At 37.5% G+C, this 72,089-nt stretch overlaps 1 protein-coding gene across 1 annotated transcript; it reads right to left on the minus strand.

Annotated features, from left to right (window-relative positions):
- Positions 1 to 7,513: 7,513 nt before the first annotated feature.
- On the minus strand, positions 7,514 to 40,946 carry LOC129361167 (uncharacterized). The gene is made up of 3 exons (XM_055031903.1): positions 40,062 to 40,946; positions 8,264 to 8,310; positions 7,514 to 7,517 (listed from the first exon to the last, which is right to left on the minus strand). Exons 1-3 carry the CDS (start codon positions 40,944 to 40,946, stop codon positions 7,514 to 7,516), a joined length of 936 nt encoding a protein of 311 aa, XP_054887878.1.
- Positions 40,947 to 72,089: the final 31,143 nt, after the last annotated feature.

Here is a 72,089-nt window from a genome sequence, read left to right on the forward strand (position 1 = left end):
GCAAATGGGCGGCTGAACACTGCTGAGGAAAACAGGCTGAGGAACAAATTGTACATCCCTTCATATCCGCAAGACATCTTCTCAGTGAAAGCTGCAACATCCAGCGGAGCAACGGTGATCTTCAAAGAAGAAAAGAACGTTCTTCTCAGAGACGATACCAAGTTCCCCATTCACGTAGGTACACATTGTATTACTTCCAAACGACGGACAATGGATGTGGAGCTCAGTGTAAAAAATGTTATGACTTACAAGGTTGGCGTGAGATTCTTGGACATTGCAATTACAGAGATGTACTGAAGCTAGAAAATGTTGTTCATGGCATGGAAATTAAAGGGAGAGGTGAACCAATGCCATATCGTGAAGTCTGCACGAAAGGAAAATGTGTTCAAACTAACAAGGAGCCAGATGCAAGAGCTAAAGAACCACTAGCAATGGTCAAAACAGATTTAGCAGGACCTATAGATCCAACGTCCAAAGATGGTCACAGATATGCATTGTGCTTCACAGATGATCATTCCTTAATCATACGTCACAGATTGACGTCAAAGACCTGTCGCCCCTGCGTATGGCAAGCCTTTTGATATAAAGTCGGTTTCACTGCTCTTACATTCCAGATATCTCAAATTGTTTTATGACCAGACGTTTTAGCAATTTAAGATATCTCTAATTAAAATTTGACTGGACAAAAATACCTATTTGAGATAATTACATTCTAACCAGTCCAAATGACGTGAGATTTATTTGTGGATTTACTGAAAATAAAATTTGCAGGCAACTATTCGGACAGCACAAAGGGGCTTTCACCTCATTCAGAATTCAGATATCTAAAATTGTAATTTTGACAGTGATAATTACGTTCAAGAAATCTTAAATCGTAATTCCGGTTACGTGTCTCGTCAAGTTACAGAACAAGTGACGTCATTTGAGATATGCAAGGAATTTTGACCAGTCAAAATGTAATTGAAGATATCCTGAATTATTATTCTTACTAGTCAGAATGTAAATGCAGATATCTTAAATTATCATTCCGGAGTCAAAATGTAGTTTTGTCAAGTCAAAATGCATTTTTCGAAATCTAGAAAGTAATTACGGTTAATCAGAGGGAACGCAATTTATGTGAAAACGGCTTGCCATAGCACACTTGAAGCCCGCATCATACGTCACAGATTGACGTCATTGATCGACTGAACCAGAGCCTTTGAATGTAGGCCCTCAGCAGTCATTGCGTCACGAATGATTTTCCTTTGCAGGGAACGTAGACAATACCATCAAATACAAATTAGATGTAGCTATAGATAGATATCTAGAGATCGATATGCACGTCTTTCTGTCATCTGTCTGTCAAGAGATATGTGATCGATAGACGTGAATCTATCAAGACATAGTTATCCACGTCAATCTATCGATGTGGATATCTATGTCTAGACATAGATATTTATATATCTATATATCTAATTTGTAGAGACCCTGGAGGGAGAATCAGTCGCCGAAGACCCTGGAGGACCCGTCGCCGAAGACCCTGGAGGACCGAACGATGAGAAAATCGATGAGAAAACACACTGATAACAGAGGCCCATTGTGCAGAACATTTTATATCACGTTTAACTGTCTGGTCTATTCATGTAGGGGGATGCATTTTAATTTCTGAGCCAGCACAGTTAGCCTACCGATTTTTGCATGCCCTCCCTATTTTCCTGAAATTTTAACCCATTCATATAAACCTCATAGCGTAGTTTATAGTAGTCAGCCACCAATTGTGCAAGTTCTCCCACTTAAAAAGATGAGAGGCCTGTAATTGTCATCATAGATATTCCTCAACTATGAGACAAAAGAAGAAAAAAATTCAGATTGTCTGCTTTTTGTTATTTTTGGTTTATTTTGATTTTTTCTTTTTTATAACTCCATTTGTTAGTGTTATTTTGAAACAATAATCCTGTGTATATCTTAGTCGTCTAATCATCCCTTTATGATGATGTCTGGTATCACACACAGATATTAGTAAGAGAAACTGCATCTCATGTTGGCGTATTAGTCAGGCTCCCATTGTGTCTGTTATGAATTGAAACTGTAACCAACTAGTTTAACTTACGAATAGATAAGTTGAGAAAACTTAGATTTCAATGTTGAAGTTACAGTTAGTCTATCTTTTTAAGTTCAAAAAGGAGGATAATGAGCACAAACAACCATATCAAGAATAATGAACAGACTGTTTTTAGTGTTTTTTTAAGTTTTTACCTGAAACACAAAGCAAATGGTTAGTGACCAAATGAGCGCAGAGGGTCTACATTCAAAGACTCTGTTCAGGCGGTCAATGACGCCAATCGGTGACGTTGATTCTGCACTGTAAAAATAATTAGGGTGGTTAAACTTAAAAACTTGAGTACAATTGCTGCCTTAAAAACACAAGTTAGCACAACTTGAAATTATGTATTTTTCCAACTTAGGTTGGCAAGCTAGAAAAGTAGCCCAATTGCTTATAATTTGTTGCTTAAATATGAAACCATAAGTTGAAATGACTAACGACAGAACATTCTTCATTCTCAAAAAATTGAGAACTCTTGTCAAGTGAAATTTTGTTAAAGTAATAAACAATTATATATACTTTCAACTCTCATTTCAAAGTTAAACTGACTAACTACATTCATACCAATTCCTTTTTTGAGTTAATTTAACTTAAGATTTTAAGGCAGCAATTGTACTTAAAATTGCAATTTAAGTAAACTAACATTTCCAACTATTGTTAACTCCCTCCACTAATAATGCCAAGTTTAACAGTTTCCTAAAAATAATTACACCTAATACACTTTCATTTCAAATATTACACATTTATTTTTATCTTGCTCTTGAAACAGTGGCAATTCAACCAGCTTCCCTCTCTCAGAAACAGTCCAAACAGTACAAAACGATCATTGTTTTAACAAACTCACAAAGAGAGAGGTTTTTCCACAAATTCAGCATGATGCTGAATTTGTGGAAAAACCTCTTTTTATAGGAATTTAACATGTCTACTTCAAAAGTGCGCCTGATCAGTGGCACAACAATTTATATTTAAGACCACATTGTTCACACGACTAATTCTTCCAACTTGAATGTGGTTCTAAAAAAAAAAAAACTAACCTGCATATATATATGTGTGGTGGGACCGGTGTGGTTCAATAGAACTATTTTTAAGACAAAATTGTAATAATTTATCCCCAAAAAGTTATCTTCAAGGCACACAGGCCGCTACATATGAGGCTTGAGACAATCTCACTAATTTCAATAATTTTATTTATTACATCAGTTCATGCTAATCAATAAAATACATTAAGTTAAAACCACTCACATTAAATAAATAACAGTGACGGCTCAAGTCAAGGGTGGCAGTGCAGTTCAGGGTAGTGACCTAAATAAAAGAAACACAGCAAACAAAACAACAAAACTAAAGAAAAATTGTGCAACAAATCAAAAGAGCACCACCACCCGGAAAGTCCACCACCAACACCACCATTTTTTCTTTTTAATTATTAAACACTTTGAACCATTTTACAAGATCACGTGTCATGCACTTAAGTAATAAAATCTTACAGGCTAAAGACACACACATCATTTTAAGACAATAACATCATAAAAAAAATGTTCAATAAAAATAAATGAATAAAATGTGGAATACTTTCCATTTTGGTAAAAGGAGAATTTAAGGTTCTCCACACATAAGGTCACATATAAAATACATATTTATGTGATGAAGACGCTGTGAAGGACTTATAATAACTAAGATGAGTCGCTTTGAAAATATTTCAACTTCAAGACTAAAAAGGAACCAACTAAGTGTTCAAATGCTATAGTTAATGAGTAGTGGGCGGTCGCCTGCTCCTGATTGGCTCAGCTGTTCACTGGTCACGTTTTCCTTGAATGGAAAACTCCAACCCAGAATCAACGTCACCGATTGGCGTCATTGACCGCCTGAACAGAGTCTTTGAATGTAGACCCTCTGCGCTCATTTGGTCACTAACCATTTGCTTTGTCTTTCAGGTAAAAACTTAAAAAAACACTAAAAACCTTAAAGATAGGATAGGTTATCCTTTCTTAAATGATCAAGCATCGATATGCAGGATCAACAGATCATGTTTAGTCCGGGTCTTTATTTACAGTCATGTATGTAAAGGAGGATGATATTTGATCACTGGACACTGGAAACAAACTCGTATCGGTTCTGCTCGCTGCAGCGTCCACACGTTGCCCTCTACTGCCCCCTAGGAAAGGTTGGGCCTGTAATAGCAGAGATTTATCTATTCTGCGTAGAATATTTTTCACCAAAATGGAAAGTATTTCCAGATTTACCTACACTGCACATGCATTAGGAATACACATTTCTGCAATTAATTCCAACAACTGGATTATTATTTTTCTATGGAAACATAAATCTCACTTAATAAAAAAATGTAATGTAATCAGTTTGAAGATGGACGACTGCAAGCTTGAAAACACGAAGCCTATTAGAGACTTAATGGACTTTAAGATCGGTTTATCTTTTCTTAAGTTTACAAGCTATGCACTGTTCAGGGGAAATGTCGGGTCATGAAAGGCCCGTTAGACCCCCGATGACAAGGGTCTGTGTCATGTGATTATGGTCACATGACACATGGGATGGGAAATAAGCTTCCATATCTATGTATGGAAGCTTATGTGAAAATATAGCTTATGGTACACACACACACACATATATATATATATATATATATATATATATATATATATATATATATATATATATATATATATATATATATATATATCGTGTTCGTGGAGGTGATCTCTGTGCAGCGCACACTCTCGTTTGTCCACAGCCGGCTGCTCAACACTCCAACGCCGCTCACTCCTCGGCGTGCCACGCCCCCTTCCGTTCAGGTCCAAATCAAAGAAAACACAGTAGAGCGCCAGCATCCCCGCACCAGAACTCCGTCGGAAGACGTCCTCACTGCCAGTACTCTGCAGGATCGGTTCAATCGGAATGGAACTTTTACTTACAGCGCGCCTGATCCTCTGTACTGGGCCGTTTTCCAACTTCCGATGTTATATGCCGGATGTGCGGGTTCCGTCTGCCCCTCACAGCGTGTTTGTTTCCGTGGCTGCAGAACCAGTCCTCCTCCTCTTCCCAGCCAGGCTCCTTTTATTTGGGCTCTACTCAACCTCTGCCGACACCTGTCCGGGTGGCCAATTAGCGCGCCCCGCCTCGCGAGACAACCACCTTCAGTCCATGGTGTTTGAATTGTCAAAGGGAAAAGAAAAAAGAAAAGCAAAAAACCCAAACAAAATCTAACCAAACAAAAATGAAAGAATAATTAACAATTAAAAAAATCATCATTCCCTATTCAACATATTTATATATGTCTGTGTGTAGAAATATTTAAATTTTGTGAATGCCATTTTTACACTTTCTGTCACTCAAGGTGGAGAAAATGTGAAAAATTGAACACTAAGTGATCATTTCTTCAACCATGAATCCAGAAATACATGTGTTTTGTAACCCACATATATATGTGTGATACTATTGTTAGTAGTAGTTTGCATTTTATTTCTGTAGGATTTTGTTTTGTTATTTAATGCAACCAGCAAATCAGTTTCTTGTGATACCAGAAAACGCCAGCAGGTGGCTTGTGAGTTATATTCTGGTTTAGACAGCAGAAAAATTAGAAGAAGAAAAATTGTAGCTGGCTGTAGCACGTTGTGCTGAATTATTGCACGCTAAAAGATAAATTCTGATAAATTCCGGTAACGGTTAACAGAAAAGAAGATTTGTGACCTGATCCCTGGCAGTAAAAAAACATTTTTACCGTGATTTTCTCTCGTGAGTGTTGTAATCTATTTTTGCAACCGAAGTTAAGATAATGCTAACTGGCGTCACAGGCATTACTGTTCATATGTTCCGACCAGGAAGAAAAGAGAAACATAAAAAAACCAATCGGAGAAACGTGAGATTAAAATGATTTTCACTGTATCGCATTTTTGTTATGTACAAACTTATAATGGGTCGCATAGAGTGCGATGTTTGTTTTGCAAGCTTGCCATTAGTTGAATGTTATTTTTGCGATAAATGGAATTTATTGCTTCCTGCATACTTTTGGATTTTAATAGTTAATTGAGATCTGAATGCCCTGGAGGTTTTGAACGCACCACACAAGTGCTGGCATTTAATTGGTGGTGGCGCTGTTTGTATATAAGGGGCCCTCCCTCACCTGGTCAACATGTGTTTCCGGTTTAGACCTCTATTGCTGTGCAGCGCCAGTCTGACACTAAGGTGTGCTTGACTGATACATGCTGATCGCTCCTTCTTCTGGTAAGAGGCCTCTCCTATACTTGTTGTTGTTAGCCTAGCCTTCGCTTAGCTTTAATTGTACACCTAGGTGGCCTGTGTAAACTGCCTGATCCTCCTCCCAGCCAGAGGCACTACACATAGAACTTGTGGTAAGTGAAAAGCTCATTACCTGCATGCTTTTAGATTTGATGTTTAACACTTATGTTTGCTATAGACGCTGCTGTTTGTCCTTGGCCGGCTGTTTGCCTGTTGCCCTGTGGTTCCTGGTTGATGGTCCTCTGTTATTTTGGTTGTCCGTCGGCAGTCCATTTGTCGCTCTGATTGCTGGCTTTCTGCCAGCCGTCGTGGTCAGCGTGAACCTGACTCCTGCCCCTTGTCCAGCTTGGCTGGTTCGGACTGGCGACCAGCTTGGACGGACTCTGCTGCCGCTCTTGAGTGGCGTCTGTGGCGTGGCATCCCAGGATGGATTCTTAATTGACAATTGCTGCTGATTGATTGTTGACTGAACGACAATTATGAAATGACTCATGTAATTTGAATGTCTTTTATCTTGACAGGAAAGGCCAGTTCGTGGTGTTGGTGGTGGACTTTCCGGGTGGTGGTGCTCTTTTGATTTGTTGCACAATTTTCTTTAGTTTTGTGGTTTTGTTTGCTGTGTTTCTTTTATTTAGGTCACTACCCTGAACTGCACTGCCACCCTTGACTTGAGCCGTCACTGTTATTTATTTAATGTGAGTGGTTTTAACTTAATGTATTTTATTGATTAGCATGAACTGATGTAATAAATAAAATTATTGAAATTAGTGAGATTGTCTCAAGCCTCATATGTAGCGGCCTGTGTGCCTTGAAGATAACTTTTTGGGGATAAATTATTACAATTTTGTCTTCAAAATAGTTCTATTGAACCACACCGGTCCCACCACATATATATATGCAGGTTAGTTTTTTTTTTTTAGAACCACATTCAAGTTGGAAGGTTGTCCAGCTGCACAGCATCGCAGGCCTGGATTGGATTGCTGAGCTCCAGGTTTCAACCCAAGACCTGGGACTGCTGGATCCGCTGCCTACTTTGCACTGGATAAGATTTTGGATCCAAAGAAACACATGGCCATTTAACAAAGACTTGACTGACTGACCTAAATTGCAATTACTGAACTAAAAAGCTTCTAAAAGAAGGAACTGAACAATAAGGAATCTGAACTAAAAGAAACTACACTACCTGTTATAACAAGGGTGGACACTTTATGTTGAAACAAAAATTGTACTATAATATTCTCTTTAATTTTGTATTAAACAGTCTGTTCATTATTCTTGATATGGTTGTTTGTGCTCATTATCCTCCTTTTTGAACTTAAAAGATAGACTAACTTTAACTTCAACTTTGAAATCTAAGTTTTCTCAACTTATCTATTCGTAAGTTAAACTAGTTGGTTACAGTTTCAATTCATAACAGACACAATGGGAGCCTGCCTAATACGCCAACATGAGATGCAGTTTCTCTTACTAGTATCTGTGTGTGATACCAGACATCATCATAAAGGGATGATTAGACGACTAAGATATACACAGGATTATTGTTTCAAAATAACACTAACAAATGGAATTATAAAAAAGAAAAAATCAAAATAAACCAAAAATAACAAAAAGCAGACAATCTGAATTTTTTTTCTTCTTTTGTCTCATAGTTGAGGAATATCTATGATGACAATTCCAGGCCTCTCATCTTTTTAAGTGGGAGAACTTGCACAATTGGTGGCTGACTACTATAAACTACGCTATGAGGTTTTTAGCGTAAACCGGTAGGCTAATAATAAGCTGTGCAGGCTCAGAAATTAAAATGCATCCCCCCTACATGAATAGACCAGACAGTTAAACGTGATATAAAATGTTCTGCACAATGGGCCTCTGTTATCAGTGTGTTTTCTCATCGATTTTCTCATCGTTCGGTCCTCCAGCGTCCTCGGCGACGGGTCCTCCAGGGTCTTCGGCGACTGATTCTCCCTCCAGGGTCTCTACAAATTAGATATATAGATATATAGATATATAAATATCTATGTCTAGACATAGATATCCACATCGATAGATTGACGTGGATAACTATGTCTTGATAGATATTCACGTCTATCGATCACATATCTCTTGACAGACAGATGACAGAAAGACGTGCATATCGATCTCTAGATATCTATCTATAGCTACATCTAATTTGTATTTGATGGGTATTGTCTACGTTCCCTGCAAAGGAAAATCATTCGTGACGCAATGACTGCTGAGGGCCTACATTCAAAGGCTCTGGTTCAGTCGATCAATGACGTCAATCTGTGACGTATGATGCGGGCTTCAAGTGTCCTATGGCAAGCCGTTTTCACATAAATTGCGTTCCCTCTGATTAACCGTAATTACTTTCTAGATTTCGAAAAATGCATTTTGACTTGACAAAACTACATTTTGACTCCGGAATGATAATTTAAGATATCTGCATTTACATTCTGACTAGTAAGAATAATAATTCAGGATATCTTCAATTACATTTTGACTGGTCAAAATTCCTTGCAAGATATCTCAAATGACGTCACTTGTTCTGTAATTTGACGAGACACGTAACCGGAATTACGATTTAAGATTTCTTGAACGTAATTATCACTGTCAAAATTACAATTTTAGATATCTGAATTCTGAATGAGGTGAAAGCCCCTTTGTGCTGAAAATTTTATATTTTCAGTAAATGCCACAAATAAATCTCACGTCATTTGGACTGGTTAGAATGTAATTATCTCAAATAGGTATTTTTTGTCCAGTCAAATTTTAATTAGAGATATCTTAAATTGCTAAAACGTCTGGTCATAAAACAATTGAGATATCTGGAATGTAAGAGCAGTGAAACCGACTTTATATCAAAGGCTTGCCATACGCAGAAGGGCGACAGGTCTTTGACGTCAATCTGTGACGTATGATTAAGGAATGATCATCTGTGAAGCACAAGCATATCTGTGACCATCTTTGGACGTTGGATCTATAGGTCCTGCTAAATCTGTGTGGACCATTGCTAGTGGTTCTTTAGCTCTTGCATCTGGCTCCTTGTTAGTTTGAACACATTTTCCTTTCGTGCAGACTTCACGATATGGCATTGGTTCACCTCTCCCTTTAATTTCCATGCTATGCACAACATTTTCTAGCTTCAGTACATCTCTGTAATTGCAATGTCCAAGAATCTCACGCCAACCTTGTAAGTCATAACATTTTTTACACTGAGCACCACATCCATTGTCCGTCGTTTGGAAGTAATACAATGTGTTACCTACGTGAATGGGGAACTTGGTATCGTCTCTGAGAAGAACGTTCTTTTCTTCTTTGAAGATCACCGTTGCTCCGCTGGATGTTGCAGCTTTCACTGAGAAGATGTCTTGCGGATATGAAGGGATGTACAATTTGTTCCTCAGCACTGTTTTAAGACGTCGACCTAACGCGTCTCCTCTTTCCTTGGCAACACCAAAACACCTGGATCCATCAGCCAATTCCACGCAGTGCGTCGGCCTGGAAACTTTCATCAAGCTTCCGAAACTTCCCGATGTCGGTGATTATATGCGACGTCGCACCAGCGTCCACCATCAGACCTTTCCTCTTGATGTCGTCCACTCGCGTGTCAGCGTCGCTCACCCGGAAAGCAAACTCTCTGTCGCCGCCCGCATTTGAATACTTAGTTGGTTCCTTTTTAGTCTTGAAGTTGAAATATTTTCAAAGTGACTCATCTCAGTTAAAATAAGTCATTAATAACTTATATATAAGTATGTATCACTTCCACCTCTTCTTCTTTTGGCAATTAAGAGTTCGTCGCACTGCTGGTGTGAAGTCAGCTTTAATGAAACTCTTTAAAGTCGTTCTTATTACAGCTTCAGTTTCCCTGACACCAACACCACCGTCGAACTAAAACACAACGTAAACTTAGTGAGATGGTGTCAAGAATACAATATCGATATAAAAATAACATAAAACATATAAACATACCTCGCTGGCTAACCCTTCCTTTTGAGGTAGAAATGAGGTCATTCAGTAAATTCTTACACTTAAATCATGCTTCTTCATTTGCTTGCCAACGCGATGCTGTTATATCGCAAGCGTCTCTGGTAACCTGGTAACCAGACGCTTCTACATCTACTTCCTACCTTAAACCTTCAAAATAAGAGTCTTAAAAAAAGTATAAATAATACAAAATAAAACCTATAAATTAAAACTTTGGCAGTATATTTTATGTATTATAACTATATATTATATGAACTAGCAATGTAGGTAGCTAATTTACATTTAAATACTATAAAAATACTATAATGAAGACTAAGAAATCTATTTTGTTTTTATATTTCTATATCATATATCACCGACACGGCGCTGGAATTGAAAAATTCAGGGCTTCAAGGAAAAGAATAACGAAGATGCCCGCAAAGAAAATCACAGACATCTCAATGAGATCGCAAAGCACTGGGCCTCGTCTACTGAGTGGACGTCGCGCGTCGTCTTTTGTTTTCTAACATTTAGAAACATTGGCCGAATTAATAAATAAGGCTGTCTCAAATGGCAATGTTAATAATCTCGTTATTTGGTTGGAGGTCAGTTGTTCTGGATTCAGTTTAAGAGAGTCGGTGCTTCATTCTGACCTTTTCCTGAACGCCAGAGGTTCAGTTTCCTTCTCCTCATTTTTTCTGAATCTTCCCTTTAAATGTTAGGGGTTGGAGAGATGGTATTAAAAGAAAGGCAATATTTATGTTTTTGTAAAAATGCTAAAGCGAACTGCATAGTTTTTACAAGAAACTCACTGATGAGGCTGATGAGAGCTTCTGGTCCAATCAATGGAGAGGAAAAGTTATTGAGCGCAGAGGGCCTACATTCAAAGACTCTGTTCAGGCGGTCGATGACGTCAATGGGTGATGTAAATGACGTCACCCACTGACGTCATTAACATTGAAGGATCCTTGAATTAGTATCCCATTTAAGGATGACGTCACCAGCGACCAGCTGAGCCAATCAGAAGCAGGTGACCACCCACTGCTCATTAACTACAGAGATTGAATACTTAGTTGCTTTTTTCTTTTTAATTATTAAACACTTTGAACCATTTTACAAGATCACGTGTCATGCACTTAAGTAATAAAATCTTACAGGCTAAAGACACACACATCATTTTAAGACAATAACATCATAAAAAAATTGTTCAATAAAAATAAATGAATAAAATGTGGAATACTTTCCATTTTGGTAAAAGGAGAATTTAAGGTTCTCCACACATAAGGTCACATATAAATACATACTTATATAATGTATAAGTTATTAATGACTTATTTTAACTGAGATGAGTCGCTTTGAAAATAATTCAACTTCAAGACTAAAAAGGAACCAACTAAGTATTCAAATGCTATAGTTAATGAGCAGTGGGCGGTCGCCTGCTCCTGATTGGCTCAGCTCTTCACTGGTCACGTTTTCCTTGAATGGAAAACTCCAACCCAGAATCAACGTCACCGATTGGCGTCATTGACCGCCTGAACAGAGTCTTTGAATGTAGACCCTCTGCGCTCATTTGGTCACTAACCATTTGCTTTGTCTTTCAGGTAAAAACTTAAAAAACACTAAAAACCTTAAAGATAGGATAGGTTATCCTTTCTTAAATGATCAAGCATCGACATGCAGGATCAACAGATCATGTTTAGTCCGGGTCTTTATTTACAGTCATGTATGTAAAGGAGGATGATATTTGATCACTGGACTCTGGTTCTGATCCGCTGCTCCCTAAACAACCGGACACTTTTTATACTTTTTCTTCTTCCTCCCAGCATCTAAACGTTGCTTTCTACTGCAGTATTTTCAACCTTTTTTGAGCCTAGGCACATTGTTTTCATTGAAAGAATCAAGAGGCACACCACCAGCCAAAATCTAAACAAATGAAAATAATAAATATAATAATAATAATATATGGTCGTTCTTATCAAAGTGTCTTGAATTTGAATTTGTATCATATTTTATATTAGATATTTCAAATTGCACTTAACATGTCTATGTTGCGTTTGTGTTTTCTTGATCTGCACTCATCATCACAATGAACCACACTTCTTTTCTTAGATAGCTGTGTTCTTTTATTTGTGGAGCGGTCAGGCACAGAGAAAACTTTTCTTCGTCTAATTCTTTTTAGAACAGTGCTGCATATATATAAAATCTCGCTCTCACTGCCCCCAGTGGCCAACAACAGTACAACATGCACATAAACAGAATGACAGGATACAGAACATAAAGCTGTACCTTATGTAACAGAGTTTATGTTGTAGAATCCCACTTGCTTTATATATTATCAGTGCAATGGGAAATAGCGCCTCCTCTCTGTGTGGCTGGTTATATGTTGCTGGCCTCTGTAATCAGTGGCAGTCTATGGAAGCTGCACGAGAGGTGAGTTTCATTCCTCAGCACACAGCACGGAAAAGTGTTAGAAACACATAAAGTATCATTCTTAAAAACTTACATCAATAGTGTGCAACTACTATTTATGATTTGTGTGCCTGGCATCAATTTTGCAATTTTAGTTTTGTTAATATTTTGTAAAACACTTTCTGTGCTAAGTTAAAGTCAACATGACGCTCTGTTGTAGTGTGCTGAGGAAGCTGAACCATTGCATTGATTCCAACCCGATCTGTTCTCATTCAGGTACATCATTTATTATTGTATTTTTTATTGAATGTTAAAATATTAATGTACTGTAATCAGTGGCAGTCTATGGAAGCTGCACGAGAGTGTGCTGAGGAAGCTGAACCATTGCATTGATTCCAACCCGATCTGTTCTCATTCAGGAAATAAACTGCCTGTTCACCCAGAACTCCTGGTCTTCATTAAAACATCTACACACACAGAGTCGAGGGGTTACTTGGGTCGGCCTGGTACAGTGGTGTGAAGCAGAACCCGGTTACACTTACAAAGGAAAATCAGTAAACATGAACACAAACACAAGATAACTTAAAGACAGGTTAAGATGAGAACATTTTCCAACAGTCAACTTCAAAAGTGCGCCTGATCAGTGGCACAACAATTTAAATTTAAGACCACATTGTTCACACGACTAATTCTGACCACAAGCAATCTCTCAGCCAGAATATAGAAAATAATTCCTTTTCTGAGAGAAGCAATAATATTTGGAAAAGAAAAAGCTCACGGTATTTGCCTTCCGTTGATATCCACTCATACTAAGTTCTTCATCTGGGTCTGAATTTAGCTTTTTTCTTTTCAAAACTTTTCCATCACTGTCATCACAGTCTTGCTTGGTACAATGCTCACCGCTTCCTGTCACATTCATGCATCACTAATTCTCTTGTTTTAACGTACAGTGCTGTGTACCTACTGCCATCCTGTCATCAGGAAATTACATGATGACGCCGCTAGTCACTATACAACACAGACTCTCGGAAATGGCATATTATTTGCAGTCAATTTGTTTTCAAAAAATCGTTTTAGACCAATTTAGTGAAATTGAATAATTTCCACGGGACACTAGTTGAAAAACACTGTTCTACTGCAACGTGTAGATATGTATAAATATATATTGAAACATCATAGTAATTTTTTTATCCAGTCTTTGAATGTAGGTTATCTCCATAATTTAGTCACTTTCTGTTTTCTTTCTCGTATCTATATTTGTATTTGCAATAAACTAAATATTCTACTATCGTATCTAATGCAGTTTATTAAATTGACCACTGCAGGAATTATGAACAGTCTTAAAATAAGCCGAAATAAAATTGACAACAATGTCAATGTCACAGTCAGGGGGCAGTAGAGAGCAACGTGTGGACGCTGCAGCGAGCAGAACCGATACGAGTTTGTTTCCAGAGTCAAGGGAGCAAATATCATCCTCCTTTACATACATGACTGTAAATAAAGACCCGGACTAAACATGATCTGTTGATCCTGCATATCGATGCTTGATCATTAAGAAAGGATAACCTATCCTATCTTTAAGGTTTTTAGTGTTTTTTAAGTTTTTACCTGAAAGACAAAGCAAATGGTTAGTGACCAAATGAACGCAGAGGGTCTACATTCAAAGACTCTGTTCAGGCGGTCAATGACGCCAATCGGTGACGTTGATTCTGGGTTGGAGTTTTCCATTCAAGGAAAACGTGACCAGTGAAGAGCTGAGCCAATCAGGAGCAGGCGACCGCCCACTGCTCATTAACTATAGCATTTGAATACTTAGTTGGTTCCTTTTTAGTCTTGAAGTTGAAAAATTTCAAAGTAACTCATCAGTTAAATAAGTCATTAATGACTTATACATTATATAAGTATTTATTTTATATGGTATAACTATACATTATATCAACTAGTAATTTTTGTTTTGTTTTGTTTTTACAAATAACATGACAAAGTAAAGACAAAGTGACTAAATGATCGCAGATAATCTACAATCAAATACTTTGAAGAATATTATAATGAAGACTTAGATTTCTATTTTGTTTTACATTTCTTTATCATTTCTCTTTATCACATATCAAGTGAATATTAAACTTTAGTCACACGACTGATGGAGGTACCACAAAGACAAAATCAAGTTTCTCGTCCACCTCCTCTTTCCTGATGTTGGAAATGTCCTTGTTTCTCCTGAGTTCTTGAGGCCAGAGTCCTTCAGGAACTGGTTTCAACATCAGATGGTGCACTGTCCTCAGCCTCTGAAGGTTATCCAAGGGTGCAATGCTGTACAGTTGGAGCCTTCATCACAGTATGGATTATGGGATTCCAAACATCCATACAAGGAACTTTACCTCCTCTTCTGATCTCTAAAATTCATGGACACAGATCAAGATGCAGAACTGTATGATATGGGAAACAATTTGAAACTGCTGGAAAACCCCTAATGGCTTGTTGGTTTTTTATGCTCTTCTTCTTCCTCCCAGCATCAAGATGTTGGGCAGAAGGGGCAACAGTCTCTCAGATCCCTGCTGGTGGTAAAATTGTGACTGACATTTTTTAATTATGGTGTCAGTAAGTTCTGTCTATTGATGAGCCGCCAACACAAAAAGTTGGGGTAGATTTCAGCCGGGGCGTCTTGTCGTGGAAGTATGGCGCTGCACATTCTTCCTCTTGCCCAGATCAAGAAGACGCTGTGACAGAGTGCAGCTGGTTTGTTGTAGAGAGAGGTAATCAGCATTTGCATTTAAAAGCAGGTAGATCACCGAGGGCATCAGATCCCAGGCTGATGATTCATCCAGAGGCATGTTTAACATGAAGCATGAATTGGGTTTGGAATGATTTCTGATGCCTCCAGTGATTGTTGCAGGAAACTCACTTCTGGAGAGGATGTGCAGAGCACCGCTCACTGTTTCACTATAGAGAAGGTCAAGGCAGTTTCTTATTATCTGGCATCTTGAGGTGCTTGTCTAACTCTTTTTCTTTTGTGTGCAGGTTGGCCTGCTACTGTTTCAGTTTTAGTTTTGTTTCAATTTCAGTGATGCATTAGTTTAGAATTTCTTTTCAGGATAGTTATTATTAATCAAAAGCATTTTTATTGTTATTTATTTTATTTTGTCTAAAGAAGGGGAGTTTTTATCGTCCAGCCCTTTGGTTTCTCTGTAAAACAAAAAGATGTCGCTGTCTCTGGGTCCCAAGCTGTTTATCTAGATTGAGGAGACTATAGTGGAAGGGGTTTTGCTTTTAGTTGCTTCAGGATTTTTGTGACTGTGTTTTTGTTGGGGAGCACTCAAGTGTATTTAGTCATATTTGTGTTGTCTCTATTATTATTCCTCCCCCAAGCATTTCATAGGCTTTTGTGAGCTCAATAAACTGTTTAATTTGCAAAGGTGCCTCTGTAATAATTAAACTTATCTGTGTGATCATGTAAAAGGAGAATTTAAGGTTCTCCACACATAAGGTCACATATAAAATTCATATTTATGTAATGAAGACGCTGTGAAGGACTTATATTAACTGAGATGAGTCACTTTGAAAATAATTCAACTTCAAGACTAAAAAGGAACCAACTAAGTATTCAAATGCTATAGTTAATGAGCAGTGGGCGGTCGCCTGCTCCTGATTGGCTCAGCTCTTCACTGGTCACGTTTTCCTTGAATGGAAAACTCCAACCCAGAATCAACGTCACCGATTGGCGTCATTGACCGCCTGAACAGAGTCTTTGAATGTAGACCCTCTGCGCTCATTTGGTCACTAACCATTTGCTTTGTCTTTCAGGTAAAAACTTAAAAAAAAACACTAAAAACCTTAAAGATAGGATAGGTTATCCTTTCTTAAATGATCAAGCATCGATATGCAGGATCAACAGATCATGTTTAGTCCGGGTCTTTATTTACAGTCATGTATGTAAAGGAGGATGACATTTGCTCCCTTGACTCTGGTTCTGATCCGCTGCTCCCTAAACAACCGGACACTTTTTATACTTTTTCTTCTTCCTCCCAGCATCTAAACGTTGCTTTCTACTGCAGTATTTTTCAACCTTTTTTGAGCCTAGGCACATTGTTTTCAATGAAAGAATCAAGAGGCACACCACCAACCAAAAATATAAACAAATGAAAATAATAATAATATATGGTCGTTCTTATCAAAGTGTCTTGAATAGGAATTTGTATCATATTTTATATTAAATATTTCAAATTGCACTTAACATGTCTACTTCAAAAGTGCGCCTGATCAGTGGCACAACAATTTAAATTTAAGACCACATTGTTCACACGACTAATTCTGACCACAAGCAATCTCTCAGCCAGAATATAGAAAATAATTCCTTTTCTGAGAGAAGCAATAATATTTGGAAAAGAAAAAGCTCACGGTATTTGCCTTCCGTTGATATTCACTCATGCTAAGTTCTTCATCTGGGTCTGAATTTAGCTTTTTTCTTTTCAAAACTTTTCCATCACTGTCATCACAGTCTTGCTTGGTACAATGCTCTCACCGCTTCCTGTCACATTCATGCATCACTAATTCTCTTGTTTTAACGTACAGTGCTGTGTACCTACTGCCATCCTGTCATCAGGAAATTACATGATGACGCCGCTAGTCACTATACAACACAGACTCTCGGAAATGGCATATTATTTGCAGTCAATTTGTTTTCAAAAAATCGTTTTACACCAATTTAGTGAAATTGAATAATTTCCACGGGACACTAGTTGAAAAACACTGTTCTACTGCAACGTGTAGATATGTATAAATATATATATTGAAAACATCATAGTAATTTTTTTATCCAGTCTTTGAATGTAGGTTATCTCCGATAATTTAGTCACTTTCTGTTTTCTTTCTCGTATCTATATTTGTATTTGCAATAAACTAAATATTCTACTATCTATCTAATGCAGTTTATTAAATTGACCACTGCAGGAATTATGAACAGTCTTAAAATAAGCCGAAATAAATTTGACAACAATGTCAATATCACAGTCAAACTAAGAAGAAAAAACGAACTCTGCCCAGATTTGAAAATATTTTACTTGGAATATAGAACCATAAATCCTTTTAATTTAAAAAAACCGAAGCCAATTGATTTTAAAGTATCGTTCGTTCAATCAAATTGAAAAGCTTGCAGTCGTCCATCTTCAAACTGATTACATTACATTTTCTTATTAAGGGAGATTTATGTTTCCATAGAAAAATAATAATCCTGTTGTTGGAATTAATTGCAGAAATGTGTATTCCTAATGTATGTGCAGTGTAGGTAAATCTGGAAATACTTTCCATTTTGGTGAAAAATATTCTACGCAGAATAGATAAATCTCTGCTATTACAGGCCCAATCTTTCCTAGGGGGCAGTAGAGAGCAACGTGTGGACGCTGCAGCGAGCAGAACCGATACGAGTTTGATTCCAGTGTCCAGTGATCAAATATCATCCTCCTTTACATACATGACTGTAAATAATAATAATTTTCATTGATTCTTTCAATGAAAACAATGTACCTAGGCTCAATAAAGGTTGAAAAATACTGCAGTAGAAAGCAACGTTTAGATGCTGGGAGGAAGAAGAAAAAGTATAAAAGTGTCCGGTTGTTTAGGGAGCAGCGGATCAGAACCAGAGTCAAGGGAGCAAATATCATCCTCCTTTACATACATGACTGTAAATAAAGACCCGGACTAAACATGATCTGTTGATCCTGCATATCGATCATTTAAGAAAGGATAACCTATCCTATCTTTAAGGTTTTTAGTGTTTTTTTAAGTTTTTACCTGAAAGACAAAGCAAATGGTTAGTGACCAAATGAGCGCAGAGGGTCTACATTCAAAGACTCTGTTCAGGCGGTCAATGACGCCAATCGGTGACGTTGATTCTGGGTTGGAGTTTTCCATTCAAGGTAAAACGTGACCAGTGAACAGCTGAGCCAATCAGGAGCAGGCGACCGCCCACTGCTCATTAACTATAGCATTTGAATACTTAGTTGGTTCCTTTTTAGTCTTGAAGTTGAAATATTTTCAAAGTGACTCATCTTAGTTATTGTAAGTCCTTACAGCGTCTTCATCACATAAATATGTATTTTATATGTGACCTTATGTGTGGAGAACCTTAAATTCTCCTTTTACCAAAATGGAAAGTATTCCACATTTTATTCATTTATTTTTATTGAACATTTTTTTTATGATGTTATTGTCTTAAAATGATGTGTGTGTCTTTAGCCTGTAAGATTTTATTACTTAAGTGCATGACACGTGATCTTGTAAAATGGTTCAAAGTTTTTAATTTAATAATTAAAAAGAAAAAAAAGCAACTAAGTATTCAATCACTGTAGTTAATGAGCAGTGGGCGGTCACCTGCTTCTGATTGGCTCATCTGGTCACTGGTGACGTCATCCTTAAATGGGATACTCATGGCTCAGCTGACGTGGCTCAGTTGACGTCATCCTTAAATGGGATACTCATTCAAGGATCTTTCAATGTTAATGACGTCAGTGGGTGACGTCATTTACGTCACCCATTGACGTCATCGACCGCCTGAACAGAGTCTTTGAATGTAGGCCCTCTGCGCTCAATAACTTTTCCTCTCCATTGATTGGACCAGAAGCTCTCATCAGCCTCATCAGTGAGTTTCTTGTAAAAACTATGCAGTTCGCTTTAGCATTTTTACAAAAACATAAATATTGCCTTTCTTTTAATACCATCTCTCCAACCCCTAACATTTAAAGGGAAGATTCAGAAAAAATGAGGAGAAGGAAACTGAACCTCTGGCGTTCAGGAAAAGGTCAGAATGAAGCACCGACTCTCTTAAACTGAATCCAGAACAAACTGACCTCCAACCAAATAACGAGATTATTAACATTGCCATTTGAGACAGCCTTATTTATTAATTCGGCCGATGTTTCTAAATGTTAGAAAACAAAAGACGACGCGCGACGTCCACTGCGTTGTCAGTAGACGAGGCCCAGTGCTTTGCGATCTCATTGAGATGTCTGTGATTTTCTTTGCGGGCATCTTCGTTATTCTTTTCCTTGAAGCCCTGAATTTTTCAATTCCAGCGCCGTGTCGGTGATATATGATATAGAAATATAAAAACAAAATAGATTTCTAAGTCTTCATTATAGTATTTTTATAGTATTTAAATGTAAATTAGCTACCTACATTGCTAGTTCATATAATATATAGTTACAATACATAAAATACATACTTTTACTGCCAAAGTTTTAATTTATAGGTTTTATTTTGTATTATTTATACTTTTTGTTAAGACTCTTATTTTGAAGGTTTAAGGTAGGAAGTAGATGTAGAAGCGTCTGGTTACCAGGTTACCAGAGACGCTTGAGATATAACAGCATCGCGTTGGCAAGCAAATGAAGAAGCATGATTTAAGTGTAAGAATTTACTGAATGACCTCATTTCTACCTCAAAAGGAAGGGTTAGCCAGCGAGGTATGTTTATATGTTTTACGTTATTTTTATATCGATATTGTATTCTTGACACCATCTCACTAAGTTTACGTTGTGTTTTAGTTCGACGGTGGTGTTGGTGTCAGGGAAACTGAAGCTGTAATAAGAACGACTTTAAAGAGTTTCATTAAAGCTGACTTCACACCAGCAGTGCGACGAACTCTTAATTGCCAAAAAGAAGAAGAGGTGGAAGTGATACATACTTATATATAAGTTATTAATGACTTATTTTAACTGAGATGAGTCACTTTGAAAATATTTCAACTTCAAGACTAAAAAGGAACCAACTAAGTATTCAAATGCGGGCGGCGACAGAGAGTTTCCTTTCCGGGTGAGCGACGCTGACACGCGAGTGGACGACATCAAGAGGAGAGGTCTGATGGTGGACGCTGGTGCGACGTCGCATATAATCACCGACATCGGGAAGTTTCGGAAGCTTGATGAAAGTTTCCAGGCCGAGACGCACTGCGTGGAATTGGCTGATGGATCCAGGTGTTTTGGTGTTGCCAAGAAACGAGGAGACGCGTTAGGTCGACGTCTTAAAACAGTGCTGAGGAACAAATTGTACATCCCTTCATATCCGCAAGACATCTTCTCAGTGAAAGCTGCAACATCCAGCGGAGCAACTGTGATCTTCAAAGAAGAAAAGAACGTTCTTCTCAGAGACGATACCAAGTTCCCCATTCACGTAGGTAACACATTGTATTAGGCTACTTCCAAACGACGGACAATGGATGTGGTGCTCAGTGTAAAAAATGTTATGACTTACAAGGTTGGCGTGAGATTCTTGGACATTGCAATTACAGAGATGTACTGAAGCTAGAAAATGTTGTGCATGGCATGGAAATTAAAGGGAGAGGTGAACCAATGCCATATCGTGAAGTCTGCACGAAAGGAAAATTTGTTCAAACTAACAAGGAGCCAGATGCAAGAGCTAAAGAACCACTAGCAATGGTCCACACAGATTTAGCAGGACCTATAGATCCAACGTCCAAAGATGGTCACAGATATGCATTGTGCTTCACAGATGATCATTCCTTAATCATACGTCACAGATTGACGTCAAAGACCTGTCGCCCTTCTGCGTATGGCAAGCCTTTTTGATATAAAGTCGGTTTCACTGCTCTTACATTCCAGATATCTCAAATTGTTTTATGACCAGACGTTTTAGCAATTTAAGATATCTCTAATTAAAATTTGACTGGACAAAATACCTATTTGAGATAATTACATTCTAACCAGTCCAAATGACGTGAGATTTATTTGTGGCATTTACTGAAAATATAAAATTCTGCAGGCAACTGTTCGGACAGCACAAAGGGGCTTTCACCTCATTCAGAATTCAGATATCTAAAATTGTAATTTTGACAGTGATAATTACGTTCAAGAAATCTTAAATCGTAATTCCGGTTACGTGTCTCGTCAAGTTACAGAACAAGTGACGTCATTTGAGATATCTTGCAAGGAATTTGACCAGTCAAAATGTAATTGAAGATATCCTGAATTATTATTCTTACTAGTCAGAATGTAAATGCAGATATCTTAAATTATCATTCCGGAGTCAAAATGTAGTTTTGTCAAGTCAAAATGCATTTTTCGAAATCTAGAAAGTAATTACGGTTAATCAGAGGGAACGCAATTTATGTGAAAACGGCTTGCCATAGCACACTTGAAGCCCGCATCATACGTCACAGATTGACGTCATTAATCGACTGAACCAGAGCCTTTGAATGTAGGCCCTCAGCAGTCATTGCGTCACGAATGATTTTCCTTTGCAGGGAACGTGGACAATACCCATCAAATACAAATTAGATGTAGCTATAGATAGATATCTAGAGATCGATATGCACGTCTTTCTGTCATCTGTCTGTCAAGAGATATGTGATCGATAGACGTGAATATCTATCAAGACATAGTTATCCACGTCAATCTATCGATGTGGATATCTATGTCTAGACATAGATATATATATCTATATATCTATATATCTAATTTGTAGAGACCCTGGAGGGAGAATCAGTCGCCGAAGACCCTGGAGGACCCGTCGCCGAGGACGCTGGAGGACCGAACGATGAGAAAATCGATGAGAAAACACACTGATAACAGAGGCCCATTGTGCAGAACATTTTATATCACGTTTAACTGTCTGGTCTATTCAGTCAATGCATTTTAATTTCTGAGCCTGCACAGCTTATTATTAGCCTACCGGTTTACGCTAAAAACCTCATAGCGTAGTTTATAGTAGTCAGCCACCAATTGTGCAAGTTCTCCCACTTAAAAAGATGAGAGGCCTGGAATTGTCATCATAGATATTCCTCAACTATGAGACAAAAGAAAAAAAAATTCAGATTGTCTGCTTTTTGTTATTTTTGGTTTATTTTGATTTTTTCTTTTTTATAATTCCATTTGTTAGTGTTATTTTGAAACAATAATCCTGTGTATATCTTAGTCGTCTAATCATCCCTTTATGATGATGTCTGGTATCACACACAGATACTAGTAAGAGAAACTGCATCTCATGTTGGCGTATTAGGCAGGCTCCCATTGTGTCTGTTATGAATTGAAACTGTAACCAACTAGTTTAACTTACGAATAGATAAGTTGAGAAAACTTAGATTTCAAAGTTGAAGTTAAGTTAGTCTATCTTTTTAAGTTCAAAAAGGAGGATAATGAGCACAAACAACCATATCAAGAATAATGAACAGACTGTTTAATACAAAATTAAAGAGAATATTATAGTACAATTTTTGTTTCAACATAAAGTGTCCACCCTTGTTATAACAGGTAGTGTAGTTTCTTTTAGTTCAGATTCCTTATTGTTCAGTTCCTTCTTTTAGAAGCTTTTTAGTTCAGTAATTGCAATTTAGGTCAGTCAGTCAAGTCTTTGTTAAATGGCCATGTGTTTCTTTGGATCCAAAATCTTATCCAGTGCAAAGTAGGCAGCGGATCCAGCAGTCCCAGGTCTTGGGTTGAAACCTGGAGCTCAGCAATCCAATCCAGGCCTGCGATGCTGTGCAGCTGGACAACCTTCCAACTTGAATGTGGTTCTAAAAAAAAAAACTAACCTGCATATATATATGTGGTGGGACCGGTGTGGTTCAATAGAACTATTTTTAAGACAAAATTGTAATAATTTATCCCCAAAAAGTTATCTTCAAGGCACACAGGCCGCTACATATGAGGCTTGAGACAATCTCACTAATTTCAATAATTTTATTTATTACATCAGTTCATGCTAATCAATAAAATACATTAAGTTAAAACCACTCACATTAAATAAATAACAGTGACGGCTCAAGTCAAGGGTGGCAGTGCAGTTCAGGGTAGTGACCTAAATAAAAGAAACACAGCAAACAAAACACAAAACTAAAGAAAATTGTGCAACAAATCAAAAGAGCACCACCACCCGGAAAGTCCACCACCAACACCACGAACTGGCCTTTCCTGTCAAGATAAAAGACATTCAAATTACATGAGTCATTTCATAATTGTCGTTCAGTCAACAATCAATCAGCAGCAATTGTCAATTAAGAATCCATCCTGGGATGCCACGCCACAGACGCCACTCAAGAGCGGCAGCAGAGTCCGTCCAAGCTGGTCGCCAGTCCGAACCAGCCAAGCTGGACAAGGGGCAGGAGTCAGGTTCACGCTGACCACGACGGCTGGCAGAAAGCCAGCAATCAGAGCGACAAATGGACTGCCGACGGACAACCAAAATAACAGAGGACCATCAACCAGGAACCACAGGGCAACAGGCAAACAGCCGGCCAAGGACAAACAGCAGCGTCTATAGCAAACATAAGTGTTAAACATCAAATCTAAAAGCATGCAGGTAATGAGCTTTTCACTTACCACAAGTTCTATGTGTAGTGCCTCTGGCTGGGAGGAGGATCAGGCAGTTTACACAGGCCACCTAGGTGTACAATTAAAGCTAAGCGAAGGCTAGGCTAACAACAACAAGTATAGGAGAGGCCTCTTACCAGAAGAAGGAGCGATCAGCATGTATCAGTCAAGCACACCTTAGTGTCAGACTGGCGCTGCACAGCAATAGAGGTCTAAACCGGAAACACATGTTGACCAGGTGAGGGAGGGCCCCTTATATACAAACAGCGCCACCACCAATTAAATGCCAGCACTTGTGTGGTGCGTTCAAAACCTCCAGGGCATTCAGATCTCAATTAACTATTAAAATCCAAAAGTATGCAGGAAGCAATAAATTCCATTTATCGCAAAAATAACATTCAACTAATGGCAAGCTTGCAAAACAAACATCGCACTCTATGCGACCCATTATAAGTTTGTACATAACAAAAATGCGATACAGTGAAAATCATTTTAATCTCACGTTTCTCCGATTGGTTTTTTTATGTTTCTCTTTTCTTCCTGGTCGGAACATATGAACAGTAATGCCTGTGACGCCAGTTAGCATTATCTTAACTTCGGTTGCAAAAATAGATTACAACACTCACGAGAGAAAATCACGGTAAAAATGTTTTTTTACTGCCAGGGATCAGGTCACAAATCTTCTTTTCTGTTAACCGTTACCGGAATTTATCAGAATTTATCTTTTAGCGTGCAATAATTCAGCACAACGTGCTAAAGCCAGCTACAATTTTCTTCTTCTTCTAATTTTTCTGCTGTCTAAACCAGAATATAACTCACAAGCCACCTGCTGGCGTTTTCTGGTATCACAAGAAACTGATTTGCTGGTTGCATTAAATAACAAAACAAATCCTACAGAAATAAAATGCAAACTACTACTAACAATAGTATCACACATATATATGTGGGTTACAAAACACATGTATTTCTGGATTCATGGTTGAAGAAATGATCACTTAGTGTTCAATTTTTCACATTTTCTCCACCTTGAGTGACAGAAAGTGTAAAAATGGCATTCACAAAATTTAAATATTTCTACACACAGACATATATAAATATGTTGAATAGGGAATGATGATTTTTTAAATTGTTAATTATTCTTTCATTTTTTTTGGTTAGATTTTGTTTGGGTTTTTTGCTTTTCTTTTTTTTTCCCTTTGACAATTCAAACACCATGGACTGAAGGTGGTTGTCTCGCGAGGCGGGGCGCGCTAATTGGCCACCCGGACAGGTGTCGGCAGAGGTTGAGTAGAGCCCAAATAAAAGGAGCCTGGCTGGGAAGAGGAGGAGGACTGGTTCTGCAGCCACGGAAACAAACGCTGTGAGGGGCAGACGGAACCCGCTGATCCGGCATATAACATCGGAAGTTGGAAAACGGCCCAGTACAGAGGATCAGGCGCGCTGTAAGTAAAAGTTCCATTCCGATTGAACCGATCCTGCAGAGTACTGGCAGTGAGGACGTCTTCCGACGGAGTTCTGGTGCGGGGATGCTGGCGCTCTACTGTGTTTTCTTTGATTTGGACCTGAACGGAAGGGGGCGTGGCACGCCGAGGAGTGAGCGGCGTTGGAGTGTTGAGCAGCCGACTGTGGACAAACGAGAGTGTGCGCTGCACAGAGATCACCTCCACGAACACGATATATATATATATATATATATATATATATATATATATATATATATATATATATATATATATGTGTGTGTGTGTGTACCATAAGCTATATTTTCACATAAGCTTCCATACATAGATATGGAAGCTTATTTCCCATCCCATGTGTCATGTGACCATAATCACATGACACAGACCCCCTTGTCATCGGGGGTCTAACGGGCCTTTCATGACCCGACATTTCCCCTGAACAGTGCATAGCTTGTAAACTTAAGAAAAGATAAACCGATCTTAAAGTCCATTAAGTCTCTAATAGGCTTCGTGTTTTCAAGCTTGCAGTCGTCCATCTTCAAACTGATTACATTACATTTTTTTATTAAGTGAGATTTATGTTTCCATAGAAAAATAATAATCCAGTTGTTGGAATTAATTGCAGAAATGTGTATTCCTAATGCATGTGCAGTGTAGGTAAATCTGGAAATACTTTCCATTTTGGTGAAAATATTCTACGCAGAATAGATAAATCTCTGCTATTACAGGCCCAACCTTTCCTAGGGGGCAGTAGAGGGCAACGTGTGGACGCTGCAGCGAGCAGAACCGATACGAGTTTGTTTCCAGTGTCCAGTGATCAAATATCATCCTCCTTTACATACATGACTGTAAATAAAGACCCGGACTAAACATGATCTGTTGATCCTGCATATCGATGCTTGATCATTTAAGAAAGGATAACCTATCCTATCTTTAAGGTTTTTAGTGTTTTTTTAAGTTTTTACCTGAAAGACAAAGCAAATGGTTAGTGACCAAATGAGCGCAGAGGGTCTACATTCAAAGACTCTGTTCAGGCGGTCAATGACGCCAATCGGTGACGTTGATTCTGGGTTGGAGTTTCCATTCAAGGAAAACGTGACCAGTGAACAGCTGAGCCAATCAGGAGCAGGCGACCGCCCACTACTCATTAACTATAGCATTTGAATACTTAGTTGGTTCCTTTTTAGTCTTGAAGTTGAAATATTTTCAAAGTGACTCATCTTAGTTATTATAAGTCCTTCACAGCGTCTTCATCACATAAATATGTATTTTATATGTGACCTTATGTGTGGAGAACCTTAATTCTCCTTTTACCAAAATGGAAAGTATTCCACATTTTATTCATTTATTTTTATTGAACATTTTTTTTATGATGTTATTGTCTTAAAATGATGTGTGTGTCTTTAGCCTGTAAGATTTTATACTTAAGTGCATGACACGTGATCTTGTAAAATGGTTCAAAGTGTTTAATAATTAAAAAGAAAAAATGGTGTGTTGGTGGTGGACTTTCCGGGTGGTGGTGCTCTTTTGATTTGTTGCACAATTTCTTTAGTTTTGTTGTTTTGTTTGCTGTGTTTCTTTTATTTAGGTCACTACCCTGAACTGCACTGCCACCCTTGACTTGAGCCGTCACTGTTATTTATTTAATGTGAGTGGTTTTAACTTAATGTATTTTATTGATTAGCATGAACTGATGTAATAAATAAAATTATTGAAATTAGTGAGATTGTCTCAAGCCTCATATGTAGCGGCCTGTGTGCCTTGAAGATAACTTTTTGGGGATAAATTATTACAATTTTGTCTTAAAAATAGTTCTATTGAACCACACCGGTCCCACCACACATATATATGCAGGTTAGTTTTTTTTTTTTAGAACCACATTCAAGTTGGAAGAATTAGTCGTGTGAACAATGTGGTCTTAATATAAATTGTTGTGCCACTGATCAGGCGCACTTTTGAAGTAGACATGTTAAATTCCTATAAAAAGAGGTTTTTCCACAAATTCAGCATCATGCTGAATTTGTGGAAAAACCTCTCTCTTTGTGAGTTTGTTAAAACAATGATCGTTTTGTACTGTTTGGACTGTTTCTGAGAGAGGGAAGCTGGTTGAATTGCCACTGTTTCAAGAGCAAGATAAAATAAATGTGTAATATTTGAAATGAAAGTGTATTAGGTGTAATTATTTTTAGGAAACTGTTAAACTTGGCATTATTAGTGGAGGGAGTTAACAATAGTTGGAAATGTTAGTTTACTTAAATTGCAATTTTAAGTACAATTGCTGCCTTAAAATCTTAAGTTAAATTAACTCAAAAAGGAATTGGTATGAATGTAGTTAGTCAGTTTAACTTTGAAATGAGAGTTGAAAGTATATATAATTGTTTATTACTTTAACAAAATTTCACTTGACAAGAGTTCTCAATTTTTTGAGAATGAAGAATGTTCTGTCGTTAGTCATTTCAACTTATGGTTTCATATTTAAGCAACAATTATAAGCAATTGGGCTACTTTTCTAGCTTGCCAACCTAAGTTGGAAAAATACATAATTTCAAGTTGTGCTAACTTGTGTTTTTAAGGCAGCAATTGTACTCAAGTTTTTAAGTTTAACCACCCTAATTATTTTTACAGTGCAGAATCAACGTCACCGATTGGCGTCATTGACCGCCTGAACAGAGTCTTTGAATGTAGACCCTCTGCGCTCATTTGGTCACTAACCATTTGCTTTGTGTTTCAGGTAAAACTTAAAAAAACACTAAAAACAGTCTGTTCATTATTCTTGATATGGTTGTTTGTGCTCATTATCCTCCTTTTTGAACTTAAAAGATAGACTAACTGTAACTTCAACATTGAAATCTAGTTTTCTCAACTTATCTATTCGTAAGTTAAACTAGTTGGTTACAGTTTCAATTCATAACAGACACAATGGGAGCCGAACTAATACGCCAACATGAGATGCAGTTTCTCTTACTAATATCTGTGTGTGATACCAGACATCATCATAAAGGGATGATTAGACGACTAAGATATACACAGGATTATTGTTTCAAATAACACTAACAAATGGAGTTATAAAAAAGAAAAAATCAAAATAAACCAAAAATAACAAAAAGCAGACAATCTGATTTTTTTTTTCTTTTGTCTCATAGTTGAGGAATATCTATGATGACAATTACAGGCTCTCATCTTTTTAAGTGGGAGAACTTGCACAATTGGTGGCTGACTACTATAACTACGCTATGAGGTTTATATGAATGGGTTAAAATTTCAGGAAAATAGGGAGGGCATGCAAAAATCGGTAGGCTAATAATAAGCTGTGCAGGCTCAGAAATTAAAATGCATCCCCCTACATGAATAGACCAGACAGTTAAACGTGATAAAATGTTCTGCACAATGGGCCTCTGTTATCAGTGTGTTTTCTCATCGATTTTCTCATCGTTCGGTCCTCCAGCGTCCTCGGCGACGGGTCCTCCAGGGTCTTCGGCGACTGAATCTCCCTCCAGGGTCTCTACAAATTAGATATATAGATATAAGCTAGATATATAAATATCTATGTCTAGACATAGATATCCACATCGATAGATGACGTGGATAACTATGTCTTGATAGATATCCACGTCTATCGATCACATATCTCTTGACAGACAGATGACAGAAAGACGTGCATATCGATCTCTAGATATCTATCTATAGCTACATCTAATTTGTATTTGATGGGTATTGTCCACGTTCCCTGCAAAGAAAATCATTCGTGACGCAATGACTGCTGAGGGCCTACATTCAAAGGCTCTGGTTCAGTCGATCAATGACGTCAATCTGTGACGTATGATGCGGGCTTCAAGTGTGCTATGGCAAGGCCGTTTTCACATAAATTGCGTTCCCTCTGATTAACCGTAATTACTTTCTAGATTTCGAAAAATGCATTTTGACTTGACAAAACTACATTTTGACTCCGAATGATAATTTAAGATATCTGCATTTACATTCTGACTAGTAAGAATAATAATTCAGGATATCTTCAATTACATTTTGACTGGTCAAAATTCCTTGCAAGATATCTCAAATGACGTCACTTGTTCTGTAACTTGACGAGACACGTAACCGGAATTACGATTTAAGATTTCTTGAACGTAATTATCACTGTCAAAATTACAATTTTAGATATCTGAATTCTGAATGAGGTGAAAGCCCCTTTGTGCTGTCCGAATAGTTGCCTGCAGAATTTTATATTTTCAGTAAATGCCACAAATAAATCTCACGTCATTTGGACTGGTTAGAATGTAATTATCTCAAATAGGTATTTTGTCCAGTCAAATTTTAATTAGAGATATCTTAAATTGCTAAAACGTCTGGTCATAAAACAATTTGAGATATCTGGAATGTAAGAGCAGTGAAACCGACTTTATATCAAAAAGGCTTGCCATACGCAGAAGGGCGACAGGTCTTTGACGTCAATCTGTGACGTATGATTAAGGAATGATCATCTGTGAAGCACAATGCATATCTGTGACCATCTTTGGACGTTGGATCTATAGGTCCTGCTAAATCTGTGTGGACCATTGCTAGTGGTTCTTTAGCTCTTGCATCTGGCTCCTTGTTAGTTTGAACACATTTTCCTTTCGTGCAGACTTCACGATATGGCATTGGTTCACCTCTCCCTTTAATTTCCATGCCATGAACAACATTTTCTAGCTTCAGTACATCTCTGTAATTGCAATGTCCAAGAATCTCACGCCAACCTTGTAAGTCATAACATTTTTTACACTGAGCACCACATCAATTGTCCGTCGTTTGGAAGTAATACAATGTGTTACCTACGTGAATGGGGAACTTGGTATCGTCTCTGAGAAGAACGTTCTTTTCTTCTTTGAAGATCACCGTTGCTCCGCTGGATGTTGCAGCTTTCACTGAGAAGATGTCTTGCGGATATGAAGGGATGTACAATTTGTTCCTCAGCACTGTTTTAAGACGTCGACCTAACGCGTCTCCTCTTTCCTTGGCAACACCAAAACACCTGGATCCATCAGCCAATTCCACGCAGTGCGTCTCGGCCTGGAAACTTTCATCAAGCTTCCGAAACTTCCCGATGTCGGTGATTATATGCGACGTCGCACCAGCGTCCACCATCAGACCTCTCCTCTTGATGTCGTCCACTCGCGTGTCAGCGTCGCTCACCCGGAAAGCAAACTCTCTGTCGCCGCCCGCATTTGAATACTTAGTTGGTTCCTTTTTAGTCTTGAAGTTGAAATATTTTCAAAGTGACTCATCTCAGTTAAAATAAGTCATTAATAACTTATATATAAGTATGTATCACTTCCACCTCTTCTTCTTTTTGGCAATTAAGAGTTCGTCGCACTGCTGGTGTGAAGTCAGCTTTAATGAAACTCTTTAAAGTCGTTCTTATTACAGCTTCAGTTTCCCTGACACCAACACCACCGTCGAACTAAAACACAACGTAAACTTAGTGAGATGGTGTCAAGAATACAATATCGATATAAAAATAACGTAAAACATATAAACATACCTCGCTGGCTAACCCTTCCTTTTGAGGTAGAAATGAGGTCATTCAGTAAATTCTTACACTTAAATCATGCTTCTTCATTTGCTTGCCAACGCGATGCTGTTATATCGCAAGCGTCTCTGGTAACCTGGTAACCAGACGCTTCTACATCTACTTCCTACCTTAAACCTTCAAAATAAGAGTCTTAAAAAAAGTATAAATAATACAAAATAAAACCTATAAATTAAAACTTTGGCAGTATATTTTATGTATTATAACTATATATTATATGAACTAGCAATGTAGGTAGCTAATTTACATTTAAATACTATAAAAATACTATAATGAAGACTTAGAAATCTATTTTGTTTTTATATTTCTATATCATATATCACCGACACGGCGCTGGAATTGAAAAATTCAGGGCTTCAAGGAAAAGAATAACGAAGATGCCCGCAAAGAAAATCACAGACATCTCAATGAGATCGCAAAGCACTGGGCCTCGTCTACTGAGTGGACGTCGCGCGTCGTCTTTTGTTTTCTAACATTTAGAAACATTGGCCGAATTAATAAATAAGGCTGTCTCAAATGGCAATGTTAATAATCTCGTTATTTGGTTGGAGGTCAGTTGTTCTGGATTCAGTTTAAGAGAGTCGGTGCTTCATTCTGACCTTTTCCTGAACGCCAGAGGTTCAGTTTCCTTCTCCTCATTTTTTCTGAATCTTCCCTTTAAATGTTAGGGGTTGGAGAGATGGTATTAAAAGAAAGGCAATATTTATGTTTTTGTAAAAATGCTAAAGCGAACTGCATAGTTTTTACAAGAAACTCACTGATGAGGCTGATGAGAGCTTCTGGTCCAATCAATGGAGAGGAAAGTTATTGAGCGCAGAGGGCCTACATTCAAAGACTCTGTTCAGGCGGTCGATGACGTCAATGGGTGATGTAAATGACGTCACCCACTGACGTCATTAACATTGAAGGATCCTTGAATTAGTATCCCATTTAAGGATGACGTCACCAGCGACCAGCTGAGCCAATCAGAAGCAGGTGACCACCCACTGCTCATTAACTACAGAGATTGAATACTTAGTTGCTTTTTTCTTTTTAATTATTAAACACTTTGAACCATTTTACAAGATCACGTGTCATGCACTTAAGTAATAAAATCTTACAGGCTAAAGACACACACATCATTTTAAGACAATAACATCATAAAAAAATTGTTCAATAAAAATAAATGAATAAAATGTGGAATACTTTCCATTTTGGTAAAAGGAGAATTTAAGGTTCTCCACACATAAGGTCACATATAAAATACATACTTATATAATGTATAAGTTATTAATGACTTATTTTAACTGAGATGAGTCGCTTTGAAAATAATTCAACTTCAAGACTAAAAGGAACCAACTAAGTATTCAAATGCTATAGTTAATGAGCAGTGGGCGGTCGCCTGCTCCTGATTGGCTCAGCTCTTCACTGGTCACGTTTTCCTTGAATGGAAAACTCCAACCCAGAATCAACGTCACCGATTGGCGTCATTGACCGCCTGAACAGAGTCTTTGAATGTAGACCCTCTGCGCTCATTTGGTCACTAACCATTTGCTTTGTCTTTCAGGTAAAAACTTAAAAAACACTAAAAACCTTAAAGATAGGATAGGTTATCCTTTCTTAAATGATCAAGCATCGACATGCAGGATCAACAGATCATGTTTAGTCCGGGTCTTTATTTACAGTCATGTATGTAAAGGAGGATGATATTTGATCACTGGACTCTGGTTCTGATCCGCTGCTCCCTAAACAACCGGACACTTTTTATACTTTTTCTTCTTCCTCCCAGCATCTAAACGTTGCTTTCTACTGCAGTATTTTTCAACCTTTTTTGAGCCTAGGCACATTGTTTTCATTGAAAGAATCAAGAGGCACACCACCAGCCAAAAATCTAAACAAATGAAAATAATAAATAATAATAATATATGGTCGTTCTTATCAAAGTGTCTTGAATTTGAATTTGTATCATATTTTATATTAGATATTTCAAATTGCACTTAACATGTCTATGTTGCGTTTGTGTTTTCTTGATCTGCACTCATCATCACAATGAACCACACTTCTTTTCTTAGATAGCTGTGTTCTTTTATTTGTGGAGCGGTCAGGCACAGAGAAAACTTTTCTTCGTCTAATTCTTTTTAGAACAGTGCTGCATATATATAAAATCTCGCTCTCACTGCCCCCAGTGGCCAACAACAGTACAACATGCACATAAACAGAATGACAGGATACAGAACATAAAGCTGTACCTTATGTAACAGAGTTTATGTTGTAGAATCCCACTTGCTTTATATATTATCAGTGCAATGGGAAATAGCGCCTCCTCTCTGTGTGGCTGGTTATATGTTGCTGGCCTCTGTAATCAGTGGCAGTCTATGGAAGCTGCACGAGAGGTGAGTTTCATTCCTCAGCACACAGCACGGAAAAGTGTTAGAAACACATAAAGTATCATTCTTAAAAACTTACATCAATAGTGTGCAACTACTATTTATGATTTGTGTGCCTGGCATCAATTTTGCAATTTTAGTTTTGTTAATATTTTGTAAACACTTTCTGTGCTAAGTTAAAGTCAACATGACGCTCTGTTGTAGTGTGCTGAGGGAAGCTGAACCATTGCATTGATTCCAACCCGATCTGTTCTCATTCAGGTACATCATTTATTATTGTATTTTTTATTGAATGTTAAAATATTAATGTACTGTAATCAGTGGCAGTCTATGGAAGCTGCACGAGAGGTGAGTTTTATTCCTCAGCACACAGCACGGAAAAGTGTTAGAAACACATAAAGTATCATTCTTAAAAACTTACATCAATAGTGTGCAACTACTATTTATGATTTGTGTGCCTGGCATCAATTTTGCAATTTTAGTTTTGTTAATATTTTGTAAAACACTTTCTGTGCTAAGTTAAAGTCAACATGACGCTCTGTTGTAGTGTGCTGAGGGAAGCTGAACCATTGCATTGATTCCAACCCGATCTGTTCTCATTCAGGTACATCATTTATTATTGTATTTTTTATTGAATGTTAAAATATTAATGTACTGTAATCAGTGGCAGTCTATGGAAGCTGCACGAGAGTGTGCTGAGGGAAGCTGAACCATTGCATTGATTCCAACCCGATCTGTTCTCATTCAGGAAATAAACTGCCTGTTCACCCAGAACTCCTGGTCTTCATTAAAACATCTACACAACACAGAGTCGAGGGGTTACTTGGGTCGGCCTGGTACAGTGGTGTGAAGCAGAACCCGGTTACACTTACAAAGGAAAATCAGTAAACATGAACACATAACACAAGATAACTTAAAGACAGGTTAAGATGAGAACATTTTCCAACAGTCTACTTCAAAAGTGCGCCTGATCAGTGGCACAACAATTTAAATTTAAGACCACATTGTTCACACGACTAATTCTGACCACAAGCAATCTCTCAGCCAGAATATAGAAAATAATTCCTTTTCTGAGAGAAGCAATAATATTTGGAAAAGAAAAAGCTCACGGTATTTGCCTTCCGTTGATATCCACTCATACTAAGTTCTTCATCTGGGTCTGAATTTAGCTTTTTTCTTTTCAAAACTTTTCCATCACTGTCATCACAGTCTTGCTTGGTACAATGCTCTCACCGCTTCCTGTCACATTCATGCATCACTAATTCTCTTGTTTTAACGTACAGTGCTGTGTACCTACTGCCATCCTGTCATCAGGAAATTACATGATGACGCCGCTAGTCACTATACAACACAGACTCTCGGAAATGGCATATTATTTGCAGTCAATTTGTTTTCAAAAAATCGTTTTAGACCAATTTAGTGAAATTGAATAATTTCCACGGGACACTAGTTGAAAAACACTGTTCTACTGCAACGTGTAGATATGTATAAATATATATATTGAAAACATCATAGTAATTTTTTTATCCAGTCTTTGAATGTAGGTTATCTCCGATAATTTAGTCACTTTCTGTTTTCTTTCTCGTATCTATATTTGTATTTGCAATAAACTAAATATTCTACTATCGTATCTAATGCAGTTTATTAAATTGACCACTGCAGGAATTATGAACAGTCTTAAAATAAGCCGAAATAAAATTGACAACAATGTCAATGTCACAGTCAGGGGGCAGTAGAGAGCAACGTGTGGACGCTGCAGCGAGCAGAACCGATACGATTTTGTTTCCAGAGTCCAGTGATCAAATATCATCCTCCTTTACATACATGACTGTAAATAAAGACCCGGACTAAACATGATCTGTTGATCCTGCATATCGATGCTTGATCGTTTAAGAAAGGATAACCTATCCTATCTTTAAGGTTTTTAGTGTTTTTTTAAGTTTTTACCTGAAAGACAAAGCAAATGGTTAGTGACCAAATGAACGCAGAGGGTCTACATTCAAAGACTCTGTTCAGGCGGTCAATGACGCCAATCGGTGACGTTAATTCTGGGTTGGAGTTTTCCATTCAAGGAAAACGTGACCAGTGAAGAGCTGAGCCAATCAGGAGCAGGCGACCGCCCACTGCTCATTAACTATAGCATTTGAATACTTAGTTGGTTCCTTTTTAGTCTTGAAGTTGAAATATTTTCAAAGTAACTCATCAGTTAAAATAAGTCATTAATGACTTATACATTATATAAGTATTTATTTTATATGGTATAACTATACATTATATCAACTAGTAATTTTTGTTTTGTTTTGTTTTACAAATAACATGACAAAGTAAAGACAAAGTGACTAAATGATCGCAGATAATCTACAATCAAATACTTTGAAGAATATTATAATGAAGACTTAGATTTCTATTTTGTTTTTACATTTCTTTATCATTTCTCTTTATCACATATCAAGTGAATATTAAACTTAGTCACACGACTGATGGAGGTACCACAAAGACAAAATCAAGTTTCTCGTCCACCTCCTCTTTCCTGATGTTGGAAATGTCCTTGTTTCTCCTGAGTTCTTGAGGCCAGAGTCCTTCAGGAACTGGTTTCAACATCAGATGGTGCACTGTCCTCAGCCTCTGAAGGTTATCCAAGGGTGCAATGCTGTACAGTTGGAGCCTTCATCACAGTATGGATTATGGGATTCCAAACATCCATACAAGGAACTTTACCTCCTCTTCTGATCTCTAAAATTCATGGACACAGATGAAGATGCAGAACTGTATGATATGGGAAACAATTTGAAACTGCTGGAAAACCCCTAATGGCTTGTTGGTTTTTTATGCTCTTCTTCTTCCTCCCAGCATCAAGATGTTGGGCAGAAGGGGCAACAGTCTCTCAGATCCCTGCTGCTGGTAGCATTGTGACTGACATTTTTTAATTATGGTGTCAGTAAGTTCTGTCTATTGATGAGCCGCCAACACAAAAAGTTGGGGTAGATTTCAGCCGGGGCGTCTTGTCGTGGAAGTATTGCGCTGCACATTCTTCCTCTTGCCCAAATCAGGAAGACGCTGTGACAGAGTGCAGCTGGTTTGTTGTAGAGAGAGGTAATCAGCATTTGCATTTAAAAGCAGGTAGATCAGGGCATCAGATCCCAGGCTGATGATTCATCCAGAGGCATGTTTAACATGAAGCATGAATTGGGTTTGGAATGATTTCTGATGCCTCCAGTGATTGTTGCAGGAAACTCACTTCTGGAGAGGATGTGCAGAGCACCGCTCACTGTTTCACTATAGAGAAGGTCAAGGCAGTTTCTTATTATCTGGCATCTTGAGGTGCTTGTCTAACTCTTTTTCTTTTGTGTGCAGGTTGGCCTGCTACTGTTTCAGTTTTAGTTTTGTTTCAATTTCAGTGATGCATTAGTTTAGAATTTCTTTTCAGGATAGTTATTATTAATCAAAAGCATTTTTTATTGTTATTTATTTATTTTGTCTAAAGAAGGGGAGTTTTTCGTCCAGCCCTTTGGTTTCTCTGTAAAACAAAAAGATGTCGCTGTCTTTGGGTCCCAAGCTGTTTATCTAGATTGAGGAGACTATAGTGGAAGGGGAGTTTTGCTTTAGTTGCTTCAGGATTTTTGTGACTGTGTTTTTGTTGGGGAACACTCAAGTGTATTTAGTCATATTTGTGTTGTCTCTATTATTATTCCTCCCCCAAGCATTTCATAGGCTTTTGTGAGCTCAATAAACTGTTTAATTTGCAAAGGTGCCTCTGGTAATAATTAAACTTATCTGTGTGATCATGTAAAAGGAGAATTTAAGGTTCTCCACACATAAGGTCACATATAAAATTCATATTTATGTAATGAAGACGCTGTGAAGGACTTATATTAACTGAGATGAGTCACTTTGAAAATATTTCAACTTCAAGACTAAAAAGGAACCAACTAAGTATTCAAATGCTATAGTTAATGAGTAGTGGGCGGTCGCCTGCTCCTGATTGGCTCAGCTCTTCACTGGTCACGTTTTCCTTGAATGGAAAACTCCAACCCAGAATCAACGTCACCGATTGGCGTCATTGACCGCCTGAACAGAGTCTTTGAATGTAGACCCTCTGCGCTCATTTGGTCACTAACCATTTGCTTTGTCTTTCAGGTAAAAACTTAAAAAAACACTAAAAACCTTAAAGATAGGATAGGTTATCCTTTCTTAAACGATCAAGCATCGATATGCAGGATCAACAGATCATGTTTAGTCCGGGTCTTTATTTACAGTCATGTATGTAAAGGAGGATGATATTTGATCACTGGACTCTGGAAACAAACTCGTATCGGTTCTGCTCGCTGCAGCGTCCACACGTTGCTCTCTACTGCCCCCTAGGAAAGGTTGGGCCTGTAATAGCAGAGATTTATCTATTCTGCGTAGAATATTTTTCACCAAAATGGAAAGTATTTCCAGATTTACCTACACTGCACATACATTAGGTGTAGTGGCGATTGTTTGTCAAACCAAACATCCAATAAAAAGTTCCATCAGCCACTATGAGGCACTGGGGTCCAGATTCTTAACACAGGCAAAAGAATCCCAAGGTCCAAACTTGTTGATTTTCTTTGTTGCTTTTATTTTCCTTTTATGCAAGCAATTACAATTATCAAACTTTTCTTTGTTCTCTGGCACTGCTCTCTCTCTCTGTTCTCTCGCACTGCACTGATCTCTTGCACTGGTAAAAACCATAGGCCCCAAACCCAAATGCCTGTTGGTCCTTTACCAGGCCCCTACATTTATAGAAGGTGGACTGACCGCCTCACTTCCTGTCTAGCTTACAAATGATAAAAAATAGGAAAAAATAAGAAAACAAAACAAACTATAAAATCAATTATTAACCTGCAAATAAACTCTGTAAATAATGCAAAAAATAGAAGTTTAAGAATAAACTAACAAAATTCAAATAGATAAAGAAATAAAGAATAAATAGCTCCAACACTCCGGCCCCTAATTGCAAATACTGTCGCAATTACTTTAACAAGGAAAAGGAGCTATTCCATCAAACATGTCCATACTTTCTCAGTGTGATGCTTCCAGTAGCAACAGAAGTTTGGTCACAGGTCTTTCCAAAACACTGGTCTTCGTTTGCAGTTGCACAGAACGCACCAAGCCTTTTGCATCCTGGTTTACATTTAAGACTTTGGCCATCATCCAGGATCCTCTTGGAGCTGTAGAGTCTGCAATTAAAACAACATCTCCAGTAAGACATCTTTTAGTCCTTGTCCATTTTTGTCTTTCCTGCATCAGAGGTAAGTACTCAGAAAGCCATCTTTTCCAGAACAACTCTGCCATGTATTGCACTTGTTTCCACCTTTTTCTGACATAAAGATCCTTTTGACTGAACAATCCTGGTGGCAAAACTGGTTTGTTCTTCAACAACAACAAATGGTTGGGTGTGAGTGCCTCAAGATCATTTGAGTCATCTGACACTTTGGTAATGGGTCTGTCATTTAATATGGCTTCAACTTCACAAAAGATTGTTTGAAGTCCTTCATCATCTAAAACTTGTTCTTTGAGAACTGAGACTAAAATACTTCTAATGGAACGAATCAGACGCTCCCAAAATCCCCCTTGGTGAGAGGCTGCAGGGATGTTAAAGTTCCATTTCATTCCATCCTGCACAAAAGCATTTTGAATTTTAGCATGATTCAGTTCAGCCAAACTCTCTTTCAGCTCTCGATTTGCACCAACAAAATTTGTGGCATTGTCGGATCTAATTGTGGAAACTGGACCTCTTCTACAGATGAACCTGCGGACTGCATTTATACAGGAATCTGTATCGAGAGTGTAGGCAATTTCCAGATGTACTGCATGGCTGGTGAAACAAGTGAACAGAACTCCATACCTTTTCAGGAGACTTCGTCCTCTTTTAACACTTACAGGACCAAAGTAATCCACTCCTACGTTTGTGAAAGGAGCGGTGGTTGGCAGAACTCTTTCTCCTGGCAGATCTGCCATTTTTTGTTCAACAAACTATCCTCTGTTCCGTCTGCAAACAACACAATGAGAGATGATTTTTCTGGCAGCTGAATTACCATTTATTATCCAGTATTTTTGTCTCAATCTGGACAGCATATGAGTTCTCCCTGCATGTCCTAACTGTTGATGAATATGGCGTAAAATCAGGGTAGATACATGCATATCCTTTGTCAAAATTACAGGATGCTTTGCTTCGACAGGCATGGCTGTTTTATTCAATCTGCCACCCACTCTAAGAACTCCAGCATCCAATACTGGGTCAAGTTTGCATAGAGAACTTCTCCGAGAGACTCCTTTAAGGCCACTGGTGATGAAAGCCATTTCAGTAGCAAATTTCTGTTGTTGTGCAAACTGAATGATAGATAGTTCTGCCTTGGCCAAGTCTTCAGGAGTTAGATTTTCTTTCTTTAGAGTAGTCTTGAATCTTTGCATCTGCTTTTCCAGTTCTTTCTTTTGATTTTCTGGATCAATTTTATTTAGGTCTACAGCAGCAAACTCTTTTCTTTTCTGTTGCAGCAACATGAGGATGTTTTTCAGCTTTAAAAACCAGGCAACAGAGGTTTTAAGCTTTGTCCATGATGAAAAATAATGAATCAGATAGTTTGTAGCATTTTCTGATTCCTTCACAACAACACTTACTGTTAGGTCCTTCTTGACCTCTGGGTCATCTGCAGGAATTGCATGGTGATCCACATCCAGTTTGGGCCATTCCTCCTCTGATCTGTGGAGAAATTCAGGTCCATTTATCCATCTCCTGCATTTGAGGAACTCCTCAGCTCTCATGCCTCTAGATGCATCATCTGCAGGATTCTCCTTGGAGGAAACATATCTCCACTGATTCACATCTGTTGCTTCTCGGATAACAGAGATTCGGTTTGCAACAAAGGTGTGAAATCTTCTAGTTTCACTGGAAATATATTTTAGTACTGTTCTACTATCAGTCCAGAAAACAGGTTTTTCCAACTGTATTTGCAGCTCTTTCTGCAGCAGTTTATTTACTTGAACTGCAAGAACAGCAGCTGTCAATTCCAACCTCGGGATTGTCGTTTGCTTCATGGGGGCAACTCTTGTTTTTCCTAAAATGAAAGCAACATGTGAGATGTTATTCTTTTCCAGTTTTAAATATGACACTGTTCCATAGCCATCTTGACTTGCGTCAGAGAAATGATGAAGTTGTGCTTTATCTGGTTTCCTGATGCAACTTGGTTTGATGCAACGATCCACTTTAAAACTGGATATCAGCTGGAGATCCTCCAGCCAATCAAGCCACTTCCTAGAGAGAGAATGGGGAATAACTTCATCCCACTTCAAATTTTGTCGACAAAGTTCTTGTAGCAACAGTTTAGCTGGCATACTGAAGGGAGCCAGGATTCCCAAGGGATCATACAGTGAGCTAACCACAGACAAAATGCCCCTTCTGGTGTGTGGACGGTCCTGCACAGAGGTTCTGAACTTGAACTCGTCTGTTTCAATGCTCCTGTAAACCCAATACTCTCTCAACTGGAAGCTGATCTGTGTCCACATCCAGATTCTTAATTTCTTTTGCTCTCCTTTCCTCTGGGATTGACATGAGCACTCTGCGACTATTGCTGACCCATTTTGAAAGCATGAATCCTCCTTTAGAGCAGAGGTCTGTCAGCCTCTTCACCAGAAACACTGCATCTTCTTCTGTAGGAACAGATTTTAAACAGTCATCCACATAAAAGTTATTTTTGATTGTGTTAACCACTTCAGCTGGAAACTGTTGTGTGTTATCATCAGCAATTCTTTGCAGAGCATAATTTGCACAGCTGGGTGAAGACACTGCACCAAATAAATGAACCAACATCCTGAACTCTTTTACAGGTTTTGAAGTGTCACCCATGATGCCACCACAGGAAACGGAGAAAGTTGACATGTTTTTCAGAGACATACACTTGGTGAAACATGGCGTCAATGTCAGCCATTAGTGCAACAGGCTCTTTTCTAAATCTGATGAGGACTCCAACCAGAGAGTTTGTGAGGTCAGGTCCTTGTAGAAGCTGACTGTTCAGTGATACTCCTTTAAAAGTTGATCCACAATCAAATACAACTCTTAACTTGCCTTTTGTGGGATGATACACCCCATGATGAGGAATGTACCACAGTTGTCCATCACCTTTCTGAAGCTCATCTGCTGGTACAGCCTCCGCATGTCCTTGCTGCAGCATGTTGTTTACGCATGCAGTGTATTCCTCCTTGTACCGAGCATCCTTTTCAAATCTCCTTCTGAGGCTCTGGAGGCGCTGCTCTGCAACACAGATATTATTTGGCAAGCTGGGACGTTCACTCCTGAAAGGTAAGTCAATATGATAATGACTTCCAACAAGTTTTGTCGAGTTATTGACAATGTTCATGAAATGCAAATCCTCTCTGGACATTTCAGTTTTCTCTTCTGATGATCTTTCATTAAAATCATGATTGTACTGCTGGACCAGCATTTCTTTAGATGCTCAACAGAGATCCTGTTGGCTGTTACAGCAGTGCAGACATTTTTATTTCTGCTGTTGCTTCTAGTGCGCAAAGGACCATTTATGACCCAACCAACTTTAGTTTTTACAGCATAAGGCCCACCATCCACACTGTTTATCACCTCCCAGGGCTCTAAAACATTTGAAGCATCAGTTCCTATCAGTAGTTCCACTTTGCATTGATGTGATGAAGCTTAACAGGCTTAAGATGAGGCCACTGATCAATGTCTTTTGCTGGGGAATATTCAATGTAGAAACTGGCATGGTACTCTGAGTCAAAACATCTGGTAATGCTATGAAGTCATTTGTTTTCAAATTAGAGATTTCCAAACCAGACAAAACTTGTACATTAACAATCTTATTTTGATTCATTGTTCTCAGCAGAATATTTGTCCTTTTACCCTTTAAGTTCAGTCTTTTTGCCAGAGTTTCTGTACAGAACGTACCTGAACTTCCTGGATCCAGAAATGCATAAGTTTGTACAATTTTTGTTGCTCTTTTGACTTTTAACTTTCACTGCAACAATAGAAAAAAACAGCATCATCATCATGACCGGCCCCAATATGCCCACATGTCTGAGTGGTTGCAGTTGAGAAGTTGACATGAGACCCTTTTGTCTGTTGGGTTTGTTCTGAAGAGGCTTCTGGCTCCTTTTGCTCTATGTGAAGAACCCCGGATGCCTTTGGTGACACACGTTGCAATCCAAACGACTCCTGCAGTCTTTGCTTGTGTGACCAACTTTCAGACAACCTAAACAAATCCCCCTTTGTTTAATGAAGGTCAACTTGTCCCGATGCATTTTAGCTTTAAACTGCATACAGTTTTCCAATAATGATTTCTTTGTAAACAAAACAAGCAGCTGTGAAGAACAGTAGACTTGGTCTTATTTTCAGTTGACTGAGTTTTGGCGTCTAGTATTGTGTTGACATTTGTGGCAAAACTGCTTCCTTTTTTCCTTTGCTTGCTGGAACTTGAGACTTTAGAGTTGAACCTAGTTTGTGGATCTTGGATGTCGCCGAACACTGGATCTGATGCTACGTTTTACTTCTTTTACTATAAAAGCAACCAGATCAGTGAACAAAGCTCGGTGGCCATTTTGCTCCTGCAGCTCATAAGCAGTAACTCTCCATTTTTCCCTCAGTTTATATGGAAGTTTCAACACGATCGTTCTCATATTTGAAGGTAAATCCAATTCTTTCATGTAAACAATTTGTTGTGTTAGATTTGAACATCCTTGAAGGAAAAGAGAATGATTGAAGACTTTTCACTCGTCACTTTTATTGGTGTCCAACTCATAATCTTCTCCATATATGCAGAAGCTATTTTATTAATTATTAATTATTATTAAGAAGATATTTGGCCCTGGAATAACCTAGCTCAGGAGGTAAGTGCTGACAACTGTGCACCAGATCTTTAGGCTGCCCCTAGTGAACTGCTCTAAGAAGTGCAAACAGTCGCTCCAGTTGTCAGTTTTAGCTTCCACTCCGTTCTCAAAAGCATTCATAAATGATTTGTATTGCAGGGGATCCCCATCAAACACGGGAATGTTTCTAGATGGGAGGGCAGACGATAAATTTTGCTTTACAAGTAAGGCAGTGATGTCATTTTGTCTTTGCATGATGTTCACAATTTCATTCTGACAGTTCTCAGTCTCAGGGGAACATTGAAATTGTGTTTGCGTTGTTTGAGTTGCAGAATCAACTTTTACTCTCTTTTGATCCGTTTTAAGTTGTTTCTGCTTTTCTTTAGGTCTGACGACAGGAAGGTCAGATGAAGAATTTGCTCTTCCTTTGGGAAAAAACTCATCAGCGCGAGGATTTAGCAGCGGCATGTCCTTTACTTTAGCTCTTTCAAAATAAGAGTTCATTCCATCAGATCGTTTAGAACCAACGACTGAATTCATTAAGACATTAAGTTTTGCATTGGTTGCTGCCAACTCTATTTCCAAATTTAATTTTTCCTTTTCTTTCCTGAGCTTCTCCTCTTGCTCTTCGATCAGATGTTTTTTGTCCAACACGACGAATCTCTCCATGAGCGCCGCCTTTTCAGCTGCAGCTTTAATGCGAGCAGAAGATGTGGATGAAGTCCGAGAATACTGTGAAGATGTTTTTGAACGTGGCTTTACACTTGAAATATTAGAAACACTGTCTTCAGGATTTATTTCATCCACCTCTGCAACTAGATCATCACCAACATTATTGTTTTGTTCAGTATATGGATATCCTGCTTCATGCAACCAAACCTTTACATTGTCCATAAATTCAGAGAATGCCACCACCTTGGACTGAAAATGCACAGTTTGCCTTTTCACTTCTTCTTCTGGCAATGGCAAATTCAAAAAGGATTCATGTAAATCAGTTGCATCTTGATAGCATTTAATAAACTTGACAAAGTCAGAAGACACTTTCTTAACATTTTCTTGTGACGTCATTAATGCGGAGATTTTCTCCACAAGGTTTGAAGCTTGTTTGCACTTTAAACTTCGTTTTTCTTGACATGTTTTCACATAAAACTCCAAACCCTTTTGTGTGAATTTGATGTTTCTTTTCTCTTGTGACATCCGAGTGTCATCCTCTTTGCTCTTTACATCAGACATTTTTAGCAATCCTTTGAATTATTTCAAACCTTTAAAGGGACATTAATCAACAAGGAATCCACAGGATGAAGCACAAACTTGTCTCTTTGTTTAAAGAGGTTGATTCTTGTGAACAAACATTTTCATGATGGGCGTCGGCACACGTCTGAATCCAATTATGCGTCAATTTGTCACATCAAACTCATCTCATCAGTCTTTGCAGTGAAATAATGTCTTTAAACTCCAGTAGTTTCACCGTTTGTCCTTTACGGCTTGAACAATATTATCACGTACCAGTTTGATGAATGAGTGACGTGTCAATCCAGGCCTCACGCAGCAAGTCGCTTGATTTCATCAAAGACGGTCCAAACCTTTTGTTTGATGGTAATCCTTGAGATCCACAAATCCAACATGTCCATTAAGGAGGAATTATTCCTTTTAATCCACAGGCTGGTTCCTTACTTGATCCATGAGAAGGTCTTTACTTGTTCCACAGGGTGGTTTTTACTTGATGTAGTGGCGATTGTTTGTCAAACCAAACATCCAATAAAAAGTTCCATCAGCCACTATGAGGCACTGGGGTCCAGATTCTTAACACAGGCAAAAGAATCCCAAGGTCCAAACTTGTTGATTTTCTTTGTTGCTTTTATTTTCCTTTTATGCAAGCAATTACAATTATCAAACTTTCTTTGTTCTCTGGCACTGCTCTCTCTCTCTGTTCTCTCGCACTGCACTGATCTCTTGCACTGGTAAAAACCATAGGCCCCAAACCCAAATGCCTGTTGGTCCTTTACCAGGCCCCTACATTTATAGAAGGTGGACTGACCCGCCTCACTTCCTGTCTAGCTTACAAATGATAAAAAATAGGAAAAAATAAGAAAACAAAACAAACTATAAAATCAATTATTAACCTGCAAATAAACTCTGTAAATAATGCAAAAAATAGAAGTTTAAGAATAAACTAACAAAATTCAAATAGATAAAGAAATAAAGAATAAATAGCTCCAACATTAGGAATACACATTTCTGCAATTAATTCCAACAACAGGATTATTATTTTTCTATGGAAACATAAATCTCACTTAATAAGAAAATGTAATGTAATCAGTTTGAAGATGGACGACTGCAAGCTTTTCATTTGATTGAACGAACGACACTTTAAAAATAAAATGGCTTCGGTCTTTTTTTAAATTAAAAGGATTTATGGTTCTATATTCCAAGTAAAATATTTTCAAATCTGGCAGAGTTCGTTTTCTTCTTAGTTTGACTGTGATATTGACATTGTTGTCAATTTTATTTCGGCTTATTTTAAGACTGTTCATAATTCCTGCAGTGGTCAATTTAATAAACTGCATTAGATACGATAGTAGAATATTTAGTTTATTGCAAATGCAAATATAGATACGAGAAAGAAAACAGAAAGTGAATAAATTATCGGAGATAACCTACATTCAAAGACTGGATAAAAAAATTACTATGATGTTTTCAATATATATATTTATACATATCTACACGTTGCAGTAGAACAGTGTTTTTCAACTAGTGTCCCGTGGAAATTATTCAATTTCACTAAATTGGTCTAAAACGATTTTTTGAAAACAAATTGACTGCAAAATAATATGCCATTTCCGAGAGTCTGTGTTGTATAGTGACTAGCGGCGTCATCATGTAATTTCCTGATGACAGGATGGCAGTAGGTACACAGCACTGTACGTTAAAACAAGAGAATTAGTGATGCATGTATGTGACAGGAAGCGGTGAGAGCATTGTACCAAGCAAGACTGTGATGACGGAAAAGTTTTGAAAAGAAAAAAGCTAAATTCAGACCCAGATGAAGAACTTAGCATGAGTGGATATCAACGGAAGGCAAATACCGTGAGCTTTTTCTTTCCAAATATTATTGCTTCTCTCAGAAAAGGAATTATTTTCTATATTCTGGCTGAGAGATTGCTTGTGGTCAGAATTAGTCGTGTGAACAATGTGGTCTTAAATTTAAATTGTTGTGCCACTGATCAGGCGCACTTTTGAAGTAGACATGTTAAGTGCAATTTGAAATATTTAATATAAAATATGATACAAATTCCTATTCAAGACACTTTGATAAGAACGACCATATATTATTATTATTTATTATTTTCATTTGTTTAGATTTTTGGCTGGTGGTGTGCCTTTTGATTCTTTCAATGAAAACAATGTGCCTAGGCTCAAAAAAGGTTGAAAAATACTGCAGTAGAAAGCAACGTTTAGATGCTGGGAGGAAGAAGAAAAAGTTTAAAAAGTGTCCGGTTGTTTAGGGAGCAGCGGATCAGAACCAGAGTCAAGGGAGCAAATATCATCCTCCTTTACATACATGACTGTAAATAAAGACCCGGACTAAACATGATCTGTTGATCCTGCATATCGATGCTTGATCATTTAAGAAAGGATAACCTATCCTATCTTTAAGGTTTTTAGTGTTTTTTTAAGTTTTTACCTGAAAGACAAAGCAAATGGTTAGTGACCAAATGAGCGCAGAGGGTCTACATTCAAAGACTCTGTTCAGGCGGTCAATGACGCCAATCGGTGACGTTGATTCTGGGTTGGAGTTTTCCATTCAAGGTAAAAACGTGACCAGGTGAACAGCTGAGCCAATCAGGAGCAGGCGACCGCCCACTGCTCATTAACTATAGCATTTGAATACTTAGTTGGTTCCTTTTTAGTCTTGAAGTTGAATTATTTTCAAAGTGACTCATCTCAGTTAAAATAAGTCATTAATAACTTATACATTATATAAGTATGTATTTTATATGTGACCTTATGTGTGGAGAACCTGAAATTCTCCCTACCAAAATGGAAAGTATTCCACATTTTATTCATTTATTTTTATTGAACAATTTTTTTATGATGTTATTGTCTTAAAATGATTTTAGACTAACTAAAATGTCTTTAGCCTGTAATTTTATTACTTAAGTGCATGACACTGATCTTGTAAAATTGTTCAAAGTGTTTAATAATTAAAAAGAAAAAAAAAGCAACTAAGTATTCAATCCCTGTAGTCAATGGGCAGTGGGTGGTCACCTGCTTCTGATTGGCTCAACTGGTCGCTGGTGACGTCATCCTTAAATGGGATACTCATTCAAGGATCTTTCAATGTTTAATGACGTCAGTGGAGACGTCATTTACGTCACCCATTGACGTCATCGACCGCCTGAACAGAGTCTTTGAATGTAGGCCCTCTGCGCTCAATAACTTTTCCTCTCCATTGATTGGACCAGAAGCTCTCATCAGCCTCATCAGTGAGTTTCTGTAAAAAACTATGCAGTTCGCTTTAGCATTTTTACAAAAACATAAATATTGCCTTTCTTTTAATACCATCTCTCCAACCCCTAACATTTAAGGAAGATCAGAAAAAAATGAGGAGAAGGAAACTGAACCTCTGGCGTTCAGGAAAAGGTCAGAATGAAGCACCGACTCTCTTAAAACTGAATCCAGAACAACTGACTCCAACCAAATAACGAGATTATTAACATTGCCATTTGAGACAGCTTATTTATTAATTCGGCCGATGTTTCTAAATGTTAGAAAAAAAGACGACGCGCGACGTCCACTGCGTTGTCAGTAGACGAGGCCCAGTGCTTTGCGATCTCATTGAGATGTCTGTGATTTCTTTGCGGGCATCTTCGTTATTCTTTTCCTTGAAGCCCTGAATTTTTTCAATTCCAGCGCCGTGTCGGTGATATATGATATAGAAATATAAAAACAAAATAGATTTCTAAGTCTTCATTATAGTATTTTTATAGTGTTTAAATGTAAATTAGCTACCTACATTGCTAGTTCATATAATATATAGTTACAATACATAAAACATACTTTTACTGCCAAAGTTTTAATTTATAGGTTTTATTTTGTATTATTTATACTTTTTGTTAAGACTCTATTTGAAGGTTTAAGGTAGGAAGTAGATGTATAAGCGTCTGGTTACCAGGTTACCAGAGACGCTTGCGATATAACAGCATCGCGTTGGCAAGCAAATGAAGAAGCATGATTAAGTGTAAGAATTTACTGAATGACCTCATTTCTACCTCAAAGGAAGGGTTAGCCAGCGAGGTATGTTTATATGTTTTATGTTATTTTTATATCGATATTGTATTCTTGACACCATCTCACTAAGTTTACGTTGTGTTTTAGTTCGACGGTGGTGTTGGTGTCAGGGAAACTGAAGCTGTAATAAGAACAACTTTAAAGAGTTTCATTAAAGCTGACTTCACACCAGCAGTGCGACGAACTCTTAATTGCCAAAAAGAAGAAGAGGTGGAAGTGATACATACTTATATATAAGTTTATTAATGACTTATTTTAACTGAGATGAGTCACTTTGAAAATATTTCAACTTCAAGACTAAAAAGGAACCAACTAAGTATTCAAATGCGGGCGGCGACAGAGAGTTTGCTTTCCGGTGAGCGACGCTGACACGCGAGTGGACGACATCAAGAGGAGAGGTCTGATGGTGGACGCTGGTGCGACGTCGCATATAATCACCGACATCGGAAGTTTCGGAAGCTGATGAAAGTTTCCAGGCCGAGACGCACTACGTGGAATTGGCTGATGGATCCAGGTGTTTTGGTGTTGCCAAGAAACGAGGAGACGCGTTAGGTCGACGTCTTAAAACAGTGCTGAGGAACAAATTGTACATCCCTTCATCCGCAAGACATCTTCTCAGTGAAAGCTGCAACATCCAGCGGAGCAACGGTGATCTTCAAAGAAGAAAAAGAACGTTTCTTCTCAGAGACGATACCAAGTTCCCCATTCACGTAGGTAACACATTGTATTACTTCCAAACGACGGACAATGGATGTGGTGCTCAGTGTAAAAAATGTTATGACTTACAAGGTTGGCGTGAGATTCTTGGACATTGCAATTACAGAGATGTACTGAAGCTAGAAAATGTTGTTCATGCATGGAAATTAAAGGAGAGGTGAACCAATGCCATATCGTGAAGTCTGCACGAATGGAAAATTTGTTCAAACTAACAAGGAGCCAGATGCAAGAGCTAAAGAACCACTAGCAATGGTCCACACAGATTTAGCAGGACCTATAGATCCAACGTCCAAAAGATGGTCACAGATATGCATTGTCCTTCACAGATGATCATTCCTTAATCATACGTCACAGATTGACGTCAAAGACCGGTCGCCCTTCTGCGTATGGCAAGCCTTTTTGATATAAGTCGGTTTCACTGCTCTTACATTCCAGATATCTCAAATTGTTTTATGACAGACGTTTTAGCAATTTAAGATATCTCTAATTAAAATTTGACTGGACAAAATACCTATTTGAGATAATTACATTCTAACCAGTCCAAATGACGTGAGATTTATTTGTGGCATTTACTGAAAATATAAAATCTGCAGGCAACTATTCGGACAGCACAAAGGGGCTTTCACCTCATTCAGAATTCAGATATCTAAAATTGTAATTTTGACAGTGATAATTACGTTCAAGAAATCTTAAATCGTAATTCCGGTTACGTGTCTCCTCAAAATTAAGAACAAGTGACGTCATTTGAGATATCTTGCAAGGAATTTTGACCAGTCAAAATGTAATTGAAAGATATCCTGAATTATTATTCTTACTAGTCAGAATGTAAAGCAGATATCTTAAATTATCATTCCGGAGAGTCAAATGTAGTTTTGTCAAGTCAAAATGCATTTTTCGAAATCTAGAAAGTAATTACGGTTAATCAGAGGGAACGCAATTTATGTGAAAACGGCTTGCCATAGCACACTTGAAGCCCGCATCATACGTCACAGATTGACGTCATTGATCGACTGAACCAGAGCCTTTGAATGTAGGCCCTCAGCAGTCATTGCGTCACGAATGATTTTCCTTTGCAGGGAACGTTTACAATACCCATCAAATACAAATTAGATGTAGCTATAGATAGATATCTAGAGATCGATATGCACGTCTTTCTGTCATCTGTCTGTCAAGAGATATGTGATCGATACACGTGAATATCTATCAAGACATAGTTATCCACGTCAATCTATCGATGTGGATATCTATGTCTAGACATAGATATCCATATATCTATATATATATATATCTAATTTGTAGAGACCCTGGAGGAGAATCAGTCGCCGAAGACCCTGGAGGACCCGTCGCCGAGGACGCTGGAGGACCGACGATGAGAAAATCGATAACAGAGGCCCATTGTGCAGAACATTTTATATCACGTTTAACTGTCTGGTCTATTCATGTAGGGGGATGCATTTTAATTTCTGAGCCTGCACAGCTTATTATTAGCCTACCGGTTTACGCTAAAAACCTCATAGCGTAGTTTATAGTAGTCAGCCACCAATTGTGCAAGTTCTCCCACTTAAAAAGATGAGAGGCCTGGAATTGTCATCATAGATATTCCTAAACTATGAGACAAAAGAAGAATAAAAAAATTCAGATTGTCTGATTTTTGTTTTGTTTTTTTTGTTATTTTTGGTTTATTTTGATTTTTTTTTTTTTAATTCCATTTGTTAGTGTTATTTTGAAACAATAATCCTGTGTATATCTTAGTCGTCTAATCATCCCTTTATGATGATGTCTGGTATCACACACAGATATTAGTAAGAGAACTGCATCTCATGTGGCGTATTAGCAGGCTCCCATTGTGTCTGTTATGAATTGAAACTGTAACCAACTAGTTTAACTTACGAATAGATAAGTTGAGAAAACTTAGATTTCAATGTTGAAGTTACAGTTAGTCTATCTTTCTAAGTTCAAAAAGGAGGATAATGAGCACAAACAACCATATCAAGAATAATGAACAGAATGTTTAATACAAAATTAAAGAGAATATTATAGTACAATTTTTGTTTCAACATAAAGTGTCCACCCTTGTTTTAACAGGTAGTGTAGTTTTCTTTTAGTTCAGATGCCTTATTGTTCAGTTCCTTCCTTTAGAAGCTTTTTAGTTCAGTAATTGCAATTTAGGTCAGTCAGTCAAGTGTCTTTGTTAAATGGCCATGTGTTTCTTTGGATCCAAAATCTTATCCAGTGCAAAGTAGGCAGCGGATCCAGCAGTCCCAGGTCTTGGGTTGAAACCTGGAGCTCAGCAATCCAATCCAGCCTGCGATGCTGTGTGCAGCTGGACAACCTTCCAACTTGAATGTGGTTCTAAAAAAAAAAAACTAACCTGCATATATATAGATCTCAATAACTATTAAAATCCAAAAGTATGCAGGAAGCAATAAATTCAATTTATCGCAAAAATAACATTCAACTAATGGAAGCTTGCAAAACAAACATCGCACTCTATGCGACCCATTATAAGTTTGTACATAACAAAAAATGCGATACAGTGAAAATCATTTTAATCTCACGTTTCTCCGATTGGTTTTTTTATGTTTCTCTTTATTCCTGGTCGGAACATATGAACAGTAATGCCTGTGACGCCAGTTAGCATTATCTTAACTTCGGTTGCAAAAATAGATTACAACACTCACGAGAGAAAATCACGGTAAAAATGTTTTTTTACTACCAGGGATCAGTTCACAAATCTTCTTTTCTGTTAACCGTTACCGGAATTTATCAGAATTTATCTTTTTAGCGTGCAATAATTCAGCACACGTGCTACAGCCAGCTACAATTTTTCTGGTGTATATATATATATATATATATATATATATATATATATATAGCTATATATATCCGCCTGTTATCGTGTTCGTGGAGGTGATCTCTGTGCAGCGCACACTCTCGTTTGTCCACAGTCGGCTGCTCAACACTCCAACGCCGCTCACTCCTCGGCGTGCCACGCCCCTTCCGTTCAGGTCCAAATCAAAGAAAACACAGTAGAGCGCCAGCATCCCCGCACCAGAACTCCGTCGGAAGACGTCCTCACTGCCAGTACTCTGCAGGATCGGTTCAATCGGAATGGAACTTTTACTTACAGCGCGCCTGATCCTCTGTACTGGGCCGTTTTCCAACTTCCGATGTTATATGCCGGATCAGCGGGTTCCGTCTGCCCCTCACAGCGTGTTTGTTTCCGTGGCTGCAGAACCAGTCCTCCTCCTCTTCCCAGCCAGGCTCCTTTTATTTGGGCTCTACTCAACCTCTGCCGACACCTGTCCGGGTGGCCAATTAGCGCGCCCCGCCTCGCGAGACAACCACCTTCAGTCCATGGTGTTTGAATTGTCAAAGGGAAAAGAAAAAAGAAAAGCAAAAAACCCAAACAAAATCTAAGCAAAAAAAAAAAAAAAAAAAAAAAAAAAAGCAACAATAATTAACAACAAAAGAAAACAATCATTTTCCCTATTCAACATATTTATATAGTCTGTGTGTAGAAATATTTAAATTTTGTGAATGCCATTTTTACACTTTCTGTCACTCAAGGTGGAGAAAATGTGAAAAATTGAACACTAAGTGATCATTTCTTCAACCATGAATCCAGAAATACATGTGTTTTGTAACCCACATATATATGTGTGATACTATTGTTAGTAGTATTTTGCATTTTATTTCTGTAGGATTTTGTTTTGTTATTTAATGCAACCAGCAAATCAGTTTCTTGTGATACCAGAAAACGCCAGCAGGTGGCTTGTGAGTTATATTCTGGTTTAGCAGCAGAAAAATTAGAAGGTCGAGGTCGGAGGAGACGGTTGGAGGAAGAAGGCGGAAAAACAAATTACAAATTGAAATTGTAAAAGGCGGATTGAGCATAAACTGGTATGTGAATGGTTCGGTTGGTAATGGAGTTAGGAGATGAGGAAGATATGGATTTTGATGGGTGGATGCCAGTGGGGAGAGGAAGAGGACGTGGAAGAAAACAAAATAGATGAAAGAAAAGAAATTGGTGAAAGTCAAGGAAGTAAACGAGAACTGGAAGAAAGTAGCTCAGAGGAAGAAAGGATAGTTAGGAGGAAAGTTGTGCGGGAGGAATTTAAAATAATATTAAAACTTAAAAATGAGGAAGGACAAGAACATTAGCCCCATTGTGGTGTCAAGAGAAATAAAAAAGAAAATTGGAGATGTTGAAATGGTAAAAATGTTGAGAGATGGGAATCTGTTGGTGGTTTGTAAAAACGAAGAACAAAAGAACAAGGCTCTAAACGTGGAGAATATTTGTAAAAAGAATGTGTTGGAGAAAAGAATCATTGGAGAAAATAAAAAAACTAGAGGAGTGATTTATGGGATCCCTCTAGATGAAGATCTTGATAAAATCAAGAAAAGTGTAGTTGGTGCAAAAGTGAATAACTTAAAGAGATTGTCCAAAACAATAAACGGGGAGAGAGTGGGGAGTCTGTCAATACTCATGGAATTCGAAGAGAAAGAATTACCACTAAACATCAAAATAGGTTATCTCAGTTTTCAGGTCAGGCCTTATATCCCTCCACCGCTTCGTTGCTTTAAATGTCAAAGATATGGACACATAGCAGCAGTTTGCAAAGGAAAGCAGAGATGTCCAAAATGTGGAGAAGATCACAAATTAGAAGAATGTAAAGAAGAAGTACAGGAAAAATGTTGTAATTGGAGGGAATCATAGAGTTACATATGGAGGATGTGAAGTCAGGAAGAAAGCAAAAGAAGTCACACAAATTAAAATGACTAAAAATATAAGCTATGCAGAGGCAGTTAAAAATGTGAAAGAACAAAAAAAAGAGAGATTGAAAAAAACGAGGCAAATTCCACTGCAAAGTGAGATACAGTCAGAGGAAAAGGTTGTGATATCAGTAGAAAAACTAATATTATTTATGGCATATGTTATCAACTGTACTGACCAAGCCAAGAATAAACGGAGAAGATTAAAATTATAGTGAGGGGAGCAGAAAAGGTTTTGGGGTTTAAAGAGGGATCATGGGAGAACATAAACAAAAAATTGGAGGTAGACAGGAAGCCAGGAACATCTGGTGGAAATAATTCATGTTAATATTACAATGGAATGCAAGAAGTTTGATTGCTAACGGACAGAAACTTAAAGGATATATTGATAGTCTTGAGGAAAAACCAGAAATTATTTGTATTCAGGAAACATGGCTAAAAGCAACGTTAGATTTTGTGATTAACGGATATGGTAGTGTAAGAAGAGATAGGCAGGAGGGAGGAGGAGGTGGATGTGGAATATTTGTAAAAAAAGGGATACAATATCAGGTTTTAGGGAAAGGGAATGAACTTGAATATATAATAATTGAAATTTGGGAACAAGGTGGTAAAGTTAAAATAATAAATTTATAATCCCTGTAAATTATTATCAATTGAAATAATGGATGAATTAACTGAATATTTGGAAGGAAAAGTAATTTGGGTGGGGATTTTAATGCTAATAGTACATTATGGGTAAATGTAACGATAGAAATGGGAAAATAATAGAAGAATTAATAGAAAGTAAAAATCTTGTATGTATTAATGATGGGAGGGGAACTAGACTTAATGTAAGAACAGGAATGGAATCAGTTATTGATTTAACAATAGTTTCAAATGGTTTAGCGAGTATTTGTGAATGGATCATTGATAAAAATACAACAATAGGTAGTGATCATTATCCCATTACAATAAAAGTAGGATTAAATATAAATAATAAAAATATAAAGGTCAATAAAAAATGGGATTTTAATAAAGCAGATTGGATTAAATTCAGATTTTTAAAGTCAAATAAAATTAGAAAAAGTGGATATGGAAATGAATATAGATGAAATAAATTTAAAAATTTGTGAGATAATCTTGGAAGCAGCAGATAAATCTATGAAGAAAATAGGGTGTAAAAATTATAAGAAAATAGTACCATGGTGGACAAATGAATGTAAAGAAACAATAAAAGTAAGAAACAAAGCATTTAAGGTATTAAGAGGTAATTCAAAATATGAGAATTTAATTGATTATAAAAGAAAGCAAGCAATAGTAAGGAGAATAATTAAGAATGCAAAAAGAGAATATTGGAAAAAATTTTGTAGCACAATAGGGAAGGAAACAAAAATAGAAAAAATTTGGAGAATGATTAGAAGAATGAATGGCATTAAAAGAGAATTTGAATATCCTATATTAAAAGTAGATAATATAAATATAATTAAAGATGAAGATAAAGCAGAAATATTGGCAAGAACATTCAGTAAAATCCACAGTTCAGATAATATTAGTGAGGAGGGTAGAAAAGGAAGAGAAAATACAAAACTCAAATATAAAGATGTGTTGCAGAATGAAGAAGAAGCAAATAACTTGTTAAATGTTGAATTTACAAAAGCTGAATTGAACTCTTCATTTACAAAACTTAAAAATACAGCACCAGGTAAAGATAAAATATGGTATAGAATGATAAGTCAGCTCAGTGAAAAATCTAAAGAGATAATATTGTAATTATATAATAAAATTTGGGAGGAGGGGAAATTACCAATGGAATGGAAAGAATCAATTATAGTACCAATAGCTAAACCAGGGAAAGATAAATCAAAACCAGAAAATTATAGGCCAATAGCTTTAACATCAAACTTATGTAAAATAATGGAAAAAATGATTAACAATAGACTAGTATATTATTTAAATAGTAAGGGGTATATAGTAAATTATCAAAGTGGATTTCGAAAAGGGAGGAGTACTAATGATCCAACAATATGTCTAGAGCATGAAATTAGAAAGGCACAAGTAAATAAAGAAAATGTGGTGGCAATATTTTTTGATATAGAAAAAGCGTATGATATGATGTGGGTAGAGGGATTATTAATTAAATTATATAGGTTGGGCATTAAAGGAAAGATATATCAATGGATTAAGACTTTTTACTGAATAGAAAATTCAAGTTAGAATCGGTGAAGTAACATCAGGAGTATATAGAGTAGAAAATGGAACACCACAGGGGAGTATAATAAGTCCGTTATTGTTCTCTATTATGATAAATGATATTTTTAAAAGTATTGATAAAGAAATGGGATGTTCACTCTTTGCGGATGATGGAGCGGTTTGGAAAAGAGGGAAAAATTTAGGTTTTATTGTTAAAAAATTACAAGATGTTATTAATGAGCTAGAGAGATGGGCATGGCAATGGGGATTTAAGTTTTCAGTTGAAAAAACAAAAGTAATGGTATTTACTAGGAAAAAAATAAACAGGGAAGTAAAATTAAAATTATATAGTCAAGAATTAGAGCAAGTAAAGTGTATACAATTTTTAGGAGTATGGTTTGATGATAAACTAAAATGGAATGTACATATTCAGAAAGTTGTCGATAAAAGTATGAAAATCTTAAATATTTTGAGATGCTTGGCTGGCAATGATTGGGGAGCAGATAGGCAATCTTTGAGACAGTTTTATACAGGTATGATAAGAGCTAACATAGATTTGGTGGTATTGTTTACGGTTCAGCAGCGAAAGTACATTTGGTTAAATTAGATGTAATACAACATCAAGCATTAAGATTATGTTCTGGAGCATTTAAAACCACCAAGAGCAGCAATGGAAGTAGAGATGGGAGAAATGCCATTAGAATTAAGAAGATTAAGGTTGGAATTAAATTATTGGTTAAATTTGCAAAGCAATAATATTGACCATCCGGCTAGGGAAATTTTAAAACCATGTTGGGAAAAAGAAACAAAAGAAATGGGGAGTCTTGGATGGACAACTGAAAACAAAAAAAGAATTTAACATGAGTAGTCTGGAAATTAGTCATACAACACCAACATCAGTAATACCACATGGATTCTACCAGAAGCAACAGTAGATATGACAATAATGGATAAGAAACAGGATAAATCTTTCATCATTGATAGTAGTTCAGTGCAGGTACTTTTAAACAATTACTATCAGTATATTCAAATCTATACAGATGCATCAAAAATAACTGGAAAAGTAGGTATAGCGTTTGTAGTACCAGAATTCAATATAAGAATAGGAAAACGAATTACAGACGGATTATCAGTGTACACAGGAGAAATGATGGCAATTCTATTGTCTTTACAATGGGTAGAAGAGATAAAACCATTAAAAACAATAATCTGTTCAGATTCAAGATCTGCATTATTAAGTATTAAAAACAAGCAATCGGATAGTAGAATGGACATTTTATTAGAAATATTTCACACATTATATAGAATAAAAAATATGGGGGTGATAGTTAATTTTGTATGGGTTCCAGTACATATTGGAATAGAAGGAAATGAGAGGGCAGATAAATTAGCAAAAGGGGCAATTCAAAATCCAATTAGCATTAAAGTTAAAACAAGTAAAGCTGAAGGAAAGAGTATAGTTAAGGAAAAACTGACGGAAAAGTGGCAGGAAAGGTGGGATGAAGAAATAACAGGAAGATGGTATTATAAGATTCAGAAGATGGTAGGAGAAAGAAGAAAGGGAAGAAGAAATAGAAAAGGGAAAGAGTGATAACAAGGATAAGATTTGGGGCATACAGGACTTAACTACTCACTTTAGAATTCAAAAGCATGCAACTGGTAAATGTGAGTATTGTGGAGAATGGAAACAGTAGAACATGTTATTCTAGAATGTGATAAATATGAAAGAGAGAGGAGATATATGAAAAAAGAGTTTGAAAGTATTAAGGAAAAATTTAATTTAATAGATATTTTGAGGAAGAGTTTTGAGAGCAAAACATATACAAATAGTTGTTCGATTTTTAAAGAAAACTAAGATATTCAGTAGAATTTGATAGAGTAGACATAAGAGTTAATGTATGGATGATAGTGATGAGTAGAATATAAATATGGATGTAAGTATGTATGTGTAGGTATAAATATAAATATGTTTTTCTTTTTTTTTTTGTGTAGGTGTATGTATGAATGTATATAGGTATATATATATACAGAGAGAGCGTTAGACCAACACGAGTCACACTCCATACCAGTAAGTGGCGGTAATGCTACTCTAAGTTTGTTGCCAACCGCCAATAAACACAAGAAGAAGAAGAAGAAAAAAAAATTAGAAGAAGAAGAAAAATTGTAGCTGGCTGTAGCACGTTGTGCTGAATTATTGCACGCTAAAAGATAAATTCTGATAAATTCCGGTAACGGTTAACAGAAAAGAAGATTTGTGACCTGATCCCTGGCAGTAAAAAACATTTTTACCGTGATTTTCTCTCGTGAGTGTTGTAATCTATTTTTGCAACCGAAGTTAAGATAATGCTAACTGGCGTCACAGGCATTACTGTTCATATGTTCCGACCAGGAAGAAAAGAGAAACATAAAAAAACCAATCGGAGAAACGTGAGATTAAAATGATTTTCACTGTATCGCATTTTTGTTATGTACAAACTTATAATGGGTCGCATAGAGTGCGATGTTTTGTTTTGCAAGCTTGCCATTAGTTGAATGTTATTTTTGCGATAAATGGAATTTATTGCTTCCTACTACTTTGGAATTTAATAGTTAATTGAGATCTGAATGTGGCAGTATGCCCTGGAGGTTTTGAACGCACCACACAAGTGCTGGCATTTAATTGGTGGTGGCGCTGTTTGTATATAAGGGGCCCTCCCTCACCTGGTCAACATGTGTTTCCGGTTTAGACCTCTGTTGTTGTGCAGCGCCAGTCTGACACTAAGGTGTGCTTGACTGATACATGCTGATCGCTCCTTCTTCTGGTAAGAGGCCTCTCCTATACTTGTTGTTGTTAGCCTAGCCTTCGCTTAGCTTTAATTGTACACCTAGGTGGCCTGTGTAAACTGCCTGATCCTCCTCCCAGCCAGAGGCACTACACATAGAGCTTGTGGTAAGTGAAAAGCTCATTACCTGCATGCTTTTAGATTTGATGTTTAACACTTATGTTTGCTATAGACGCTGCTGTTTGTCCTTGGCCGGCTGTTTGCCTGTTGCCCTGTGGTTCCTGGTTGATGGTCTCTGTTATTTTGGTTGTCCGTCGGCAGTCCATTTGTCGCTCTGTTTGCTGGCTTTCTGCCAGCCGTCGTGGTCAGCGTGAACCTGACTCCTGCCCCTTGTCCAGCTTGGCTGGTTCGGACTGGCGACCAGCTTGGACGGACTCTGCTGCCGCTCTTGAGTGGCGTCTGTGGCGTGGCATCCCAGGATGGATTCTTAATTGACAATTGCTGCTGATTGTTGACTGAACGACAATTATGAAATGACTCATGTAATTTGAATGTCTTTTATCTTGACAGGAAAGGCCAGTTCATGGTGTTGGTGGTGGACTTTCCGGGTGGTGGTGCTCTTTTGATTTGTTGCACAATTTTCTTTAGTTTTGTTGTTTTGTTTGCTGTGTTTCTTTTATTTAGGTCACTACCCTGAACTGCACTGCCACCCTTGACTTGAGCCGTCACTGTTATTTATTTAATGTGAGTGGTTTTAAACTTAATGTATTTTATTGATTAGCATGAACTGATGTAATAAATAAAATTATTGAAATTAGTGAGATTGTCTCAAGCCTCATATGTAGCGGCCTGTGTGCCTTGAAGATAACTTTTTGGGAATAAATTATTACAATTTTGTCTTAAAAATAGTTCTATTGAACCACACCGGTCCCACCACATACATATATGCAGGTTAGTTTTTTTTTTTTAGATCCACATTCAAGTTGGAAGGTTGTCCAGCTGCACAGCATCGCAGGCCTGGATTGGATTGCTGAGCTCCAGGTTTCAACCCAAGACCTGGGACTGCTGGATCCGCTGCCTACTTTGCACTGGATAAGATTTTGGATCCAAAGAAACACATGGCCATTTAACAAAGACTTGACTGACTGACCTAAATTGCAATTACTGAACTAAAAAGTTTCTAAAAGAAGGAACTGAAACAATAAGGAATCTGAACTAAAAGAAACTACACTACCTGTTATAACAAGGGTGGACACTTTATGTTGAAACAAAAATTGTACTATAATATTCTCTTTAATTTTGTATTAAACAGTCTGTTCATTATTCTTGATATGGTTGTTTGTGCTCATTATCCTCCTTTTTGAACTTAGAAAGATAGACTAACTGTAACTTCAACATTGAAATCTAAGTTTTCTCAACTTATCTATTCGTAAGTTAAACTAGTTGGTTACAGTTTCAATTCATAACAGACACAATGGGAGCCTGCCTAATACGCCAACATGAGATGCAGTTTCTCTTACTAATATCTGTGTGTGATACCAGACATCATCATAAAGGGATGATTAGACGACTAAGATATACACAGGATTATTGTTTCAAAATAACACTAACAAATGGAATTATAAAAAAGAAAAAATCAAAATAAACCAAAATAAACAAAAAGCAGACAATCTGAATTTTTTTTTTCTTTTGTCTCATAGTTGAGGAATATCTATGATGACGATTACAGGCCTCTCATCTTTTTAAGTGGGAGAACTTGCACAATTGGTGGCTGACTACTATAAACTACGCTATGAGGTTTTTAGCGTAAATCGGTAGGCTAATAATAAGCTGTGCAGGCTCAGAAATTAAAATGCATCCCCCCTACATGAGTAGACCAGACAGTTAAACGTGATATAAAATGTTCTGCACAATGGGCCTCTGTTATCAGTGTGTTTTCTCATCGATTTTCTCATCGTTCGGTCCTCCAGCGTCCTCGGCGACGGGTCCTCCAGGGTCTTCGCGGCTGAATCTCCCTCCAGGGTCTCTACAAATTAGATATATAGATATATAGATATATAAAATATCTATGTCTAGACATAGATATCCACATCGATAGATTGACGTGGATAACTATGTCTTGATAGATATTCCACGTCTATCGATCACATATCTCTTGACAGACAGATGACAGAAAGACGTGCATATCGATCTCTAGATATCTATCTATAGCTACATCTAATTTGTATTTGATGGGTATTGTCTACATTCCCTGCAAAGGAAAATCATTCGTGACGCAATGACTGCTGAGGGCCTACATTCAAAGGCTCTGGTTCAGTCGATCAATGACGTCAATCTGTGACGTATGATGCGGGCTTCAAGTGTGCTATGGCAAGCCGTTTTCACATAAATTGCGTTCCCTCTGATTAACCGTAATTACTTTCTAGATTTCGAAAAATGCATTTTGACTTGACAAAACTACATTTTGACTCCGGAATGATAATTTAAGATATCTGCATTTACATTCTGACTAGTAAGAATAATAATTCAGGATATCTTCAATTACATTTTGACTGGTCAAAATTCCTTGCAAGATATCTCAAATGACGTCACTTGTTCTGTAATTTGAGGAGACACGTAACCGGAATTACGATTTAAGATTTCTTGAACGTAATTATCACTGTCAAAATTACAATTTTAGATATCTGAATTCTGAATGAGGTGAAAGCCCCTTTGTGCTGTCCGAATAGTTGCCTGCAGAATTTTATATTTTCAGTAAATGCCACAAATAAATCTCACGTCATTTGGACTGGTTAGAATGTAATTATCTCAAATAGGTATTTTGTCCAGTCAAATTTTAATTAGATATCTTAAATTGCTAAAACGTCTGGTCATAAAACAATTTGAGATATCTGGAATGTAAGAGCAGTGAAACCGACTTTATATCAAAAAGGCTTGCCATACGCAGAAGGGCGACCGGTCTTTGACGTCAATCTGTGACGTATGATTAAGGAATGATCATCTGTGAAGCACAATGCATATCTGTGACCATCTTTGGACGTTGGATCTATAGGTCCTGCTAAATCTGTGTGGACCATTGCTAGTGGTTCTTTAGCTCTTGCATCTGGCTCCTTGTTAGTTTGAACACATTTTCCTTTCGTGCAGACTTCACGATATGGCATTGGTTCACCTCTCCTTTAATTTCCATGCCATGAACAACATTTTCTAGCTTCAGTACATCTCTGTAATTGCAATGTCCAAGAATCTCATGCCAACCTTGTAAGTCATAACATTTTTTACACTGAGTTCCACATCCATTGTCCGTCGTTTGGAAGTAATACAATGTGTTACCTACGTGAATGGGGAACTTGGTATAGTCTCTGAGAAGAACGTTCTTTTCTTCTTTGAAGATCACCGTTGCTCCGCTGGATGTTGCAGCTTTCACTGAGAAGATGTCTTGCGGATATGAAGGGATGTACAATTTGTTCCTCAGCACTGTTTTAAGACGTCGACCTAACGTCTCCTCGTTTCTTGGCAACACCAAAACACCTGGATCCATCAGCCAATTCCACGCAGTGCGTCTCGGCCTGGAAACTTTCATCAAGCTTCCGAAACTTCCCGATGTCGGTGATTATATGCGACGTCGCACCAGCGTCCACCATCAGACCTCTCCTCTTGATGTCGTCCACTCGCGTGTCAGCGTCGCTCACCCGGAAAGCAAACTCTCTGTCGCCGCCCGCATTTGAATACTTAGTTGGTTCCTTTTTAGTCTTGAAGTTGAAATATTTTCAAAGTGACTCATCTCAGTTAAAATAAGTCATTAATACTTATATATAGTATGTATCACTTCCACCTCTTCTTCTTTTTGGCAATTAAGAGTTCGTCGCACTGCTGGTGTGAAGTCAGCTTTAATGAAACTCTTTAAAGTTGTTCTTATTACAGCTTCAGTTTCCCTGACACCAACACCACCGTCGAACTAAAACACAACGTAAACTTAGTGAGATGGTGTCAAGAATACAATATCGATATAAAAATAACGTAAAACATATAAACATACCTCGCTGGCTAACCCTTCCTTTTGAGGTAGAAATGAGGTCATTCAGTAAATTCTTACACTTAAATCATGCTTCTTCATTTGCTTGCCAACGCGATGCTGTTATATCGCAAGCGTCTCTGGTAACCTGGTAACCAGACGCTTCTACATCTACTTCCTACCTTAAACCTTCAAAATAAGAGTCTTAACAAACAGTATAAATAATGCAAAATAAAACCTATAAATTAAAACTTTGGCAGTAAAAGTATGTATTTATGTATTGTAACTATATATTATATGAACTAGCAATGTAGGTAGCTAATTTACATTTAATACTATAAATACTATAATGAAGACTTAGAAATCTATTTTGTTTTTATATTTCTATATCATATATCAACGACACGGCGCTGGAATTGAAAAATTCAGGGCTTCAAGGAAAAGAATAACGAAGATGCCCGCAAAGAAAATCACAGACATCTCAATGAGATCGCAAACTGGGCCTCGTCTACTGAGTGGACGTCGCGCGTCGTCTTTTGTTTTCTAACATTTAGAAACATCGGCCGAATTAATAAATAAGGCTGTCTCAAATGGCAATGTTAATAATCTCGTTATTTGGTTGGAGGTTAGTTGTTCTGGATTCAGTTTAAGAGAGTCGGTGCTTCATTCTGACCTTTTCCTGAACGCCAGAGGTTCAGTTTCCTTCTCCTCATTTTTTCTGAATCTTCCCTTTAAATGTTAGGGGTTGGAGAGATGGTATTAAAAGAAAGGCAATATTTATGTTTTTGTAAAAATGCTAAAGCGAACTGCATAGTTTTTACAAGAAACTCACTGATGAGGCTGATGAGAGCTTCTGGTCCAATCAATGGAGAGGAAAAGTTATTGAGCGCAGAGGGCCTACATTCAAAGACTCTGTTCAGGCGGTCGATGACGTCAATGGGTGACGTAAATGACGTCACCCACTGACGTCATTAACATTGAAAGATCCTTGAATGAGAATCCCATCTAAGGATGACGTCACCAGCGACCAGCTGAGCCAATCAGAAGCAGGTGACCACCCACTGCTCATTAACTACAGCGATTGAATACTTAGTTGCTTTTTTTTCTTTTTAATTATTAAACACTTTGAACCATTTTACAAGATCACGTGTCATGCACTTAAGTAATAAAAATCTTACAGGCTAAAGACACACATCATTTTAAGACAATAACATCATAAAAAAATTGTTCAATAAAAATAAATGAATAAAATGTGGAATACTTTCCATTTTGGTAAAAGGAGAATTTAAGGTTCTCCACACATAAGGTCACATATAAAATACATACTTATATAATGTATAAGTTATTAATGACTTATTTTAACTGAGATGAGTCGCTTTGAAAATAATTCAACTTCAAGACTAAAAAGGAACCAACTAAGTATTCAAATGCCATAGTTAATGAGCAGTGGGCGGTCGCCTGCTCCTGATTGGCTCAGCTGTTCACTGGTCACGTTTTTCTTGAATGGAAAACTCCAACCCAGAATTAACGTCACCCATTGGCGTCATTGACCGCCTGAACAGAGTCTTTGAATGTAGACCCTCTGCGCTCATTTGGTCACTAACCATTTGCTTTGTCTTTCAGGTAAAACTTAAAAAACACTAAAAACCTTAAAGATAGGATAGGTTATCCTTTCTTAAATGATCAAGCATCGATATGCAGGATCAACATCATGTTTAGTCCGGGTCTTTATTACAGTCATGTATGTAAAGGAGGATGATATTTGCTCCCTTGACTCTGGTTCTGATCCGCTGCTCCCTAAACAACCGGACACTTTTTATACTTTTTCTTCTTCCTCCCAGCATCTAAACGTTGCTTTCTACTGCAGTATTTTTCAACCTTTTTTGAGCCTAGGCACATTGTTTTCATTGAAAGAATCAAGAGGCACACCACCAGCCAAAAATCTAAACAAATGAAAATAATAAATAATAATAATATATGGTCGTTCTTATCAAAGTGTCTTGAATAGGAATTTGTATCAATTTTATATTAGATATTTCAAATTGCACTTAACATGTCTACTTCAAAAGTGCGCCTGATCAGTGGCACAACAATTTATATTTAAGACCACATTGTTCACACGACTAATTCTGACCACAAGCAATCTCTCAGCCAGAATATAGAAAATAATTCCTTTTCTGAGAGAAGCAATAATATTTAGAAAAAAAAGCTCACGGTATTTGCCTTCCGTTGATATCCACTCATGCTAAGTTCTTCATCTGGGTCTGAATTTAGCTTTTTTCTTTTCAAACTTTTCCATCACTGTCATCACAGTCTTGCTTGGTACAATGCTCTCACCGCTTCCTGTCACATTCATGCATCACTAATTCTCTTGTTTTAACGTACAGTGCTGTGTACCTACTGCCATCCTGTCATCAGGAAATTACATGATGACGCCGCTAGTCACTATACAACACAGACTCTCGGAAATGGCATATTATTTGCAGTCAATCTGTTTTCAAAAAATCGTTTTAGACCAATTTAGTGAAATTGAATAATTTCCACGGGACACTAGTCGAAAAACACTGTTCTACTGCAACGTTTAGATATGTATAAATATATATATTGAAAACATCATAGTAATTTTTTTTATCCAGTCTTTGAATGTAGGTTATCTCCGATAATTTAGTCACTTTCTGTTTTCTTTCTCGTATCTATATTTGTATTTGCAATAAACTAAATATTCTACTATCGTATCTAATGCAGTTTATTAAATTGACCACTGCAGGAATTATGAACAGTCTTAAAATAAGCCGAAATAAATTTGACAACAATGTCAATGTCACAGTCAATCTAAGAAGAAAACGAACTCTGCCCAGATTTGAAAATATTTTACTTGGAATATAGAACCATAAATCCTTTTAATTTAAAAAAAAGACCGAAGCCAATTTATTTTTAAAGTGTCGTTCGTTCAATCAAATTGAAAAGCTTGCAGTCGTCCATCTTCAAACTGATTACATTACATTTTCTTATTAAGTGAGATTTATGTTTCCATAGAAAAATAATAATCCTGTTGTTGGAATTAATTGCAGAAATGTGTATTCCTAATGCATGTGCAGTGTAGGTAAATCTGGAAATACTTTCCATTTTGGTGAAAAATATTCTACGCAGAATAGATAAATCTCTGCTATTACAGGCCCAACCTTTCCTAGGGGGCAGTAGAGAGCAACGTGTGGACGCTGCAGCGAGCAGAACCGATACGAGTTTGTTTCCAGAGTCCAGTGATCAATATCATCCTCCTTTACATACATGACTGTAAATAAAGACCCGGACTAAACATGATCTGTTGATCCTGCATATCGATGCTTGATCGTTTAAGAAAGGATAACCTATCCTATCTTTAAGGTTTTTAGTGTTTTTTTAAGTTTTTACCTGAAAGACAAAGCAAATGGTTAGTGACCAAATGAGCGCAGAGGGTCTACATTCAAAGACTCTGTTCAGGCGGTCAATGACGCCAATCGGTGACGTTGATTCTGGGTTGGAGTTTTCCATTCAAGGAAAACGTGACCAGTGAACAGCTGAGCCAATCAGGAGCAGGCGACCGCCCACTGCTCATTAACTATGGCATTTGAATACTTAGTTGGTTCCTTTTTAGTCTTGAAGTTGAAATATTTTCAAAGTAACTCATCAGTTAAAATAAGTCATTAATGACTTATACATTATATAAGTATTTATATATATCATATATCATATATCACCGACACGGCGCTGGAATTGAAAAATTCAGGGCTTCAAGGAAAAGAATAACGAAGATGCCCGCAAAGAAAATCACAGACATCTCAATGAGATCGCAAAGCACTGGGCCTCGTCTACTGACAACGCAGTGGACGTCGCGCGTCGTCTTTTGTTTTCTAACATTTAGAAACATCGGCCGAATTAATAAATAAGGCTGTCTCAATGGCAATGTTAATAATCTCGTTATTTGGTTGGAGGTTAGTTGTTCTGGATTCAGTTTAAGAGAGTCGGTGCTTCATTCTGACCTTTTCCTGAACGCCAGAGGTTCAGTTTCCTTCTCCTCATTTTTTCTGAATCTTCCCTTTAAATGTTAGGGTTGGAGAGATGGTATTAAAAGAAAGGCAATATTTATGTTTTTGTAAAAATGCTAAAGCGAACTGCATAGTTTTTACAAGAAACTCACTGATGAGGCTGATGAGAGCTTCTGGTCGAATCAATGGAGAGGAAAAGTTATTGAGCGCAGAGGGCTTACATTCAAAGACTCTGTTCAGGCGGTCGATGACGTCAATGGGTGACGTAAATGACGTCACCCACTGACGTCATTAACATTGAAAGATCCTTGAATGAGAATCCCATCTAAGGATGACGTCACCAGCGACCAGCTGAGCCAATCAGAAGCAGGTGACCGCCCACTGCCCATTAACTACAGCGATTGAATACTTAGTTGCTTTTTTTTCTTTTTAATTATTAAACACTTTGAACCATTTTACAAGATCACGTGTCATGCACTTAAGTAATAAAATCTTACAGGCTAAAGACACACACATCATTTTAAGACAATAACATCATAAAAAAATTGTTCAATAAAAATAAATGAATAAAATGTGGAATACTTTCCATTTTGATAAAAGGAGAATTTAAGGTTCTCCACACATAAGGTCACATATAAAATACATACTTATATAATGTATAAGTTATTAATGACTTATTTTAACTGATGAGTTACTTTGAAAATATTTCAACTTCAAGACTAAAAAGGAACCAACTAAGTGTTCAAATGCTATAGTTAATGAGCAGTGGGCGGTCGCCTGCTCCTGATTGGCTCAGCTGTTCACTGGTCACGTTTTTCTTGAATGGAAAACTCCAACCCAGAATTAACGTCACCCATTGGCGTCATTGACCGCCTGAACAGAGTCTTTGAATGTAGACCCTCTGCGCTCATTTGGTCACTAACCATTTGCTTTGTCTTTCAGGTAAAAAACTTAAAAAACACTAAAAACCTTAAAGATAGGATAGGTTATCCTTTCTTAATGATCAAGCATCGATATGCAGGATCAACAGATCATGTTTAGTCCGGGTCTTTATTTACAGTCATGTATGTAAAGGAGGATGATATTTGATCACTGGACTCTGGTTCTGATCCGCTGCTCCCTAAACAACCGGACACTTTTTATACTTTTTTCTTCTTCCTCCCAGCATCTAAACGTTGCTTTCTACTGCAGTATTTTTCAACCTTTTTTGAGCCTAGGTACATTGTTTTCATTGAAAGAATCAAGAGGCACACCACCAGCCAAAAATCTAAACAAATGAAAAAATAAATAATAATAATATATGGTCGTTCTTATCAAAGTGTCTTGAATAGGAATTTGTATCATATTTTATATAGATATTTCAAATTGCACTTAACATGTCTACTTCAAAAGTGCGCCTGATCAGTGGCACAACAATTTATATTTAAGACCACATTGTTCACACGACTAATTCTGACCACAAGCAATCTCTCAGCCAGAATATAGAAAATAATTCCTTTTCTGAGAGAAGCAATAATATTTAGAAAAGAAAAAGCTCACGGTATTTGCCTTCCGTTGATATTCACTCATGCTAAGTTCTTCATCTGGGTCTGAATTTAGCTTTTTTTCTTTTCAAAACTTTTCCATCACTGTCATCACAGTCTTGCTTGGTACAATGCTCTCACCGCTTCCTGTCACATTCATGCATCACTAATTCTCTTGTTTTAACGTACAGTGCTGTGTACCTACTGCCATCCTGTCATCAGGAAATTACATGATGACGCCGCTAGTCACTATACAACACAGACTCTCGGAAATGGCATATTATTTGCAGTCAATCTGTTTTCAAAAATCGTTTTAGACCAATTTAGTTGAAATTGAATAATTTCCACGGGACACTAGTTGAAAAACCTGTTCTACTGCAACGTGTAGATATGTATAAATATATATTGAAAACATCATAGTAATTTTTTTATCCAGTCTTTGAATGTAGGTTATCTCCGATAATTTAGTCACTTTCTGTTTTCTTTCTCGTATCTATATTTGTATTTGCAATAAACTAAATATTCTACTATCGTATCTAATGCAGTTTATTAAATTGACCACTGCAGGAATTATGAACAGTCTTAAAATAAGCCGAAATAAATTTGACAACAATGTCAATGTCACAGTCAATCTAAGAAGAAAACGAACTCTGCCCAGATTTGAAAATATTTTACTTGGAATATAGAACCATAAATCCTTTTAATTTAAAAAAAAGACCGAAGCCATTTTATTTTTAAAGTGTCGTTCGTTCAATCAAATTGAAAAGCTTGCAGTCGTCCATCTTCAAACTGATTACATACATTTTCTTATTAAGTGAGATTTATGTTTCCATAGAAAAATAATAAACCAGTTGTTGGAATTAATTGCAGAAATGTGTATTCCTAATGCATGTGCAGTGTAGGTAAATCTGGAAATACTTTCCATTTTGGTGAAAAATATTCTACGCAGAATAGATAAATCTCTGCTATTACAGGCCCAACCTTTCCTAGGGGGCAGTAGAGAGCAACGTGTGGACGCTGCAGCGAGCAGAACCGATACGAGTTTGTTTCCAGAGTCCAGTGATCAAATATCATCCTCCTTTACATACATGACTGTAAATAAAGACCCGGACTAAACATGATCTGTTGATCCTGCATATCGATGCTTGATCATTTAAGAAAGGATAACCTATCCTATCTTTAAGGTTTTTAGTGTTTTTTTAAGTTTTTACCTGAAAGACAAAGCAAATGGTTAGTGACCAAATGAGCGCAGAGGTCTACATTCAAAGACTCTGTTCAGGCGGTCAATGACGCCAATCGGTGACGTTGATTCTGGGTTGGAGTTTTCCATTCAAGGAAAACGTGACCATGAACAGCTGAGCCAATCAGGAGCAGGCGACCGCCCACTGCTCATTAACTATGGCATTTGAATACTCAATGAGATCGCAAAGCACTGGGCCTCGTCTACTGACAACGCAGTGGACGTCGCGCGTCGTCTTTTGTTTTCTAACATTTAGAAACATCGGCCGAATTAATAAATAAGGCTGTCATTCAACATTTTTGCTTGAAACCATATGTCATGTTTGTGCGCTTCATCCACAGGCAGTAATCCTAACAAACCCTGGTGAACCTTTTGTGTTTCTTCAGTCAAACCCAAAAACCTTTTAAATTCTCCTTAATGTCACTCACACACCTTTTGTCATTTTTCAACACTGTAATAGCTTGTCTTAATTTTGTGAGCTTACTTAATTTTGCTTTTCTTTCACTTTCTAAGCTACTAATTTTCATCAACAAAGCTTTAGCTGTTAATTTCACTTGTCTCTTTTCAGTCTCCCATTGAGAACTTTCGTCATCACCCACAATGTTACTTTGACCCTCTTGATCCAGAGCGATGTTTTCCTCTTCTGTCATATTTGGTAACAGCTTTAAGTTTATTGGCAAATAGTAGATTAATTGTAGAGCGCTCTCCTTTGTTCTACGCAGTCTTCAGGCTGCTAACATGCATTGGATTTAAGCTTGTCTCTTGATGTGCGCACGTAACCATAATGGTCATTCATTGATATCAGCGCTGACCCACATACCCCAATGATGCGTTGGTCGATATTGATGATCTCCGTCCCGATGTCCGCTGATACGAATCTCAGTTGCTCAATAGCTCGATCCCTGCAGCTTTTCCTCTCCAGCTCCGTTCCGGCGTCCCGCTGTCCGCTGCGTCCTGGTCCCGACGTCCGGCGACCCGCTGTCCGCTGCTACGAATCTCAGTTGCTCCAATAGCTCGATCCCTGCAGCTCTCCAGCTCCGGTACGGCGTCCGACTCAGCGTTAGTGGAACCCCAGTGCAGAAGGCTCGGTGGAGCTTTCAAACGAACTTTCAAACGAAGATAGTTTTTTACTTAATAATGTAGCGTCCAAAATCCTTTACTTTAGGGCTACTAGTGGTTGCCTCTGGGTGTAGTTCGTTTTTACGTGCGTTCAGATAAAGTGTCAGAATACTGATCTTCTATAGTATGAAAGTCTTTTATTATACTTTCCATTTACATACATAAAAGTTCGTTTCTAACCCTCAAACCGAACACAGTAAAAAACTGTGTCCGCTTCCCAATGGTCAACACCTGAACACCATTACAATCGACCTTAAATAACCCATCCCCCTCACACTCAGAAAACAAAACAATACGCCCTCTGGTGGTGACAACAATTGGCTCCTTCAGCTTGATAATTTAAGAAAGGATAACCTATCCTATCTTTAAGGTTTTAGTGTTTTTTTAAGTTTTTTACCTGAAAGACAAAGCAAATGGTTAGTGACCAAATGAGCGCAGAGGGTCTACATTCAAAGACTCTGTTCAGGCGGTCAATGACGCCAATCGGTGACGTTAATTCTGGGTTGGAGTTTTCCATTCAAGAAAAACGTGACCAGTGAACAGCTGAGCCAATCAGGAGCAGGCGACCGCCCACTACTCATTAACTATAGCATTTGAATACTTAGTTGGTTCCTTTTTAGTCTTGAAGTTGAATTATTTTCAAAGCGACTCATCTCAGTTAAAATAAGTCATTAATAACTTATACATTATATAGTATGTATTTTATATGTGACCTTATGTGTGGAGAACCTTAAATTCTCCTTTTACCAAAATGGAAAGTATTCCACATTTTATTCATTTATTTTTTTGAACATTTTTTTTATGATGTTATTGTCTTAAAATGATGTGTGTGTCTTTAGCCTGTAAGATTTTATTACTTAAGTGCATGACACGTGATCTTGTAAAATTGTTCAAAGTGTTTAATAATTAAAAAGAAAAAAGCAACTAAGTATTCAATCGCTGTAGTTAATGAGCAGTGGGCGGTCACCTGCTTCTGATTGGCTCAGCTGGTCACTGGTGACGTCATCCTTAAATGGGATACTCATTCAAGGATCCTTGAATGATAATGACGTCAGTGGGTGACGTCATTTACGTCACCCATTGACGTCATCGACCGCCTGAACAGAGTCTTTGAATGTAGGCCCTCTGCGCTCAATAACTTTTCCTCTCCATTGATTGGACCAGAAGCTCTCATCAGCCT

The sequence above is a fragment of the Poeciliopsis prolifica genome, unplaced genomic scaffold (genome assembly GCF_027474105.1).
Source record: "Poeciliopsis prolifica strain line A6 unplaced genomic scaffold, Auburn_PproV2 SCAFFOLD007, whole genome shotgun sequence".
Taxonomy (NCBI): Eukaryota; Metazoa; Chordata; class Actinopteri; order Cyprinodontiformes; family Poeciliidae; genus Poeciliopsis; species Poeciliopsis prolifica.

Excerpts from the sequence above, each read along its gene's own strand:
- LOC129361167 (XM_055031903.1), bottom strand. The coding sequence starts at position 40,946 with ATGTGGACACAGATCAGCTTCCAGTTGAGAGAGTATTGGGTTTACAGG. Across the intron at positions 8,311-40,061 it reads AGGTCAAGAAGGACCTAACA|AGACCCTGGAGGGAGAATCA; the intron begins GTAAGTGTTGTT and ends TCTAATTTGTAG.